The sequence below is a fragment of the Bidens hawaiensis genome, unplaced genomic scaffold, assembly GCF_021521415.1.
Source record: "Bidens hawaiensis isolate Kalapana, Puna unplaced genomic scaffold, B.hawaiensis_p1.1 tig00003988_1, whole genome shotgun sequence".
Taxonomy (NCBI): domain Eukaryota; kingdom Viridiplantae; phylum Streptophyta; class Magnoliopsida; order Asterales; family Asteraceae; genus Bidens; species Bidens hawaiensis.
Window position 1 is genome coordinate 834866 of NW_027491233.1, and position 72089 is coordinate 906954.

At 38.1% G+C, this 72089-nt stretch overlaps 3 protein-coding genes across 4 annotated transcripts in view; 2 read left to right on the forward strand and 1 right to left on the reverse strand.

The window, feature by feature from the left end:
- The first annotated feature begins 4837 nt into the window (after positions 1-4837).
- Positions 4838-52622, forward strand: LOC143624865 (putative 2-carboxy-D-arabinitol-1-phosphatase). Of its 2 annotated transcripts, none has more exons than XM_077095370.1 (8): positions 4838-4889; positions 49877-50025; positions 51165-51316; positions 51446-51565; positions 51632-51731; positions 51819-51958; positions 52045-52124; positions 52224-52622. In XM_077095370.1, the coding sequence occupies exons 2-8, from the start codon at positions 49884-49886 to the stop codon at positions 52348-52350; spliced, it is 861 nt and encodes a 286-aa protein (XP_076951485.1). In that variant the 5' UTR covers positions 4838-4889; positions 49877-49883; the 3' UTR covers positions 52351-52622. The 2 variants fall into 2 exon arrangements, with proteins under 2 accessions (XP_076951485.1, XP_076951486.1); XM_077095371.1 differs by having other exon boundaries at positions 51171-51316.
- On the forward strand, positions 42318-46080 carry LOC143624864 (uncharacterized). Its single transcript, XM_077095369.1, has 8 exons — positions 42318-42705; positions 43438-43527; positions 44652-44711; positions 44787-44826; positions 44924-45017; positions 45150-45209; positions 45283-45374; positions 45606-46080. The coding sequence occupies exons 1-8, from the start codon at positions 42512-42514 to the stop codon at positions 45690-45692; spliced, it is 717 nt and encodes a 238-aa protein (XP_076951484.1). The 5' UTR covers positions 42318-42511; the 3' UTR covers positions 45693-46080.
- Positions 52623-66677: 14055 nt separating the features above from the next.
- LOC143624900 (putative ubiquitin-conjugating enzyme E2 24) overlaps positions 66678-72089 on the reverse strand; it is a 5886-nt gene continuing 474 nt past the window's right edge. The window contains exons 2-9 of the mRNA XM_077095395.1: positions 71615-72034; positions 69673-70952; positions 68790-68915; positions 68365-68697; positions 68211-68274; positions 67988-68127; positions 67368-67679; positions 66678-67270 (exon numbers count right to left, since the gene is read on the reverse strand). Coding sequence (XP_076951510.1) covers positions 67028-67270; positions 67368-67679; positions 67988-68127; positions 68211-68274; positions 68365-68697; positions 68790-68915; positions 69673-70950 — 2496 coding nt within the window. The 5' untranslated portion in view covers positions 70951-70952; positions 71615-72034 and the 3' untranslated portion in view covers positions 66678-67027. The remainder of the gene's footprint in view (positions 67271-67367; positions 67680-67987; positions 68128-68210; positions 68275-68364; positions 68698-68789; positions 68916-69672; positions 70953-71614; positions 72035-72089) is intronic.

Consider the following 72089-nt stretch of genomic DNA (forward strand, 5'->3'; position numbering starts at 1 on the left):
TAAAACAAACTTTAAAACGATTTCTTAACACATTTGTTTCGACAAGAGTAATCAAGAAATAAAAATAAATGAAATGAAATAAAATAAAACCAAAACCAACAAATAAAACAAATTTAATCGCACGGTCTTCTTGCAATTTAGCAAAAATTTGGGATAAAATATCAGTTTTTGATAAAAACTACCGCCTTTATGAAAAGATCCGAACATGGAATCTTATTGAATAAGGTGCTTTCACAAAAATTCATGTTCAGCGTTATTATGACATAAAGAAACAGGTTGATAGCAGGTATAACGAACTTAGCATGATTTTCATTGCATCAGTGATATGAATTAGGTTCAGTTCGACATAAAGCTTAGATGGACATCACTCATGGACCCGTGATGTCTCCTATCTCTTCTCAAAGCGTATTTGGCTTTCTCCAGATCATCCCAATTTGACTCCAACCCCCTAGTGCTTGATCAAAAGATTGTTGTATTTTTGTAGATATTCAAAAAAAAAATTTAAGCTTTAAGGTTAAACATTGGACTTACAAGTCATTCGGACTTACAAGCCTATCTTAGTTATATGATATTTTGTTTAATTATCTTATCTTTTATGATCCGATTTTGACCCAACCCAAATAACCGAGCCAGACAAAAAAAAATTATATATCAATTTAACACGGCTAAACCAAACGTAATTAAACTTAAATACCCATAATCAACCGAGTACCGACCAATACGAGAAATGTTTTTGAATCTACCACTAGTGATGATGGATGCTTAAATGATATATTATCATCATTGGATGCATCAACATCTTTGTTCAAAAAGTCACCACAACTTCTACTAATACTTTCATTTGAGAATGCACAACTTTTATATCTTTAGATTTGTTTTAACAGTTAATATCAGCTAATCCAAATATACAAACCTAAAAAAACATAAACTATTGACTTTGCCATTAGAATATTGATGTTATTATTTGATAAACAAAAACTTGGAAATGATTATATAAACTTACTCATCAAAATCAAATGAGAATGCAAAGCTCTCTCTTATTGATTGATCGGTTATATTAGAATATACTTCTTTTAATCCATCCTTTAATTTTACAGACTACTTTGTAGGTGATGATATATCAAGACCAATCATATCTATCTTGAAAGGTACCGTAAGTTCAAGGACATCAAGATACTAACGGTTCGATGTCTAAGTGTCTTTTACAAGGGAGGGTCAAAGTGAATAACTACCTATCCGATGCAAGATACAACTATCGAGGTTTCATTGGTAAGTTTACGTATTTTAATCGACCTCCATTCATGTGAGGGATTGTTGAAAATTTTAGTGAAAAACATGGTTTTCACTTATTTTGGACATGACTAATTAATTATAATTTGTTACTAAAATGTTTAAAAATATTAGTGGGTTTGTTTTCTACCATGTGAGAGGGTCACATAGAACCAAGCAATGTCCAAAATGAAACAATGATGAATGAGATATCGATGCTCGATGTTAAGATGATGGAATTAAGAAAATGAAGTGGTGCAACTATTGCCACTACGCAGTTGATGAATACACATTGTTACAGGTGCACTGTAACACTTGCGTAGTTTCCTAATATGTCTGTGCAGTTCAGCACCTGCTGAACCATAGCCACGCTGTTGCGGGCTTTACGCAATTGTTGCTTTTAGAACCTGATTGTTCGATTTTCAGCCACTATTTCCATATTAACCTTGTGTTAATGACTTGATTAACTATCCACTAATTCTCCCAATTACTTAAGTGTTAATTGAGAGACTTTTGAGTTGTTGAGGGTGTTACTTTTCACAATATAAATCTAAGGCTTGCGAGCTTTGTTCTTGACCAGAAAATCTTACACTTCACAACTCAAGAATAGAGAGATTAGTTCTCTCTATATTCTTCATCTAGAACCCGCTGATGAAGAATATAGAACCACGCTGATGAAAGTAGGGCTGCCACTTTTACCCGTAACATGAAACCCTATCCAAGAAAACCCGTACCTGAACCCAAACTAACCTGACCCGAGAAACTCTAACCCAAGAAAATACTAACCCGAACCTGAACCGAAGTAATTCGGGTTGGTTCTTGGGTCCGAGTTCTAGGTTTCGGGTCAACCTAAAAACTTTTAGTTTAAAATCATATGTATTTTTAGGTATTAAAGGCTAACCCTTAGCTGCTAATGTTATCAGAATTTAGTCCAATTCGATTGTTCTCATTCCACATATTATGAATCGAATGTTTATTGTTTATTATTTTGAATATAACCCATAATAAACACTTTAATTATCACTTCAAAATTCACTAATCATCTCTTGTCAAATGTCAATCCATATGGAGAATACTTATTATATGTAGTAATGGATTTAGTTGGAATAAACTTATAATTTTAGTGTCATATATTGAAATGATTTAAAAGATAAGGACCATATGTAAAAATTGGTTGAAAAAAAGGTGAAGAGAGTTATGGTATTGGCAAGTGACAAAAATGATAGGCTTTTATTAAAATAGATACTTTTCAATGAAAAAAATATTATATAGCATGTTTGCAAGTTAAAGATAATATATATGAAATTGACTCATTTGGCAATCTATAGGATAATTTTATAGTATAAGAAAATCTGTTTCATTTTTTTCTTTGTAACAAGTCAAATCAATAAAAGAAATTGTGCCATTTTACAAAACCCACCTTAGAGGGGTCCCAATGACCAGGCACGTGACTAAATGTGATGGGTACATTAGGCAAACTGCATATAAAGAAAATGAGGTTAGGATTTGATTCCTCGACCTTTGCTTTATATTGCATGTCGCTAATAATTAAACCATTGTCGTAGAATCTTCTATCTTGTTTACTAATGTATAACACCCAACATAATGATTATACAACCCTAAACTGAATAGTGAAATCATAGCAGAAATTTTTTTCTACAGGTTTGGAAAATTCGAGGACGGATGACCGATTATTAATTACTTAGATTTGGGTTTTTCTATGCGTACGATGTCAAAATACACAACGTGTTTCCTTAAAGCTGCCTACACTCCTGTAGTGAATGCTCCCACCTAGGGTTTCAACTGTCTAGCAACAATCTTAACTACCTAATATTTTCAACATCCATCTAATCACAAGTGAATCAAGTAAAGTGGGTTTCTATGATCCATATTTTTACTTTTTAACCTTCAACTTCATCTGATCATCTAAAACTCTTTAAATTAACTAACGCACTTTTAAAAACAGATTAGTGGTTAAAAATGTGACTTTGTAGTTATCTAGGTTAGAAAAAGATTATTTAAAACCAATTCTTTTTATTCCCACGTATACCTATATTGGTATATTTTTGTTGTTACTTGTTGAGTTAAAAAGAAAAAAAAATCATAGAACTAATTAATGCATGGCCACTTTTAAGTAAAAGAAAACCTATGAAAACTAAAGCTTTTCAAAACTCGTGGCTCGAGCTTCACTTGAAATCAACTTGTTTGTATACAAACTGAGTCGAGTTAGCTTGATTTGTAAACACGCTGAGATTAGACTAAAGTATGTTCGTTTGTTGAAACAGTCCTTTTGCTCGTTTAAGTTAAACCTAAACTTTAACGGTTATAAATTATAGCTCAATATCATTTAAATAAGCCCACTATAAATCTTCATATATTATAAATAATACTAATTGTTACGACCAAACTTGTTATGGTTTCGCCTCCTAGATCGCCTATTAATGTTTATCATTTATGTGGCTAAATTATCTTTTATCCTATTGATCCTCTTTGGTAACATGTTTTATTGGTGCTTAGTCAGAATTGAAGGTATACATAACAATTCTTATTTTAAACTCAAACCGTGAAACCAAATCGTTAGTAATGATTCGGTTTTATTTTTCAACAGTGTGTTTTTAGTTTTCGACGACAAAAATCTTTTATTTAAAAACCGTCAAAACCAGACGATGAACACACCTATGTAACATGGTACTCTTTTTAATTTAAAAACTATAGCAATACGATACTTAAATTAAAGATAATAAAAATGATTATATGTAGGGTGCATAATTTTTGATAAGATATTAATATTAGGCTACAAAATATTATGACCGTTTAACATTCATGAGAAAAATTTGGTTTAAAACTAAAATTAGTAAAGATGATGGGACAGTTTCTTGAATTTTCAAAGTTGTGTAAAATTGATGAAACAAGATTATAAATATATATATTTTTAAATAATATAATTTTTAATGGAAAAGTTAGCACATATCTTAAATGCTTTTTTGGATTTACCATTTACAACCGTCTAAAAAAAGTCTAAATCTGTCTTTCAATATATGGTATGGATTATTCATTTTGTTGTATTTTCTTTTTTCCATTTATTAGTTTGTTTTTATATTGGCAAATAGCCGTCCTAACTTAACACATGGCATAAAAGGTGTATTTGTTTTCAACGGTCTGTGACTAACGGAACCCTAATGCCGATAGTTGCAGGTCGTCGAAAAAACGTTTTTTGCTAGAAAATTCACATTTTTCGTTGGAAATCTCAACCTAAACACCACCACCAACTCACTCACCACCAACCAATTCACTCCGATGATGACTTTAGGGTTCCAAAATTAATAATAAATGAGGCATTTACTAGAAAAATGTTATAAAGGTTCTATGTAAGGTTATGAAGAGGTTTAAATGTGATTTTTCCGACAAAAAACGTGTTTCTGACAATTCACAACTAACGGCGCTAAAGTTCTGTTAGTCACGGATCCATTTTGAGTTGAAAATTGTGGCCCCACAAATGTAGATAATCACCGCCAACTTGCTTCTTCCCCGCCTTACTTTGGTCTTTAAACAAATTGAGAACCAAACCCAAATGAAATGTATCATAACAAATTCTCCTAAAACCAAATTACACTGATAAACATGAAATCTACACTTATTCCTCTCACAACCACTCAAATACCCTTCAAGTCTACTTCTATTTCAAATAAACCTCAGTTTTACACTCCTTGTTCACGTCTAAAATTTCAAATCTAATGCTCGTCATCACGCCAGAGCTAACCTTAACCACTGGTATAATCAATCAACAACACTACTTAATCTCTATTTGATTGTTGAGTTTAATTTCATAACATTGGCATGAACATGATCGAATCGATAATGTCTTTTCAGTGATCCACGATATTCGGAAATCAAGAAGGAAACGATAGAAGAGCACTATTTCAGGCCACGAGTAAGATTCTTTGATCAAGTTGAGTCCGCCTTAGAAAAGATCGATCATGATTGATAGGGAGTTCTATCTGACGGGTTTTGAGAGATTAAGAAACAAGAAGCGGAGACGAAATCAATCTGATTGTGGGTGATTAATCACACCCTTCGATAAACAAAGAAGATCCAGGAAGTGCCGCCAACATCGGAGCTGCAAGGTTGTGTATTGTGTTTTCTCCTTCACCAATTTGAAACAAATTTTATAAAAGAGTTTTATTGTGTTTTGTTGGAATCGGCGCCTGGGGAAATACAAAAGTAAAGGAAGGCATTTGATAACCTTTAATCATCTTCAAGGTTTTGTTGGGGTTTGTGTAAACCGACAAACAAGAAAGAAAGGGAAGGCATCTGACCTCCCCCGACCCCACCTTTCCCATTTGTCTGTAGTTTCTCTCTCTAGCTCCAAGATTAAGATGTTGAAATGAAAGGGTAGAGGCTACCTTTCCTTATTAGGGTAAAATTTAGCGTTTAAGCTAATAACCAAATAGCCCTTCAATTAATGCATAAATACATTTTCCATGCAATAGTTATCATACGTCTATATTAGCATTTTTCTTTAGATTTAGGGATGTTACATCACACATTTCACCTTTTTTCCCTTTTTGCGTCAATTTTGCTCATCCCATATACTTGGGCTCGCTTATTTCAACCAAGCCTTTTGATTTTTCTTCTTAGGACATATAAAAACGTAACTTCGAATATTAATATCTTCAAATTGAACATATAAATTTTTCCTGATCTTCCTGAAATTCCTCAATTTTTTTATAAAAATTTTATATGTATATATTTTTTGAAAAACAAATATGTATACTTAATATTTAGACCTAATTACCCAGTTAGTTTAAGCTCCTTTATATATTAAAAAATTGCATAACCCATATCATAACACAGTAAACTCATTTAAATTTTAATTGCGTAAATCAAATTAAAAAAAACCTTTTTACTTAAGGCCCGTTTTTTTCCGCATTCAGCCCAAAAATTTTAAAGATTCTCATGGACGAATATGTTATCTATTGTGAATTCCATGTTGGCATCCTCAGTTCTAGGACCCACAATGGTGCTTCGGGGTTGTCCGAGCCATATGAAAAAGATATAATTAGAAATCCCGACCGACCCCTTTGAAATTTTAAAACCGACCCCATAGAACTAGTTAGAATGTATGATGAAAAGAAAAGGTTGAACTTGGACTCACCAGAATTTTCTAGTGTCTATGGAAGTTGCCCGAGTGACTTGAGAGTATAGGTTGAAACTTTAAAGAAGAAGAAAATGGAACTATGTAGAAAGTAGGTTCAAATTGTACACTAAATGTCAGAGTGAAAATGAGAGATCATAACTATTAGTTATTTTTTTTTCTTTCTTTAATTAATTTGAGTCTCGTGTATTACATGACGAATTGATGAAAATTGTTAACTTTGTACTGTTGAAAAAGAGAGACTGAATTTGTTTTATTGCTTAGTATTGGTTTCTTGCCTTACAATTGAAACAAAAAACTCTTTTAAATAAGTAAAGAAATAAACCTATACAAGGAAAAAAATATATTAAAAAGAAAAAGGAGATTCCTTTGATTAAGTTTCCAACGGTCCTTAAACTTTATTAATGTCAAATATTATGAGAATTGATACTATAATTTTGTATTTTCTAACATAAACATTAACCAAAATACAATTAACAATAGGATTATTATACATTGTTAATACAATTATAAATTATATTAAAATTAGAACAAAACAAACATTACACAAATATTTTACAAATAAGCAAAAATTTCCTTACACACTACATATATGGTTGTATTCGTCAATATCCGTTCACAACCACCAACATTATACCCCCGGAGAGGAGCCGTGCACATCATCAGTGATATCAGTGTTTATTAAAATATTTGAAAGTGAAATAATTTATCAGGAACGTAGTTAGAAAAAATTAAAATAGTGTAAAAACACCGTGATTTTTATTTCATAAACACGGGTTAAAACCCACATTTCTACACACTACGTGAATATTGGATTTTAGCCACACACATGCTCTGGGCGGTTTGCCACACCTCGGTCTAAATGTGTGGCTAAAGGTCGCTTTCGCCACACATTTGTTATTCGTGTGACTAAAAACACACCTGTTAGAACCTTTAGCCACATAAATTAGATTTTTGTGGCAAAAAATTACACCTGCTGGAACATTTAGCCACACTTTTTCAATTCGTGCGACAAAAAACACAGTTGTTCGAAACCGTTAGCCACACATTCATAAAAAAATGTGACTTTTACTTGCCACACTTAGTAAACTATGGCCAAATATGATCTACGCTCACAGTAGTTTGATAACGATGTTGTTAAAAACTAATACAGATGGCCACACTTACGGGTGTATGTGACCATAGAGTATTGTTTGTTAGCCACTTATAAGTTTTATATGTGACTAAAAGTTAACGGTGACAGCAAACAAAATGTGTGACCGTTAGTAGTTAATGGCCACACTTTAATTGTTTCATATGTGGCTAAAAGCTTATACATGTGGTCACACTTAAGGGGTTTATGTGACCATAAAGCATTATTTTATAGCCACGTATAAATTTTTATGTATGGCTAAAAGCTAACAGTTACATTAAAACAAAAGTGTGACTATTGATAATTAATAGCCACATTCTAATTCTTTTGTGTGACCAACCAGACATCCACCCTTCAGTAACCAATGGGAACCCTAATCCATCACCTGCTGCTAATACTTTCATCACTCATTAACATCGATTGAAGCTCATCTTGGTTAGGTAGGTGAGTTATACTTTAATTTTGAGAAATTTGGGTGTTCGAGGGTTTGAATGTAAGCAATTAGGTCTTGGATTCAATTGATTAGTATTCGTTCTAATTTAAACAATCTTGATACAAGTTGCAAGTGACATTTCTGAATCTTTACTTTTTATCATTGTTGGATTTATATTTTCTAACAGGGGTTTTTAACATGATTAATTAGAACCCTAGTGATGTCATAAACATGTTAGGGTTTGAGTTTTGTTGAGAACAGTTGGCTGACAGATTCGTTCTCATTTATTGATTGGTCTGTAACTCGCAGTTAAATGATGATTATTGATCGATTTTTGATTTTAGGATATATTATTCTGAGTATAGTTTCCAGAAAGGTAAATTTTGTAATTTTTGGATGAGTATTGAATACCTTTTATGATTTTACAAAAACATATGTCAAAGCTGATTCGGGGAGTTATATTCTGGTCCTTTTTTCGGACACCATAACTCCCTAATGCCAAACCCAAACGGGTTGGTTCCACTTCTGGAACTTAGTATTATGATTTTAAAAGATAACCCAATTGGTCTTACACAATTTGGTTTAATGAGTTGATAGAACCATTAAACTAGTTTTTGTTGCGCAATCTGCTGAACTCTTAGTACCTATCTGTAATGGTTGAATTATTGTGAGTTTTCTATGCTTGAGAAAAAATATAATAAAAATTGTTTGAGAAACCTGATTCATATATCATACTGTGGTAAATTTTGTAGAATTTATGCTTAATCTTTTCTTTGTGAATAAAATCAGTTTGTACATGCCAGAATCTGTCTCGTGAACTGAATGATCATAAGTTAAGTTGTATGATGAATATTTGGTTGCTTTGCCATGATATGATGTGTGGATACATGTTAGGACTTTCGGTACTGTTGACATTACTTATTATCACCAACGATTCGTCGGGTCAAGTTTGTGTTTGTGTGTGAGTTCATACGTGGCTCTTAGAGTCATGTGTTGTTGAACATACTTTCATAACTTAAAACACTTGTACTAGGTAAAAGTTAACGAGTCAAATGCATTCATTTGGTTTTGAGATAACTCTGTTACACGTGACACCAGGTTTTGGATTGAAAACACGGACATACTTGCATACTAGTTTTGAAAGCACTAAACGTTTGCCTATACTTGTTTTCTGGATTAAAAACACAAAACGTTTTGAAGTATTGGTTATGTAACCTGCTGAAACGGGCAAAAACGAGCTGAACTGCTGATTTTTTATTGCTGAATTGCTGCAAAATTGGTCAAAACGACCTGTTAAGTGCTGAAACGGAATGAAAAATCGATGAAATGAGCTGTTTAACATGATGTTTGCTGTAAAAATGAGTTGTTACGTGCTTAAACGAACTGAAAACTTGCTGAAACGAGCTGTTTAGCATGTTGTTTGCTGTTAAAACGAGCTGTTAAGTGTTGAGACGGAATGAAAAGCCGCTGAAAGGAGCCGTTTAGCATGTTGTTTGCTGTAAAAATGAGCTGTTAAGTGCTGAAATGAGCTGTTAAGTGCTGAAACGGACTGAAAAATCGCTGAAACGAGCTGTTTAACATGATGTTTGCTGTAAAAACAAGCTGTTACGTGCTGAAACGAACTGAAAACTTGCTGAAACGAGCTATTTAACATGTTGTTTGCTGTTAAAACGAGCTGTTAAGTACTGAAACGGAATGAAAAATCGCTGAAACGAGTTGTTTAGCATGTTGTTTGCTGTAAAATGAGTTGTTAAGTGCTGAAACGAACTGGACTGGAACAAGAATTTTAATGATAAAACTAAAACATTTCCTCTGTTGTCCTCGTTCAAAAAAAAAAGACTCGAGACCCGTTTTGACCCGTTCCGACCTTGACCCATTTTGACCTGGACCAGTTATGACCCGAACCTTTTGACCCTGACCCGTTCCGACCCGAACCATAACAACCTTTTTTTTAGTTGACCCGTTCCAACCTTGACACGTTTCGACCCTAACCCGTTCCGACCCATGACCCTTTTCGACCTAACCCAACCTATTTGCCACCCCTATGTTTAATGTATATCGACGGGTTAGGCGAGTTGTACTTCTTAAGACACAATTTAAAATTATATGCATAATGGGCCATTAGAGATTTCAAGGCCCAATATGGCCCATTAGGACATGCATGACTCGTATTTGTCTATTATGGTCTGGTATGACTCCCTATAACACGATATAACCCTTAAATATCTAATGTTACATATCACATGCCATAATAGGCCACTAGGAGATTACAAGCACTAATATGGCCCATTAGAGCGACTATGACATGAAAAAGGCTATAATGGGCCACTAACACCAACAAGGCCCAATAAGACCAATTGATGAAAGTATCACATGTTATCGGCCATTAACATCTAACTATGACTAATGACATTCCTATACAACCTTCTTAGAGAAACTATGATGTGATAAAGGCTATAATGGGCCACAAACACCAGTTAAGGTCCAATAAGGCCCATTGATGAAAGTATGACATATTATTGGGCTTTAACTAAACTATGACTCACTAAACTCATATTCAACCCTTTTAGAGAAACTATGATATGATAAAGACTACAATGGGTCACTAACAACAATCAAGGCCCAAGACGGCCCATTAATGCAAAGTATGACATGCTACTGGGCGTTAACACCAACTATGAGTCACTACACTCCTATTCAACCTGTTAAATTAACTATGACATGATATAGATATATTGGGCCATTAACAACAATCAAGGCCCAATATGTTCCATTAATAAAAGTATAACATGTTATTGGGCGTTGACACATGACTATGGCTCACTACACTTATATACAACCTCCTTGTAGCGACTATGACATGATAGGTGATATAATGGGCCACTAATACCAATCAACGCCATTTAATGAGACCAACTATGACTCACTACACTCCTATACAACCTGTTAACGTAACTATGAAATGATAGACCCATACTGGCCATTAACAACAATCAAGGTCCAATAAGGCCCGCTGATGAAAGTATGACATATTATTGGGCGTAACCAAACCATGACTCACTAAACTCACATTCAACCCTTTTAAAGAAACTATGATATGATAGAGACTACAATGGGTCACTAACTACAATCAAGGCCCAAACGGCCCATTAATGCAAAGTATGACGACCAACTATGACTCACTACACTCCTATACAACCTGTTAACGTAACTATGACATGATAGAGACGATATCGGTCATTAACAACAATCAAGGCCCAATATGGCCCATTAATAAAAGTATGACATGTTATCGGGCGTTGACACATGCCTATGGCTCACTACACTTATACAACCCTCTTGTAGCAACGGGGACATGATAGATGCTATAATGACCATTAATACCAATCAAGGCCCATTGATGAATGTATAACATGTTGGGCCATTGACACAAATCAAGGCCAAATAAGGTCTATTGACGAAAGTATGGTGTGTTTCAGACGTTAACACCTAACCATGACTAATGACAGTCCTCTACAACTCTTTTAGAGCAATTGTGACAATGATAGATGTTATAATGGGACACTAACACCGATCAAGAACTAGTATGACCCACTAATGAAAGTATGGTTTATTGGGGGTTAACATTGATTACTACACTCTTATACAACTCTTTTAGAGCAACTATAAATATCACTTGTATTTATTTTATATGTTTTTATATTTAAAATACAATTTTTTTTATATTATATAAGTTTTAATTAGTTGTTATATATATATATATATACACTAACAACTCTTTATTTTAATTATTAAAAATAAATTAAGTTCATATTTAGTTCATATTAATTTCACTTCTCTCAAAATTTCAAATTAAAGTTAACCCCCTTTTTTCTTCAAAAAATTTTGAATTACCCTCCTATTCTTAAATATAATTTGACCACATATTTAACCTACCTTTTTTTTGTTTCTCTTCATTCCTTCTAATTATTCTTCTTCTTCATCTCTTTACACCCACCATAATCCTCAATCATTAATTCTCTAACTCACTCAATTTTTAACCAAATCCATTGATTCCAGGCTCTAATCTAATTATTTTTGCGAGAGGAATTCACGTGTGGTGTCGGTTTTCATCAATTCTATTTCGTTTTTTGCCGGATTCGTGTTGAGTGTGAAGAACCCTAAGAACCAAGTTTGGGATTTTCAATTTTAAGTGTTATTTCTTGTAATTGAAGCTTAGTACATCTTCTTTCATCGCTAAAAAGGTATGTATTTCACTTGTTTGATGACAACAGTTTGCTGACAGATTCGTTTTCGTTTATTTATTGGTATGTAACTTGATGTTAAACGATGATTACTGAACGATTTTTTGATTCTAGGATATAGCACTATGAGTCTAGTTTCCAGAAAGGTAAAGTTTGTAATTTTTGGACAAAAACACAGGTCAAAGCTGATTCGGGGAGTTATATTTTGGCCTGTCTTTCCGACACCATAACTCCCTAATGACAAAACCAAACGGGTTGTTTCCAGTTCTGAAAGTTAGTATTATGATTTTTGAAGACAACTCAATTGGTCTTGCACAATTTAGATTAATGAGTCGATAGAACCATTAAACAAGTGTTTGTTGTGCAATCTGTTGAACTGTTGGTACATATCTTTAATGGTTGAATTATTGTGAGCTTTGTATGTATGAGAAAAATATTATAAATTTTCTTGAGAAACCTAATTCATATATTCTACTGTGGTAAATTTTGTAGAATTTATACTTAATCTTTTCTTAGTGAATAAAATCAGTTTGTACATGTTATAATCTGTCTCGTGAACTAAGTGATCATAAGTTAAGTTGTATGATGAATGTTTGGTTGATTTGCCATGATACGATGTGTGAATACATGTTAGGACTTTTTAGTACAGTTGACATTGATTATTATGACCAACAAGTCGTCGATTCAAGTTTTTGTTTGTGTATACATTATGTCTAATGTGATTGTGCGTGATAGTCGTCGTGCTTTGAGGTTTCGCCTCACATTAACCCTTTACTAGTTATGATGCTAATATTTTAACAATTTTAGGTTCAAAAAGTTAGAGCCGAAATGGAAAAATATGAAAAGAAGTCAAGAAACGAGTTGGAAGAACGAGCGCAACGAATGGAATAAATGGAAAAAGAACTTAAGGAAAACGAAGAAATGAGGCAAAAACAATTTGATTAGTTTATGTGAAAGTTTGAGGTCGGTAGTAATTAGTAGTAGTTTCAAATATTTTGAATTCATAACTTATTAGTGAAGGTTTGTTAATGTAAACTTGTTTTGAATTTATGTTATTGTGGTTGTTAAACTTATGAAATAGCCACATTTATCTATGTGTGATCAAAAGTATGATAATAGCCACACTTTATATTACAAAAGCATTATGTGTGACAAACGGTAAGACAATGGCCACACCACAAACTACAAAAGAGTGTTTGAATAGCAAGTTCACATTTTTGGCCACATTGACAATAACCTCCAGTGTCTATATGATATGATTAGCCACACAATACCTCACTATGTGTGACGAAAAGTTTGACAATAGTCACACTTTTAATTAAAAAAAGCATTATGTGTGACAAACGGTAAGACAATAGTCACACTATAATCTACAAATGAGTGTTTGGGTGGCAAGCAAACATTTTTAGCCACTTTTAATGTAATTTCTAGTGTCTGTATGATATAATTAGCCATTCTATTTTTAGTTTAAGTGGTCATTTCTTTGCTATATCCACACGGTATAGGTCATAATGCAAGCTTAACACAACCCTATTGGCCACATTATTATAAAATTCATGTGGCTGAAACATGAATTCATGTGGCTGTATACGTGCAATGGTCACTCATAGTAAATAGTCATGTGGCCATTTTCTATCGTTTAGCCACACTTATTGGAGAGGATTCTTGATGACCAGCAACTAATGCCTGTACCCTTTAGCCACACTTATTACCACATAAGGCCACTAAAAACTGTGTGTGGCCATATCATACCCACGGTGTCGCGACCTTTGGCCACATATGACTTGAACCAAATGTGTGTGGCTAAAGGCCTACGGCCACACTTTTTTCGTGTGGCCGAATGTCAATTTTCACGTAGTTACAAACATAAGTTTTATAGGGAAAAACCCCAATTTACAAAACATATTTTCTTTATTCAGATGATAAGCCACTTATTTAAGATGAAACGCCTGCATGCATCATTCACGTGTCTTTAACAAGTCACTTAAAACATGTTTAAAACTATTTGGTCAGCTAGAATTACTCATGAGTACATTCGTTTGTAACTTATACATTTTTACAATTACATCATTAAGATGTCTTTAGACCTGTCTTCTGACCGTATATGTGACTGTGATCAGATAACGTATTAGCTAGCACTTGCCCAATTAGTAACATGTAATAACCAAATAAGGTAAGCCTTGTACACAAAACCTCACAATATCAGTAGTAATCATCCCGTCAATCTACATAGACTTAAACACTGTAATGTAACAAAAAAACCTTTTATAAATATTTTAAAAACGTTTAAACTATTTGTCATGAGTTTAATAAGTTTAAAAATCCCAAATGACGGTGTCTGGAAAACTCACACAAATGTGAGTTATCTGAAGGGCTGGTAATTTATATTGTTACGGTCCTGAAATAAAACAAATATATTTTTTTGGTTATATGAAACTAACCAGCATCCGTTATCTTTATTGGTTAAAAAGTTCAATCAATGTCATGTGAAAAAAAATTGGAGACTGTGTATTAGTCTATATAGTTGATTATTTTTTTATATAAAACATTTAAAAAGTTAAATAAAATACAATTTTGGTGAATGAAATAAAGGTAAAAGAATATATCTTTGTTAGCAAAAAAATTGAATGTGTTTATTTTGTGAAAGAATGAGAAATGTGAGTTTTGTCTTTAAAGTTGACCCAATTTGAAACTAGTTTTATTAAGACTAAAAATGTAAAAATGGTTTGATGTATTAGGTATATGATTTGGCACATGTTTGATGCAAGGCACAGAACTACACAATTTTTTAACTTTTAAGCTTGATTATACATAAAATTATAGGTTTTTATATCTTCAATTATGCAATGAATATTTTAGGTTCTACTAAACGTACCATCTCCCATTAATTTTTACTAAACATAGCATCTCCCTCAAGTTTTATATTAATACGATTAAAACTTTTTTGTTGTTTCTTTTGTCATTTTGTTATCTTTTATTATCATTATAATTTTTATAAAAACATTTTTTTCTATTTTTAGTTAACAATTTCTTTCTATTTATCTTTTTATGTATATTGAATAGCATTTAAAAAAACATTTTTCTTCTTATTTAGAAAAAGTTTTACTTTTCTTATTTAAAAACATCTTTTCTTGTTAATTTTTTTCTATACTTGTTTTAATCTATTTGGAGAGCTTTTTATAAAAAAATAACTAAGAGATTGTTTACATTCTTTTATAAATATCATATTATTTTTTTAAAATAAAAGGGTGAAATAATATACAACTTGATAAACAAATTTGGCTATTTCCTCACATAATATTAATCTCATGAATTCGAACCAAACAAAAAAAAATTCAAGTTGTTTTGATTACATTTTATAAAAATTAAAAATAAAAAAACTATCTAGAGAAAGTATACAAAACTTTTAATACATGTAAAAAAATAAACAAACTTTTAATAAGATCTTAAAGAAATAAAATAATAAATCAATAATAAAAATATATAAAAAACTGTAAAAGAAAAAAAAACTTAATGGTTTTGTATTTGATATTTTGAATTAAGTATAAAATTAAATAAGAGAGAATAAAATGTCAATTACAAATGTTAAGGGGAAATAAAATTTCGGGGCGGGGGATGGGGTACGGTTAGTAAATGAGTGGGGGACGTTTAGCCTGACCCATACTTTAAACAACTAAAAACCATAAATATAGGTTTTCAAATATTCTATTAATTTTAGAAATCAAAATTTAATACTTGTTTGATGGTTTAAAACTAATAATCATAGGTTTCTAGATTTTTAGCAAAAACTTATATGGTTCCCAATTTTGATGTTTACAAAACCGGAATCGTAGGTTTTCAAAGTTTTACATAAAATTATTAATGGTTTTAATGTTTACAATATTAAAATTTCTGCTATATTTATAAATGATAGAAACATTATAGAGATCATACACATTATAAATAAGGTATCAATCTTGATAAATGTTATAACTGCTTTTTAATAATTTTTTGTGTTTTGTGGAAGAAATCAAAATAGAGGTTTTGTCTTTATAGTTGACCCATAAATAAATATGTCTTTTATGATTTGAAACAATTTGAAATTAATTTTAGTGAGGCTAAAAAGGTTAAAAAAAATCTATGCATTATGTATAGGATTTGATGCATGTTTGGTGTAAACTATTGAAATACACAAATTTTAACTTTAAATCTTGGTTGCACATAAAATTTATACATAAAGTAATAGGTTATTCATATATTTAATTACGTGATAAATATTTTAAACAGCTGAAAATCGGAATTATAGGTTTTCATATTTGCAATTAGTTATAGAAATCAAAATTTAATACATTAAAACTAATAATGTTAGGTTTTCAAATTTCAAAGAAGAAGAAGATAAATATTGTATTTTAAGAGTGAAACTATGTATAAAGTATGTTTAAATTGTAGACCAAATGTCAGAGTGAAAATGATAGATCATAACTATTATTAGTTATTTTTTTCTATCTTAAATAATTTAGATAATAACTTTTCCATTTTTCATTTGTTGTATTTTATTCTTTTTCTTTACTACTATTTTGTTCTTTTATATATTTAGTTGATAATATATTAACTTTTAACAATTTCTTTTGGTGTTTATTGTGTGTGTATATGACAAAGAATAATATTTAATTGCAAAATGTTACATTTTACATACTCTATCTTAGTTATATGATATTTTGTTTAAGTATCTTATCTTTTATGATCCGATTTGACCCAACCCGAATAACCGAGCCAGACCAAAAAAATTATATATCGATTTAACTCGGCCAAACCAAACGTAATTAAACTTAAATACCCATAATCAACTGAGTACCGACCAATGTGAGAATTTTTTTTGAATCTACCACTAGTGATGATGGATGCTTAAATGATATATTATCATCATTGGATGCATCAACATCTTTGTTCAAAAAGTCACCACAACTTCTACTAATACTTTCATTTGAAAATGTACAACTTTTATATCTTTAGATTTGTTTTAACAGTTAATATCAGCTAATCCAAATTTACAAACCTAAAAAATAAAAACCATTGACTTTGCCATTAGAATATTGATGTTATTATTTGATAAACAAAAACATGGAAATGACTATATTAACTTGCTCATCACAATCAAATGAGAATGCAAATCTCTCTCTTATTGATTGATTGGTTACATTAGAAGATACTTCTTTTAATCCATTCTTTAATTTTACAGACTTCTTTGTAGATGATGATATATCAAAACCAATCATAACTATCGTGAAAGGTACCGTCAGTTCAAGAACAAGTCTACTAATGGTTCGGAGTCTAAGTGTCTTTTACAAGGGAGGGTCAAAGTGAATAACTACCTATCTGATGCAAGATAAAACTATCGAGGTTTCATTGATAATTTTGCGTATTTTGATCGATCTCCATTCATGTGGGGGATTGTTGAAATTTTAGTGAAAAACATGATTTTCACTTATTTTGGACATGAATAATCTCTACAATATATAAAGAGTGAGTGAAGGTCCAACAAATATTGCTAAGTTTACAAGTCTTAATGCATGTCTTAACTTCTTTTTAAGGGTAAAGATGTCTTTCTATCAATACTTACATATTGGCCCCTCAATTTTTATCAACTTTTACTATATAAAAAATAATTATATTATTGGCCCCTCAAGTAAAACCAACTACCCCTCACGATTTTTAAAATATCATAACTATTTTATACGTTAATATTTTAAAAAAGAAACTACACCATAAAAACGAGAATTTTGTTCTCTTTAATTTGAGTATAGTAATGCTATACTTTGTAATTTTAAAAAATTCGCATGTTACACAAATGTGATTTATGATTGACAACCAGGTTCTGGCAAGGCGTTTAACATCGTCGGGTTACACCGACACTGGTTAAGCGTTTGATGTCGGGTTACATGCGTACCGACATCGGTTACGAGTCAGATGCCGCGTTACACACGTGGCGACGTTAGATTTCATGCGTTCAAGCGCGGGTTACCCATGTACCGAATCTGGTTACGCATCCAATGATGCATTATGCGTTTATGGTCGTCAAGTTACGCTCGTACCGGTAACAACTATGTGGTCGATGTGCCTTCGTTACATGTGTATCGACATTGATTACAAGTTTGATATTTCTTTATGCGACAGATTTGGGTTTGTGTTCGTTCCAATGTTGGTTGATGCGCATAGCAAGCCTGACGCGCCTACTAACGTCGGGTTGTGCGTGCCATATCAACCTATTCTGATCAGTTGAAAAATAACGCCACCTAATTCTAACCTGTTTGAAAATAACACCAACCCATTTTGACACGTACATAATCACGCAATATATGTTGCAATTTTGCATGCACATAATTACGCATACAGAAAGATAATTACACACCTTCTATGATAATTACACAACATATTTTCATAATTACGCATGACTATAATCACACTTATTATACGCACAACACACCTAGGTATAAAGAAAATCATTTTTTTTCTTTAAAAAAGTAGTATAGCAAAAAAAAGTAGTTTGTTTTTTTAGAAAAGAAAATACTTATGTAATTTTTTTAAATGCTTGTTTTTATGGTGTTGTTTTTTATATAATAATGTCGTGGAGAAAAGTTATCAATGTTTTAAAAGTTGAAGAGTTATGCTTAATTTAGATTCTCGTATAAGGAGGAGAAAAATATAAATGCATATAAAGTTCAATAGTTAAGTAAATACAAGTGTTAAAACACATTAGAAATCTTATAAATAATTTATCTTTTTGTTTAACGTTAAACATTTATTATTGTTTCTCTGTCCATATGAATGGAGAAACAATATGGGAGAGACTATATATTCTATAAACACAAGTTCAGTCCTTATAAGTTATAACAAGCAACTGACTTACTCAACTTTTTGGTTAACTAAAGTCTTAGAATTAATCCATCGACATGATTAAGTTATATGTGTGATATTTATGATAATAAATTGTAAAGTTAAGCCAAATTGAGTCAATGAGAAAACGTATGGTCCTCTTGCAAGATCTAATCGCATAACATGATACGTACACGAGACGATTACGTTAACAATACTTTATTGATATACATTGTTGTTCATACATTACATAAGTTAAGCCTATAGAGAATTCGGCATGGTAACATTACACGGAGAATAAATATGCCTAGATATCTACGTATATTCATTAGGAATGCCTATTTATAAGCTACCCTCATTCGTTAATCATCACTAATGAATGAGGTCTCTCATTCGTTAGACACACCTAATGAATAAGGTTTCCCATAGAGAATGACCTCTCATTCGTTAAACATCCTCAACGAATGGACATTACATTAACGAATGAGCCTTCATTTGCTAAATCCCTTAGCGAATGAGCTTAATCTATAATGAATGGACCTCAATCGCTAAACATGCCTAGCGAATGAGCCATATTACATTAAACATAAAGACTAAACTACCCTTAACTTATTCGATCAGCTGTGGACAACAAATCATACACTGACAGTCAAGCATACCATCTCAAGTTTAATTTGAAGCCTAGCCAATTCAGCTCGGAATGAAGTTCGAGTCCAGTTCGAGCTAGCCCTGGTTTGGATTATATTAGCTCTTTAACAACCTTTAACTATTGTTCGCCGTCGCATCGTGCGGGCACTCTACTAGTTAATTATAATTTGTTACTAAAATGTTTATAAATATTAGTGGGTTTGTTTTCTACCATGTGAGTCAAGTCCCGGATCGATAATCAAACACGAATAAACGACTAACTCTCGTTTATATTAATCAGAAAATATGACTCAAAAAACTGATTACAATATCTATCAAACCCTAGCTCGGTTTGACTCTTGATGAACCCTAACTCGGTTACATCTAGATGAACCCTAACTCGGTTACATCTCGTGTGTGCCTCTTGGATGAACCCTAACTTGGTTACACCTCACATCACCACTATAATGTCTAACCATAACTTGGTTTATATAGACTAACCCTAACTTGTTAGCAAAGACATTACCAAATATAATTAACCCTAATTGTAACCCCATAAACCCATTACATAATAATGAATCTCACGAGCCCAATAGGTCCAACCCGGTCACCTACACATGACGGGCCTACTAAGTTGGAAATTACTTCCAACAATCACCCCCCTAATTTCCCACTCAAAATAGGTGAATCTTCAACTTCGAGTATGTCTCTTTTGCCCTGTCTGAGTTGACCCACAATCTTGACCTTCTCGGTTTTCACAACCATCTTGGCCTTGATTTCCCCGGAACTTTTCTTTGATCCATAGATGTGTTCTTCGGCTCCCCCGAACTCGACTACCTCTGTGACCCTGTCCCCGACCATTCCCTCGGTCGTATGAACACGCATTACCACTCCTTTGGTTGCGATCCCGGTCATCTAATCGAGCGAACATTAATTTTTTTGATCATCTTTTGTTCCCGAATCAAAACATGTACACATCTTTTAAATCCTTGGTCAAAACATAACTCGTTCAACCCGTATATAAACACACTCCGATTGAACCGACTAGTCCAATCCAAATAAAAACCCAGCAATAATTGTTAAACCAACTTGTTTACCCAAAATAACTCTAACTAAGTAAGAAAAATAAACCCACTGGTGACTTTCTTCTTTTCTTCGGATTCCTCCTGCCAACGAAACAATAAATATATTTAGAACCTTCTTTGATTTGAGCTAGCCACGTAAATCACCAAAATTAAGACTTAAGAGTTCTCCAAATCACTTTCCTAGAATAACTCAATTCCACTTTTTCTTTGACTAACCACCAATAAACAACCTAAAAAGACACTCCTTTTCTTTGATTGATTAAATTCTGGTTTCCTTCTGGATCGTGACTTTGATCATGACTTTTCCAAAAATTGATCCTCCTCCTTATCGATCACGTCTTTGATCGATAAACACCAAGAGTGTAACCGCTCTGATACCAATTCAAGTCCCGGATCGATAATCAAACACGAATAAACGACTAACTCTCGTTTATATTAATCAGAAAATATGACTCAAAAAACTTATTACAATATCTATCAAACCCTAGCTCGGTTTGACTCTTGATGAACCCTAACTCGGTTACATCTAGATGAACCCTAACTCGGTTACATCTCGTGTGTGCCTCTTGGATAAACCCTAACTTGGTTACACCTCACATCACCACTATAATGTCTAACCATAACTTGGTATATAGACTAACCCTAACTTGTTAGCAAAGACATTACCAAATATAATAAACCCTAATTGTAACCCCATAAACCCATTACATGTTGGTGCATAAATGTCAGTAGTTCATAGTCTAGTGTCTGTAATCGAGTCTGTAATATTATTTATGTTATTTATGTTTAAGCGAAGTTGTTGACAAGTTCGCCTAGGCGAACTTGTTGAACAAGCGAAGTTATGGACAACTTCGCCTGAACATGCCAGGCGAAGTTGTCGTGTATTTAAAGTCCTAGGTTACGGCTTAGTTTGAGGTTGATCGAGTTAGCAATTGAGTGAGCTGTTTAGTTACTCGTGTTGGTCAGGTCTGTAACAGTGATATTTATATCACGTGAGTTCGGTTATTAATATATAACGTGTTTCGGTTATTCGTGTGTTTGTGTTCTATACTCGTAACGATCTACGCAGGGATTCCGCACCTGAGTAGACCGCGATATCTCGTGCGATCCGTCAAGGGAACCTACAATTGGTATCAGAGCGTTTGCTCGATTATGAGGTTCGGGATATTCACGCGGGTATAGAAATCGTCCCGTTTCGACTATTCGCGGGACGTGTTTTTGGTGTTTTTGAGTCAACCTTACCTACTACCACAGTATTCAAGCCTTTGCACCGTCAAAAACCTTTGTTAAATCCAGATTCCAGATCTTCAAAAACGTCCGTGTTCATCAGGCGAAGTTGCCGTCAGGATTCGTAGGGTTTCGGCGAAGATATAAGGTTAAGCGAAGTTATCCACAACTTCGCCTACCTTCTCAAGTTCGCCTGTATCAGCGAAGTTATCTACAACTTCGCCTTCTTCCTAAGTTCGCTTACCTTAAGCGAAGTTAATCATCAGGGAAGTTAATATTCAGCGAAGTTAATCTTCTGCGAAGTTAATCAGCGGCGAAGTTAAGACTTAAGCGAAGTTATCTGTAACTTCGCCTACTGTACTTTTCAGAAAATTTTTGATCTTTTTCGGCTCAATCACTTTTCGGGAAAGATGACGTCGATTAACATCTCTGAGTTAGTAAAGATGGAAGTTGAAGCAGGGTCAGCTACTAAGGCCCCAAGGTTGCTGAAGGGAACCGATTTCGTTGCGTGGAAGGATCGGTTCATACAATACATCAAATACCAGGATGCGAAAATGTGGGTATGCATCCAGGATGGTTATATTCCACCAATTATGGAGTATGAAGGTCGTGACCAAATCAAGAAGTATAGTAAGATGGAAGAAGAAGAGAAAAAGATGTATGAGGCCGAGAGCAAGGCTCATGCTGCTATTACTATGGCTCTTCCACAAGAGATCCTTCATACCTTTAGAAAGTACACGTCAGCAAGAGAGCTTTGGGAAGCTCTTGAGAGCAGATTTGAAGGAAATGTAGGAATCCGTGCTTCAAAAATAAAATTGCTCAAAACCTAGTTCTCAGTCTTCAAGTATTTGAAGAATGAATCATTAGATGATATCATCACTCGATATTATCATCTGATGACTGAACTGAGCAACTATTCCATTTCCTACAGAGAAGAAGAAATAGTTGAGAAGCTTCTAGATGCTCTCCCACCAAAATGGGAGATGTACACTGTGCTGATGAGGGAAGACAAGGACTTTCCCACTTATGATCTAGAAACGATGGTCAACAAGCTCAGAACCTTTGAGCTTAACATGGTGAGAAAGGAGACACCTATGGATCAGGTTCAAGATCCAAGTATGTATGGAGCTAAAGTCAACACTAGCTCAGGATCGAAGACTGAATCGGCTGCCTACTACTCGAAGGGAGAGTCGGGCGCAAACTCATCACATGAGGGTCATGTGTCAGTCAACACAAATGGTGATGTTTGCTATGTAGCAGGTGGATCGAGTGGTTCTCAACCACAGGTAAGCAAGAGTAGTTGCTCTTCAAGTGTTCCCAGCAACAACTACTCTAAGATGCCTATGAGTGTCAAGTCTGCTGAAGAGCAGTTTGGTCTCTATGCTTCTTTTATTGCTTCCTATGAGAACTATATTCAAGGGAAGATTGTTGATCCAGCTATGTTGGATGAAGATTACGATCAGATTGATGCTGACGATATGGAAGAAATGGATCTACAATGGCAGATGGCCATGATTGTGAGGAGGGTGAAGAGGTTTATGAATAAGACCGGTAGAAAGTTTGTCGGAGGAAGACCAGGGTTCGACAAGTCAAAGGTAAGGTGCTACAATTGTCAGCAAAACGGCCACTTTGCTAAGGAGTGCAGGAATGAGCGTGTAGAACGTGGTCAAGGAAAGTCTACACAGCATAGTGAGGGAAGAAAAGATTATAGTGCCATGATTTCCAGAGGAGATGGTGAATACAACTGGAACCTGCTTTCTAAAGAAACTTTTGAGCAGGCAAATTTAGCAAAGGTTGAAACATAAGAAAATGAGAAGGCTACCGGAGAAGAAAAAGCTCTTATGGCAGATGTTAATGACAAGCTCTCCGAGGTATGCTCTAAACCTAAATGTTCAATATGTGAAAACTTGTCTGAGCAATTAGCAACTATTACCGATCAGTATGTTAGGTTGGATGCTGAATTTAAAACCTTAAAAGAAGATCATCACTTTACTAAATCAAGAGAAAATAATTATAAAATTAAAAGAAAAGCTTGTGAAAAAGATGTTAAAAGTTTAAAAACTAAACTTGCTGAAAAAATTGAAGTGATTGATTTAAGTCATGAGGTTTTGGAAGAAAAGACCAAACTAATTGCTGAGAGAGAAAAACAGATTGCTGACCACCAGGTGAAAGTGGTGGAACTGAATTGAAAACTGGAGCAGTTCAGAAATTCCTCTGCTATTCTTGATCACCTTGTTAGTGATCAAGGTTCCTCTACCAAGAGAGGAGGAATCGGTTATCATGAGGTTCCACCACCGTACAATCACAATTACACTTTTAACCCTAGTGTTCAGAAATCTATTGACTTTGAGGTTGCTCAGACAGTGCCAATTAAAGTAACTGTTAAAAAACCAAATGTTAGTGAAGGCGAAACAAGTTCGTCTGTTCCAAGTGTTGAAATTTCTGATCAAAGTCCAGTCTCATCAGATTCGGATAAGTCATCCGAGTCTGGTAAGGCAAAAGAGGAGGTTGTGTTACCCAAGAGAGGAGAAAAAGATAAAACAAATAAAAGGAGTACTCCACTAAACCCGTACGTCCCACCATATGTGAGACGAACGGGCGGTAATATAGCCTCGACATCTAAAACACCTGTTGATAAAAAGGTTAAGCATAGGTGTTGTTTTAGGTGTAATCAAATGGGGCACCTAGTTGCAGTTTGCCCTCTGAAGCAGCGATTCAGAGGTGTGAGACCTACTAAAACTGAGAATAACCCTAAAAGTAATTATCATACTGCTAAAAATGAAAACCATTCAAAATTCAAAAACGTGACTAATTCAGGTTTTCATAGAAACAGATCTCAGTTTTACTCTTCTAATAACCAAACCACAAGTTATAATTCTTTCAATTCACTAAGGTTTGGAAGGCCTCACTATCAATCTTCAAGGAGGTATCCTAGTAGGACTGACAGGATTTATCAAAGAGCTAACTTTGGAAAGCCAAAGTTTGGGATGTTTAGATCCAAGACCAATTGGTCTTGGGTCCCTAAATTCTAATCTTTTGCTTTATTGTGCAGGAACAGTTGAACAGGGCTGCCAATAATCTTTGGGTTGTGGATAGCGGCTGTTCCCGGCACATGACGGGTAACAAATACTTGTTACACGATTTGAAACCTGTTCAAGGAGGGAGAGTAAGTTTTGCCGGAGAAAGTGGAGGCAATATTACTGGAAGGGGAACGGTGTCGAACGGAAAGATGACATTGGAGAATGTCAACTTTGTAGAAGAATTGAAACACAATCTGCTGAGTGTGTCGCAGATTTGTGATAAGGAGTACACCGTTCATTTTACAAAGAACGAGGCGATCGTGCTGAAACCGGGTTTTCAGATACCAGAGGAGTGGATTTTGATGAAGGCTCCACGTGATAGGAATGCGTACATTATGGATATGAGATCAACTGAAATGGCCACGGCAGAATCATGCCTTTTGACAAAAGCGAGTGAAACAGAGTCCGAATTGTGGCATAGGAGAATGGGACACATTCATCTTCGGAAGATGAACCACATTGTCAAGAATGGGCTTGTGCTGGGCGTTCCCTTGAAGAATTTCAATTTTGAAGATAAATGTATTGCGTGCAAGAAGGGAAAGCAGCACAAGAAATCCCATCTCACCAAGAAAGTAAATTCAATTGCCAGTACTCTAAAATTGCTTCACATGGAACTCTTCGGTCCCGTGTATGCAAAAAGTCTAGGAGGTACTTCATACTGCTTGGTGATCACTGATGACTACTCACGATACTCGTGGGTATATTTCCTGAAATCAAAAGATGAAACGGCTCAGATGGTGAAGAATTTGATTACCAAAGTTGAGAACGTTATGGATAAAAGGGTTAAGTTCATCAGAAGTGACAATGGAACGGAGTTCAAGAATTTTGAGATGGAGATCTTCTGTCTTCAGAGAGGGATTGAACACCAATACAGCGCTCCGTATACACCGTAACAGAATGGAGTGGCTGAAAGGAAGAACCGAACGTTAATTGAAGGAGCCAGAACAATGCTGGCTGATTCGAAACTTCCTGTGGTGTTTTGGGCTGAAGCTGTTGCTACAGCCTGTTATGTTCTGAATAGAGTCTTAACTGTTAAAAGACTGGGTAAGACGTGTTATGAGCTTATGCATGGGAGAAAACCCAACTAGAGTGGTCTAGAACCATTCGGGTCCCCTTGTTCGATTTTGAAGACAAATTCTAAATTTGGTGAAGTAGCCGATGAAGGAATCTTAGTCGGTTATGTTGTTGGGACTCCCAACAGACGTGTCTTCAATACATCGACGAGCAAGATTGAGGTGGTGTGTAACACAGATATCACAAGTTACCAACCGCCAAAACCAAGCAACGGACCTGCGGAGTTTTTCGACTATGTTAAATTTTTTAAGTCTTTTAACATACCGGATTTAGATATTTCTGAAGAAGAAGAAAGTGTTGCTACGAAGATGATCCTTGATGAGGAAGAAAATCTATTGCATAGACAGTTGATTGATAAATGTTAACCTTCCTCATCAAATACTATCGATACCCCTGCTGCCTCAACTGAAGAAGAATTTTTCAATCCTTTTCACTCTCAGCATGAAACAACCATTGACGAGCTATCTTCTAACCTGGAAGACAATTTGCATGTCGGTTCTGTTCCGACCACGAGAATTCATAAAGATCACCCTTTGGAGAATGTGATTGGTGATGTGTCCTCCGGTGTACAAACAAGACGTAGCTTGAATGAACACACCTGTGTTTACACAAGCATCAAGGAAACAGGCATAATCAACGAATGCTTGTACACCTGCTTTATCAGCCAGATTGAACCGAAAAATTATCAAATGGCTTTAAAGGACAGCTCGTGGGTCGAAGCCATGCAAGAAGAGTTGGCTCAGTTCAGGAAAATGGAAGTTTGGGATTTGGTTGAAAAACCAAAGCATGTGCATGCGATAGGCACAAAATGGGTGTTTAAGTGCAAGAGAGATGAGAAAGGGATAATCATAAGAAACAAGGCGAGGCTAGTTGTGAAAGGATTTAATCAACAAGAGGGGATTGATTATAATGAAGTGTTCGCCCCTGTCGCAAGGTTGGAAGCCATAAGATTGTTTTTGGCATTCGCTGCTTATAAGAAGATGAAGGTATTTCAGTTGGATGTAAATAGTGCGTTTCTGAATGGGAAAGTTGATGAGGTTGTGTATGTTGAGCAACCTCCGGGTTTTCCTGACCCAGACTTTCCTGATCACGTGTACAAGTTAAGCAAGGCATTGTATGGACTACATCAGGCACCTCGTGCCTGGTACTCAACTCTATCAGACTACTTGCTTGAAAATGGGTTTGAAAGAGGTCAAATTGATAGCACACTGTTTGTGAAGAGACAAGGAAGCGACTTCCTGCTAGTGCAAGTCTACGTGGATGACATTATTTTTGCTGCATCAAAAGTCTCCATGTGTCAAGATTTTGAGGCCGTCATGAAGAAAAGGTTTGAAATGAGTGCTATGGGTGAACTAACTTTCTTTTTAGGATTGCAGGTTGATCAAAAGAAGGATGGGATGTTCATTCACCAGACCAAGTATGTCCATGATGTGCTCAAACGATTCAAGATGGAGGACAGCACTCCATTTGACACTCCAATCTGCGTCAATCACAAATTGGGTGCTGAGTCAGACGGTGATGCAGATGTGGACCCAACTCAGTATCGGGCTATTATAGGTTCTTTAATGTACTTAACTGCTTCTAGGCCTGATATAATGTTTGCTGTTTGTCTTTGTGCTCGTTTTCAGGCAAACCCAAAGGAATCTCACATGAAAGGTGTGAAGAGGATCTTGCGGTATCTCAAGGGCAAACCGAAGCTGGGGTTGTGGTACCCGAGAGGAGGAGACTTGGAGCTAGTCGCCTACAAAGATTCTGATTATGGTGGGTGCAATCAGAGTCGGAAGTCAACTACTGGAGGATGTCAGTTTCTTGGTGGCAGATTGGTGTCATGGCAATGCAAGAAACAGACTTCAGTCGCAATTTCAACATGTGAAGCAGAATACATGGCAGCATCCAACTGCTGCTCCCAGGTTCTTTGGATTCAACAACAGTTGCGCGACTATGGTCTAAATTTCTTACTTACTCCTATTTGCATTGATAACACAGCTGCTATCTCAGTAACTAACAATCCCGTGAAACATAGTAAAACTAAACATATTGACATACGTCGTCATTTTATACGGGATTGTGCTGAGAAGAAACTGATAGTGCTTGAAAAGGTGGATACGCTTGATAATTTCGCTGACCTTTATACTAAAGCGTTTGATAAAACAAGATTTCAAAACCTTATCGAGCTTAATGGGATGATCAATCCCGAGTAACCATGCTTTTCTTGTAATATTTAAATAAAAAAAAAGTCACTATCGCTTAAAAATATGTCGGTTACATCAGTTTGAAGGACTTGTCTTCGGATATGTTTTGGTCCTCATTTTCTACTTGTAGATTTTGAGGATAGCCATTAACCAGATTACTGATTGTGACCGGGGCGGTTTATGATGAGTTTTCATTCTTTCGCTTAAAATTAGTCAATCATACTTAGTTAAAAGGACACATACTAGTATGTGGTCGGTCCAGCTGATCCATTGGATCTTCGGGATAGCCGTTTACCTGAAGACTTTGTTTTGGTCGGGGCGATTAATGTTAAAATTTTAAAAAAAAATGGGAAATGAAATTATTTTTCAAGTCTGCTACTTCGTAAGAAGTACGTTAGCTATGTTTAACAGAAAATTGATCAAACCTTGGAAAATGATAGATATACTAATTCTGTGTGCTTAACTAGTGAAGTTATTAGGCTTAAAAGGCTTTAGGACAGTCATTGTATGTCATGGTAACTTTTTATGGTGCGTAAAAGTAGACGTGATACAAACTAAATCTACTTGATTTTACGTGGAAACTCCTTAAGAGTTTTGCTTGTCTTCATTTATATCTTTCCGAGTGATAGGCAGAAAAGCGATTACCCAGTCATACACGAGCCCATGTGTGGTCTGATTCCCGTGAAGATAGCGTTTCAAGAAACTGCAGTGATCCAGATTCGGGACTTGCAGTTATTTACTACTCTGAAGTCTATGTAAATTTGTGAGTTAAAATATATATATATATATATATTTCTTTGTGAGTTATAGAAACTTTCTATAGCTGAAAATGTCAAGACTTCTCAATCTTAGAGTAAGGAGGAGAACGAGAACCAGATGAAGAGTGCTTACAACATTAATCAGACACTATGGGTCGAGGTCAATTCGGGGTGACTTGGGGAAAGCCAAATACGCTTTGAGGATAGATAGGAGGCATCAATATTTCTGAGTTGTTGCCCACTTAAATTTTGAGGCATAATTGAACCTAACTCGTATCACAGAAACGATGAAAACCATCTTAAGTTATTTACATGCTTAAAACCTGTCTCTTTATGTCATAATACAGCTAAACACGGATCTATGTGACAGTCACATACTTAGTATGATTCCTGTTCGGATCTTTTCTAAAACGTAGCAGTCCCTATCGAGTCTGAAATTTGATCCCTTAATACTTTAATTGTTTAAAGTTTTCTTTTTATGTAGTTGTATTTTTTTTATAACAGGTTACTTGGACTTGATCGTGTTATTTAGTTCTTAAAGGGAAGTTTTATAACTTAATTGAAAAAATGTTAAAATTATAAGGTTAAATTTAGTAAATATATGCGATGTTGTTGAACAGGCGAAGTTGTGGATAACTTCGCCTAGGCGAAGTTATCCGTAACTTCGCCTGTATAACTGCGCCCCTATATAAAGAATACTTAAGGTCAAATTGTTCATTATTCTCAACTCAGCGAACTTATATCCTTCGTATTTCACAGCGAACTTATAACCAGATCCATCCTTGTTTTCTTTCTTCGATTTCAAACCGATTTAAAGGTTGGTTGGGTTATTACACAATATTATCCGTTCATTAATGTTAATCTAAGGTTGTTTCGACAACCGGTTAATAACCTCGGACGACCGATCCTTAAACCCGATTTCGAAACTTGTTTTCACGTGGTCATGTACAAACTGATCGTCAACCTATCCTTAAAAGCTTGAGTTTAAAAGTCCTAAATTGTCAAAATACCCAGAAAACCTCAGATCTTCAAGTTTGAATCAACCTTACTGTCGCCGTTTCAGATTCAGGCGAAGTTAAGGTTTAGGCGAAGTTATCCGTAACTTCGCCTGAAGCTTAAATTCGCCTGAGGCGAAGTTATCCGTAACTTCGCTTGTTGCTTAAATTCGCCTAAGGCGATGTTGTGGTGAGGCGAAGTTATCATTAACTTCGCCTGGACCTTTTTAACTTAATAATTATTAGACGAACTTAAAGCTGAAGCGAAGTTGTTCCCAACTTCGCCCAAACTTTAACTTCGCCTATACAGTCTTTATCACAACTTCGCTCATGGTAATAAGCGAACTTGTGTTATACCTTAACATTTATCTTACTTGGTTCGTTTGTTGCAGATATGGCTGCAGTAGCAGGTGCTGGAGGTGCTGGAGGCGATGACGGAGATAACCAGAGGCAATTCTTCCCGGGTTACAATATGTACATTACCTTAGACCCGGAAGCGAGCGGAGTTGAAGACTACCGTGAGATCATTTCTTTCCTCATTCGCTCGAGGATATTTCACGCAATCACGACGACTCTGCCGATATCCTTACCCAATATCGAGGATTTCTGGCAGACGGTGGAGTATGATTGTCGTGTTGAGCCCCCGGTTATGCGAGCAACCGTCAACAACCAAGAAGTTCAGTTCTCGTCTGAACAAATACGGCTGGCGTTACGGTTTGGAGAGGAGACTCGGGACGACCCGACTGACTTTGTGGCTCCATTTCGTGATGGAGCATTCCTACGAATGGGATATTCTGGTCCCTTGGGCGATACCCAGAGACGGAAGGGGTTCCTACTCGATCAGTGGCGCTTCCTCATGCACGTCATGATTGTGTGTATGTCTGGGAGGAAGGCGGGTACTGACGGAATGGGTGCGACCATGCAGTCAGCAATGACTGCTCTGACTTATAACAAACGTTATAGTTTTAGTCAGATGGTCTTTTATGAGATCGACAGGCAGAGGAGGGCCATAGCTCGTGAGCGGTTCATAATGTATCCAAGATTCATCCAGATGATCTTGAACCATGTGGCTCCAAATTTGCCTCAACGACGCCCGATAAGATACGTGGAGAGTGTGAGCAAACGTATCTTTGCTCAATGTCGCACATCCAGTGCGAGGAGCAAGCCTGAATTGCGTCCAAGGCATACTCCACTTTTTGGGTTCTTAATAAACCCGGGGTATGTTCCTGCTGCTGGGGACGAGTTCAGAGATCCTCAACCACGACAGGCGGGAGACCTCAGGCTGTACCTGCTGCGCCTGTTGTGTCGGCTGAAGAGGATGTTGACCTTGATGCTGCATTTGGCGGCCAAGGATTCTTCGACATGGATCGTTTTGATCCACAAGAAGAAGTGCAGGTCTCTGCTGCACAGGGTCCGGAAGTGAGTGTAACTAGAGCAGCTACGACATTGGCTGACTCAGATCTTGATAATTTGATGGATGAAGCAAGGAGGATGTTGGTGACTCGTGAGAGGACGTTGGGGAAGAGGAAGAGGACAGTCGATGATACTGAGTCTGAAGAAGAAGAAGAGGATATACACAAATTGATCAGACGTTCACGACGGGAAAGGACAGGTGCTGGTATGGGAGCTGGAGAGACTTCACGAGTCATACGTTTTGCTCCATCCGCACTGTCAGGTATGTCAATTGTTCCTACTTCTGTACAGGTTACAAGCGCCGCAGATGTTCCTGTGGTGGCTACATCAGCTGTCGGTATCCCATCCACTACACTACAGATGACGACTCCGGAGATTGTGTCGTTACCACCTCCAACGCTTACTCCTTCAGAGGTGGTGACACAATTTGTAGAGTCAACGGTCGTCGCAACTGCAGGGTTGTCGGTCACGATACCACCTGCGGTTACGTCCACAACTGCTTCTGAAGTCCCGGTTACATTCGAAATCCCTGCTGAGTATACTCAAGATACATCTAACATGAGGTTTGATTTCGATGCAACCCTCTCAGACTCGGAGAGAATAGCTGCACTTGAGCGGGTTGTGGCAGAGCAATCAAGGATAAACTTTATCCAGACCCAGGCTATTCAACGCCTTGTAGCAGAAAATCAACTACAGTCGTCCCTCCTGGTTGAGCATGGGAGATTTATAGATGCTATGAAGGAGTTCTTGGCATCTCAGGGGGAGACAGGCTGTAGAGGCGACGAGTTAAGGACGAAGAAGAGAAACGACAGAGACGATGATCCGAATGCACCGAAAAGTGCAGGTGGTGAGTTGCCAAGAACTACTCAAGCTCTTGGGACTTCCACAACTCAGGGGGAGTCTGCAGGTGCAGTTGGTGGTGATGAGGTGGTGATGGTTGATGATGAAGATGATGTGATTGATGCGTTGAGAGAATTAGATGATGATATGCTAGAGGATGATGATGTGTTTGATGATGATGTGCTGCCGTGTGAGGAGATTGAGAAAATTGGCGCACAGATTGTGATTGAAGATGAGATTGAAGAGGGTGAGATAGTAGAAGAAAATGTTGAACACGAGATCCCAGATGTTGAGAAAGCCGACATGGGTATTGAGATGGAAAATGATGAGACTGAGTGGGAGGAGCAGCCTAGGTGGAAGGAAGGTTGTGCTCATTGGTTTATTAAGACCAAGAAGCCTGCTGTTCCAACCATGTTTAAGAAGAGTTATAATATCAAAGGCTATGCTGAGTCGAAGAAGGGAATTATCTGTTGGATATAAGATGAACAGATAAAGTTGTTTGTGGTGAAGCGTTTTGATGGTATTCAGTACTTCAAGAGAACCTTGAGATCTCTCAATACATTGCCGGAATGTGAGGTGAAGGATTTGGCTAGGTTGGGCCTGATTAATAGAAGTGACGACAACATGGCAAGAGTTATTGGGAAGATCGTGTGGAAAGAAAGCATAAAAGAGAAGAAGTTTGATTTATTAAAGCCACAGAAGGGAAAGCTCGTGGAAGATACAGAAAGGGGAATGAGAGAAGATGGCAAGCCATGGATGGTGATGAAGTACAAACCGATCCGATGCATTAAAGAGGTTCCAATGAAGACTATGCCTCAAGATGTATTGAAGAATCTTAAATGGTGGTATGTTGATTGCCAGACTGCTGAAGCCGTGATGGAAGACGAAGACGAACAAGAAGTGCTGAGGGTGTATGATCCGATGCATCTTGTTAACTTATCGAAAGCTGATCTGCAAGTGTTGAATGAAAAGAAGATATTCTATATTCCTGCTTGGAAGGACGAAGCAAGGAAATATCAGCGAATAGTCACGGTATGTGTTAGAGAAGGAGTGCATGCGTGAAGATACAGGATTACAAGACAAGAGCTTAAAGATCAAGATATGAAGCTACTGCCAAGGGGGAGTCTGTTGGTGCATAAATGTCAGTAGTTCATAGTCTAGTGTCTGTAATCGAGTCTGTAATATTATTTATGTTATTTATGTTTAAGCGAAGTTGTTGACAAGTTCGCCTAGGCGAACTTGTTGAACAAGCGAAGTTATGGACAACTTCGCCTGAACATGCCAGGCGAAGTTGTCGTGTATTTAAAGTCCTAGGTTACGGCTTAGTTTGAGGTTGATCGAGTTAGCAATTGAGTGAGCTGTTTAGTTACTCGTGTTGGTCAGGTCTGTAACAATGATATTTATATCACGTGAGTTCGGTTATTAATATATAACGTGTTTCGGTTATTCGTGTGTTTGTGTTCTATACTCGTAACGATCTACGCAGGGATTCCGCACCTGAGTAGACCGCGATATCTCGTGCGATCCGTCTAGGGAACCTACATTACATAATAATGAATCTCACAAGCCCAATAGGTCCAACCCGGTCACCTACACATGACGGGCCTACTAAGTTGGAAATTACTTCCAACAGTGAGAGGGTCACACCGAACCAAACAATGTCCAAAATGAAATAACGATGAATGAGATATCGATGCTCGATGTTAAGATGATGGAATTAAGGAAATGAAGTGGTGCAACTATTGCCTCTACGCAGTTGATGAATACACATTGTTGCAGGTGCACTGTAACACTTGCATAGTTTCCTAATGTGTCTGTGCAGTTCAGCACCTGCTGAACCATAGCCACGTTGATGCGTGCTTTACGCAATTGTTGCTTCTAGAACCTGATTGTTCGGTTTTTAGCCACTATTTCCATATTAACCTTGTGTTAATGACTTGATTAACTATCCCCTAATTCTCCCATTTACTTGGTGTTAATTGGGAGACTTTTGAGTTGTTGAGGGTGTTACTTTCACAATATAAATATAATGCTTGCGAGCTTTGTTCTTGGCAAGAAAATCTCACACTTCATAACTCAAGAATAGAGATATTAGTTCTCTCTATATTCTTCATCTAGAATCCCGCTGATGAAGAATATAGAGAGAACTAATCTCTCTATTCATGAGTTGTGAAGTGTAAGATTTTCTGATCAAGAACAAAACTTGTAAGCCTTAGATTTATATTGTGAAAAGTAACACCCTCAACAACTCAAAAGTCTCCCAATGAATACTAAGTTAATGGGAGAATTAGTGGAGAGTTAATCATCAAGCTACTAACACAAAGTTAATGTGGAAATAGTGGCCGGAAACCGAACAGTCAAAGTCTAGAAGCAATAGTTGCGTAAAGCAGGCAACAACGTGGCTATGTGCTGAACTTTGCAGACACATCAGGAAACTACACGGGTGTTACAGCCCACCAGTAACAACGCTTATTCATCAATTGAGTAGAGGGAATAGTTGCACTACTTCATTTCCTTAATTCCATAATCTTAGCTTCGAGCATCGATATCTCATTCATCTTTGCTTTATTTTGAACATTGTTTGGTTCGTTCTGACCCTATCACATGGTAGAACACAAACCCACTAATATTTCAATATTTTAGAAACAAATAATAATTAATTATTCATGTCCTAAATAAGTGAAAACTATGTTTTCACTAACATTTCCAACAATAACTTATCCATGTCAGCATCGAGAGAGAAATCTATACCCTTGGATGGAAAGCTATGTAATGAATGCTTAGAAACAATTATATGGAATTATGGATCGACTCAACTATATAATGATATTAAGGGGATAGGGGCGCTTCACTAAGGTATCCTAATACCCACGAGTCATTTAAACATATGGGGCACTTCACTAATCAAGTACCCCAATATAGTTTTTTTTCCTTTTTTTAATAAAATAAAAATAATAAATAAAAGCATATTAAAAAATTTAAAGAAAAACTTTCAATTAATACTTAAAAATAAATATTACAAACCACAAACGATGAGTTTAAAAATTACATATCCAACCATATTTTTCTAGAGTCGCTTCCAACATTTCTCCGGTCTAGTATTTGTGGGGGCAAGTAAAAAGCATTATCTCCTTGTTACATAACGGTGTTCATCATCTCTATTTGTTTCGCTAAGAACTCGATGACCGCATTGCTTGCCTTCTCTGTCACTTTGTGTAAGGCCCCGTTACCGGTAGCCCTACTTTCGTGTTGGATTTACTCATAAACGCAGTTCTAAATATCAGAGTTAATTAAAACATTCGCGGAATATAAAAGCTTTCATAAAACATTTCATAACAGAACACATCTTATCTTAAAAAAACATCTTGTCTTTCAAAATAAACAAAACATTAAACTTAAACGTCTTGAGTCTTTCGATGTCAGCCTCTTATTCAGTGCCACGTGTCTCCTCAAGCGAGCTGCCTCATCCTACTCACCTGCGTGCATACTATAAGTCAGCTACGCTGAGTGAGTTCTAGTTAATCATACATTATACATTATACACAAACTTATATTCTTTCATTCATACTTTCATACTTTCATACTTTCATACTTTCTTTTATACTAACTTGCTTTCATATCTTACGTTATAAAGAGCATTACGCCCTACATTCCTCGAGTATTATTAGGGCTCGGTACCCTCCTTCCTCGAGTATTATTAGGGCTTGGTACCCTCCTTCCTCGAGTATTATTAGGGCTCGGTACCCTCTTTCCTCGAGTATTATTAGGGCTCAGTACCCTCCTTCCTCGAATATTAGTAGGGTTCGGTTCCCTAGTTCTCGACTATTAGTAGGGTTCGATTCCCTCTTCGTTACCATACAACCATACATCATACCTCGAGTATTATTAGGGCTCGGTACCCTTTTCGTAACCATACAACCATCATTTCCTTCTTTTATTAACTTTATCACGTTCATACACATAAGCATACGTATCATACTTACCTTATACATAGCGTTACAACCTGACAGTACGTGCAATATCCGAAGATCGTTCACGTACCATCAAGCAATCATTCATACATCTCACATTATTCACATAAGGCATACACTTATCTCTTAGGATAAGCGTATTAACAAACATATTGAGTATGCACACAGCCCCGAAAACATAACACATAAATGGGGCTAGAAACTCACCTGAATCCTGTTACGCTCTCCGTTAATCGTTATTCCCTTCTTGAGCTGTGCACGGCTAACTGTATAATATTTACATGTATCAATTAACTACTACTACTACTACTCATGTTGTATTTCTATCTTTATATAACCCACAACGAACGGGGGTCCGGGGGCAGCGCCCCTGGCAGCGGGGGTCTAGGGGCGGCAGCCCCTAGCAGGGTCCAAGGGGCAGAGCCCCTGGCTGGGGTCGAGCTGTCTTAACACATTTTTCATTAGGTTTTTAATTTATTTTCTAATTTACTAACTCCATCGAACTTATCATTAAGCGAACTTAACAATAAGCGAACTTAACATTAAGCGAACTTAACATTAGGCGAAGTTAAGCATTCAGCGAACTTAACTCAGGCGAAGTTAGCATTCAGCGAACTTAACTCAGGCGAAGTTAGCATTGAGCGAACTTAACTCAGGCGAAGTTAGCATTGCGCGAACTTAACTCAGGCGAAGTTAATTAGTTAGGCGAACTTGCCTGCAAGCGAACTTGCTTGCAGGCGAAGTTCGCTTGCAGGCGAAGTTGTGCAGCAGCCGCCACTGTTCATCCTAAATCCCCAAAATCATCATCGTTTTACCGAGAAATCCATGGGTATGGTATTTGACTAACCCGCGATCATTCCTATGGTCGTTTTTGGATAAGGTTTGACCCGAAAACACGTAAAGTTTAGACCTTTAAGTTCAAAAATGCTTAATACAAGATTTACGGTTTATCCTATACGAACCGTATATGTTTATGGGTTCATTGGATTCGTCCTAGCATCAAGTTCGTTACTTTACGTTTCGTTTAGACCCGATCTATTATAGTTTCAAGTTTCATGGCTAACCGTCTACTAAAACATGAACTTTAAGATCGAAATCATACCTTTATGTTTTCGTTTTGGTCTCGGTTAGCTAGCTTATGAACTTTGGATCTTGTATGAATCTTGAACCACGTTTTCTTGCTCGGATTTCACCTCTCTCTCGCTCGGCCGCGTATGGTGTGTGTTTGGAGTGTGTAGAGATTAAGATGGAATGAAATGAGGTTTAGGGTTTTATGGTGGTTTAGGAGGATATTTATATTCCCCAAGGCCCATGGACCTAAGGCCCATTACCCTTAACCCATCTTAATTAAATCCAAGTCCATGATCTTTTCCATATTAGACGTTAGTTAATATTATTAAACGCACGACAATTTAACGCAACTTTCTTTATTTATTATTAGAATATTTAGGATGTTACATGTCGGGATCGGATGCCACTTTGGTGAGCTCGTGCATTTCTTCCAAATTTCAAACATCCCCATGCCGAATTCGTTACCATGAAGGCGATTGTATTGTTTCAACATATCCTTAAGAAGGTCGGCGTCGTTCGTGCCGCTTCCTCTGTTGGTCTTAAGGTGAGTGTGAATTGTGGAGAAGTGGTTCATTTTTAAAACCATTGCCTTCCATTTGTTTGAGACGGAATCATCCCCGCGGTAGCGACCTCGACCCATTATCTCAAAAAACTTACCACGTATTTCTCTCTAAAATATCGCGGTGCGTTTACCGTCACCTAACACCGAGTCTTCGGATGAGTCGATCCACGCTTGCGCCAACGCCGCTTTCTCATCGTCTTCCCACTTCTTCATGTCGTACAATTCGGTTGGTGTTTGATCGGCAACGACCTTCTTTTTATGGCTTCGCTTGCGACGAACTTGGGTTCGTCGACTTGGGTTTCGGAATTTGGGTTTCCACAACTTGGGTTTCGGGTGTTTGGGTTTTGGGTGTTCGGGTTTGGGGTGGCGGAGGCATAAACGGCATTGGCATTCGATAAAACATATCGTTTGGAGGCATTGCTGGTACATGCTGGTTGGCAAAGTAAGGGTTGGTAGGGTCATTGTTTGCGAGTAAACTAGCCCACCACATTTGAGACGGATCCCACGGGTTTGGGTTGGTGTTCGGGTTTTGGTTAGGGTTTGAGCTCGAGCTCGTGTTCTGGTTTGGGTTTGGGTTTGAGCTCTAGACGGTGAAATTTGAGAAAGGATTCATGGTAGAGAGTTGAGAGTTTTTTGTTTTGAAATTTGATAGTATTTGGTATTTGTTTGAGTATAGAATGATAAAATGAGTTAGTATTTATAAATAAAATAATTAGTTTTTATTTTTTTTTAAAAACAATAGCCGTTCAAAATGAACGTTGGGGGGGACCCACCAAAACACTCCAAGCGCGCCGGCCGTTTGAACGATGGAATTAACGGCGCCCAAGGAACCACCGTGCCCCACTGCGGTGTTCCGCGCCCGTCGCCCCACGCCACCTCAGCCAACCCCGCCCCATAGCGTATAGTCTTAATATATTCAATAATAGGAAGGATGGATAATAACGACTTTGGAGGTGTGACTCGGCCACCAAATGATAGGGTACCTTAGCCTTTTTAATTGATAACTTATTAATTAAATCTATCGACAACCATTTTCTAACATTTGACTATTTTCATATTCGCACTTATTGGTAGTCCCAAAAATGTAATAGGGGAAGTCACCTACACCACAATTAACAATGTCTGCCATATTTTGAAGTTCTTCCAGGGCAGAGCCCCTGGCTCGGGTCGAGCTGCCAGGTCAGCTTGGAAAAATTTTATTTCCATTAACTGTCTTAACACATTTTTTATTAGGTTTTTAATTTACTTTCTAATTTGCTAAATCCAGCGAGCTTATCATTGAGCAAACTTAACAATAAGCGAACTTAACATTAAGCGAACTTAACATTAGGCGAACTTAACATTAAGCGAAGTTAAGCATTCAGCGAACTTAACATCAGGCGAAGTTATCATGGGCGAACTTATCACCAGGCGAAGTTACAGTTAGGCGAACTTGCTTGGCGAAGTTAGTTGCAGGCGAAGTTAAGCTTTGCAGGCGAAGTTAAGCTTTGCAGACGAAGTTATGCTTTGCAGGCGAAGTTATTCAGCCTTCGCCTCTGTTCAACCTTAATCACCAAAATCACCCTTATTTCATCGAGAATTTCTTGAATATTATGTTAACTAACTCCGCGATCATTCCCATGGCCTAGTTCGGGTAAAACCTAGCCCGGAAAGACATAAAGTTTGGACCTTTCGGCTTAAAACGTTTAATAACAAGTCGCCGTACGTAGCCATAGGTTTGTCAAGTTCATTTCCAACATCAAGTTTGTTACTTTACGTTTCGTTTAGACCCGATTTACTTCATGTTTAAGTTTCAAAGCTAACCGATCCTAAAAACGTAAACTTTAAGGTAAAAGGCATACCTTTATGCGTTCGGTGAGGTCGCGGTTTGCTTGGTTATCACGTATCTAGCTCGTATATCGAAGGTCTAATAATGGTTGGCTTGATTTTGGACTCGAATCCCGCTCTCTCTCTCTCTCGCGGCCGTGTGAGGTGAAGGATATGTGTGTTTTTGAGTGTGTAGAGATTAAGATGGAATGAAATGAGGTTTAGGGTTTTATGGTGGCTTAGGAGGATATTTATATTCCCCAAGGCCCATGGACCTAAGGCCCATTACCATTAACCCATCTTAATTAAATCCAAGTCCATGATCTTTTCCATATTAGACGTTCGTTAATATTATTAAACGCACGACAATTTAACGCAACTTTCTTTATTTATTATTAGAATATTTAGGATGTTACACTTTGATATACTTTTTGTACTCTACTTGTTTCTTTTTGGTGTATTCACAAAGTGTATCGTCCATTTTATTTTTGTTTTCCACAAAGCTTTATGAAGCGGCCATCTTGCCTTATCAAGGTAGCCTTGTTGGTGACAGGTTTTCGTTTAGGTTTGGCATACCCGGATTCAAGAAGTTCCCAGATTCAGACGACCTTATTCTTTTTTCGAAATTACTGCCTGATTCTTCACCCATCAATGGTACCAAGGCCCATTTAGCATGTGTTCTTACAATATCCTTTTCTTCATCACATCAAGATCGGCACACCCGTTTTCTTGTAAATGTTCATACACTATAAAATATATATTAATACCACTATAATTTATATCAACGCTACAAAAATATATTAAATTATAAAATAATTTTATCGCATGTACCAAAAATCCATTGAACTTAAGTGTCTCCCATTTTGAACGAATTTAATGAACATTTCGATCGCCGCCAATAAGTGAAATGTAATGTGCAACGACCTATTTCCAAAAACTATCTCTCTTTTGTTGATTTTTGACTCGTTTGACTTCGGAGCAATGGCACCAAGATTTGCATATAGCTACTTCTTGGTTGTTTATCCATTTGTTTAACTATAATAGTCCATCATTCGAACCGTGCTCTATTCGCTTCTTCAACATCATTTTGGTCTTCTTTTTTAATTTGTATCCATTCTTCTTCTTCTTCTTCTTCTTCTTCATCATCATCATCATCATCATCATTAACTTGATGTTATGTTTCCAGCACAAAGTCTAAATCGTCGTGATCTTCATAAATAGGGAGTTGGCGTTCCGGAATGTCACGCGATACATAAACGGTTCAGACATATCTTGATCGTCCATAGAGCATTCATACCGACCGGGCACAACAAGAGTAGGCCCAAGTGGGTATGAAAATAATGGGGCAGTTGAACATGAGAACTAGGTTGTGGTTGTGTATAAAATGGTTGCGGTGTATACCTTTGAAAGCGCGTGCTCGAACCGGCTCGCCACGTCATCTATCGGCTCCTCTAGTGTGCGGACCAACTCACATATTGGAATCGCATCCTCTACCGGCTCTTCTCGTTTTCGAAACCCCTCGGGATGTGGAAGATTTTTTGGTTGGTGGATTCTTATAACTCTCCATGATTTTTGGTTGTGCATTTTAAGTTGTATGTAAAAAGGGTAAATAGTGGAAGGTTAAATAGGAAAATGGTTTTTTTTTTCAATCTCCCAACATCCCTCCCCCCCCTAACCCCCACCAAACAAACTATCTCGATCCCCTAAACGGACACATGTCAACGAACAAATTTCATAGGATTATTTTACACAATTTAGGGTACCCCAAATGGTGAATAGGTTGAGGGCGGCGATATTCACTAGCGGGTATGGGTAACCCTTTCGAGCGTTCCAAAGACGCCCCTCTCCCCCGTAAGAATATGATCTTTTCTTTCTTTAAAAAGTAATAGTGTAATGATACATAGAAGATTAACATGACTCATTGTATCACCCTAGGCATATCTCACATCGGTCGTGGATAGGTAATATTCTTGGTTTATAAGGAATGCAATGACTTTTAAATCATCAACATGTTTTTGGCTTAGATGGTTGTGAAGCAGATGTAAACTACATAGTTAATCGTGCTCATGCGGGCCTCCGTGAGAGTTATTATCAGGACGGGTACCCTCGGTGGAAGTTTCCACCATGGTAAGTGGACAATACTCGTGGCACAAGGTTGGGGTGTGTAAAACCACCAAATTAACCAATGATACCGAACCATACCAAAAACTTGTGGGTTCGTTTAATGATTTTTCTGAAAACCGACAGTAATGGGTCAGTTATGGTTAAGAAGATTTCTATAGCCACTAAAATCAAACAAAACCTATTATATGCATTTGTTTAATAATATAGATTAGATGTATTTTTCAATTGCTACGTAATACACCAGTACATACAAATGCCTATAAGAATTTATTGCATAGTCAAAAAAATTTAATCCCAAATTTACATACGCCCAAAAACACCTAATTATACCGGTTTAAGCTATCTTAGCTGTCTAAATTTATGGTTAATTTACCCGCTATAACCTTCAACCCAATCAACTAAAACCACCATAACCGATCGGTTTTTATTATTATAATTCATTAACCGATATCTCAGTTATAATGATATGAGCCAAAAACCGACCCGGTATACACCCATAGAGTTAACTTAGAAATTATTAAAATAATCATTTCAATTGTTCTAACACGATAAATCCGTGACTGAGAATACGCGCCAAAAACACACACACTATTCACACACAATGTCAGCATCAGCAGCGAAATCGAGTTCTCGGAAGAAGAAGATCGTGGAATCGGCTACTCCGGAAACGGAACTGAAACGAGTGATGACAGAAGAAGAAGACGAGTTCCACTTCGGTGCTGGTAAATCGAAGCAGCGAGGTGGGAAGAAGCAGCGATCAACATTCGAAGACGATCTCGATGCCGATCTGTCTAGGTTAACTTAAACTCTCGGTTTCGTACTTTTGATTGCGAAAATAGTTAGGTTACGTTGATTCCGCGTTGTTATTACAATATAGATATTAAATCGCGTGTTATTTTTTACGTTTTTGACTGATTTAGTGTTGATTGATATCAGATTGAAGTAGAGTTTGAATTAGGATATCTGTTTTTGAAATTTGAGTTCGATTATTTTGCGTAACTTAGTAGTTAATATCAGATTGCTGTGGATTTTGATTTAGGACATCTGTTTTTGAAATTTGAGTTGATTATTTTGTGTGAATATTAAATTATTGTCAGATTGCTGTAGATTTTGAATTCGAACATCTATTTTTGAATTTTGATTTGATTAAATAAGGAATAACATAAAATTGCTGCAGATATTGAATCCGGACAGCTATTTTTGAAATTTGAGTTTATTATTTTGTATAAATTAGAAATTAACATCAGATTATTGCTGTAGATTTTGAATTTGGATAGCTATGTTTGAAATTTGAGTTGATTATTTTCGGCAAATTAGATATTAACATTAGATTTCTGTAGATTTTGAATTCGGACAGCTGCTTTTGAAATTTGAGTTCTGTAAATAAGAAAATAACATTAGATTGCTGTAGATTTTGATTTCGAACAGCTATTTTTGAAATTTGAGTTGATTATTATATGAAATTAGGAAATTAACATCTGATTGGTGTAGATTTTGAACTCGAACAGTTGCTTTTGAAATTTGCAGTGATATAAAAGGTTTAATGAACGCGTTACATCAGATCAAAGAGAAAGCACAGAAGGACGGACAGAAGAAAAAGGAGGAGACTATTTCGAGGTGAGTTCCGTCATTTACTTAGTTTTGTGAAGTTTATGTTATGGAGAAGTCTGTTGAATCCTCATCAAATTCAAATGTATTTATCATGTTAAGGATAAATTATAAGTATATGGAATTTTATTCAAATTTAAATACATATCATATATTTTCTCACATCTCTTGCATCTTTGTGGCTATATATATCTAAGTCAATATGTGAGTATAAGATTGATTCAAATCCTCCAGGATTTGTTACTTTCATAGTTTGTAGTTTTTATGCATGTTCTTGATATCTGGTTCTACATAATAGTATATCTATTTGTTGCATTGTATGTATGTTTTGATTGTGTATTATGTTACTGGTTATATTTGTTCATCTTGATCTCCCGCAACTATGATGATTGATTGTCTGGCTTATTTGGATTCAAAATGTTTGAATTCTTTGAATTATGCATTGTATTATGATGATGATGATGTGTATTACCTGGATACAATCTGGATCTAAGCACAAATAGAACATTTGATTTTTCTCTTATATCTTGGCCAAATTAATATTGTTGAACAATTTAATTTGATTTTTATATTAATGTTTTTTGCTTTCATTGCAGTGAAAAAGCACTGATACCACCAAGTAATGTCCAATTAGCAGTCACATGACTTTTTTGTATAATGATTCACATTATACAAACCATCATACACAAACACCTAGTTGTTTTTCCCAGAATCAACTTTTTTATCACTTGAACCTGAGTTTTTTCATTGAGTATGTTCTTCAAATCCAGATTACCTCATACTTCAGCTTACACTCCAAGAATTAAACCAAATTAAATGAAGTAGTCTGTGTTTGAAGAACATCGTCAATGAGAAAACCTAGTTCGAGTGAATAGGAAAGCTGATGTGGCGTTTGTGTATGATGACTTGTATACCGTGAATCCATTATACACCTTGTGAGCATATCATATGCAAACCCTGTCGAGTCTAGAAATAATTGATTCAAAAACTTATTACTATTAAGGTTTTTGTTGTTGGCAAAGATATTTTGAATGATGGTTGTTGCAACAGAACTTATAATAAATATTGGTAATAATATGGTTTTCTACCACTAAAATTTACTGAGACTGATTGGTTTTCGGTTTTTCAATCAGTGTTGCTACAGAAATCAGGTCTAAGTTCGATGAGTTGAAGTCCAAAGTAGAGAAAGAAAGGTATCTGCATGTCTATATTATGGTCTTGATTTACTAATTCCATATTATTAAACACATTTATTATGTAAATTTCAGGCAAAACTTTGCAAGGGCGCTATCAAAGAGTTCAAAAGAGGTTTGCAAAGAGAATCATAACCTTCTTAAACAGATTACTTATAAGAATTTTGCATTTTCAGTAGAATGGTTAACATACTTATAAATTTTGTATACAGTGTGAGAACTTGCTGAAGAATGAGACTGCCAAGTTTCAAGCAGTTTATGAAAATTTCTGCAAAGACAAGAACTCATATCTTCAGGCTCTTAATGGTAGGGAACAGTCACTAACTTTCAAATCTTCCATAAAAGTAACGATATTATGCAATATTGTAATTATTTGCGTTTAGTGGTTTAAATGTTAATTTCTATTCCTGAGCTTTAATTGTGCTGTTAAAATAACAGATACCGTTTCAAAATATGAAGGCGAGAAAGAGAAACTGTTCTTGAAATATGAACAACACAGTAAGATATTTACTTCACTTTTCTAATAATCTATTCAAAACTATATTTAAAATTTCGATCATGTTTCACACAGGAAAGAAAGAAAAGAACATGATAATGGAGCATGAAAAGGCATGTGCAACCAAGATTGCTGAACTTGAAGAGTCTCTGAAGAAAAAGAAGCAGGTAGCATATCTCCTTAATTTCAACCCTTGACAAGAATTGGCCAATTCGGGTTATGTTAAATCTCTAACGGGTCAAATGGGTGGGTAAGAATATAGCGGCTATAACCGAGCACGAAACGGGTCACAATTCATCTTAAACTGTATTTTCATGCATAAGAACTAGAATAAACTAATCAGTACAAAATATATTAAACTGGCCCGTTGACTTATGAATGACCGTGTTGTGTCATAGGATGACAAGACATTCAGCTTTTTAAGGAAGACTTTAGGCTCGTTTCTTGACAATGCGTCTGACGAGGACTTCCCGGCTGATGATTGAAGTGGAATCTGCAAACTTATTATCTGCAAATGTTATCGGTATTTGTTTTATAGTGTCATAAAGGTGTCTTGCTTCCACTTGATGACTTTAGTGAAGTTTAGGCAAAAAGAGATGCATATCTAGTTATATAGTTATCTACCACTTTGGATACTAATATCAACTGCTCTCTCACTGCGTTAGAGATGTAAATCAGATCATATTGGTGTTAAAGTAGCAAATGGTTACTATTAATCTTGTTTACATTGTTTATTCATCTATCATTTTTGAAATTCTTGCAATTTAAAAAGGGGGAGAGGTTTATGAATAAGACTCACAATGGCCTATTTTATATATAATACATAAGTTTTTTCAATTCAAAATTCATAATATAGCATGTTTGCAAGTTAAAGATGATATATATATGAAATTGACTCATTTGGCAATGTATAGGATAATTTTATAGTATAAGAAAATATGTTTTATTTATTTCTTTGTAAGAAGTCAAATCAATAAAAGAAATTGTGCCATTTTAGGGAACCCACCTTAGAGGGGGTCCCCAATGACTGGACACACGACTAAATGCGATGGGTATATTACGCAAACTGCAGATAAAAAAATGGGGTTAGGATTTGATTCCTCGACCTCTGCTTTATATTGCATGTCGTTAACAATTAAGCCATTGTCGTAGAATCTTCTATCTTGTTTACTAATGTATAACACCCAGCATACCCTAAACTGAATAGTGAAATCGTAGCCATAATTTTTTTCCTACGAGTTCGGAAAATTTTGAGGGACAAATGACCGATTGTTAATTACTTAGATTTGGGGTTTCTACGGGTTCGATATCAAAATACACTAATATATAACACTAAAACAAAAATTTTTACGGGTTCGGCTGAACCCGTTCTTATAAATTTGCCTACGCCCCTGTAGTGAATGCTCCCACCTAGGGTTTCAACTGCCTAGCAACAATCTTAACTACCTAATATTGTCAACATCCATCTAATCACAAGTGAATCAAGTAAAGTGGGTTTCTATGATCCATATTTGTACTTTTTAACCTTCAACTTTATCTGATTATCTAAAACTCTTTAACTAACTGACTTTTAAAAGCAGATTAATGGTTAAAAATATGACTTTTCAGTTATCTAGATTAGAAAAAAATCATTTAAAACCAATTCTTCTTATTCCCACATATACCCATATTGGTATATTTTTGTTGTTACTTGTTAAGTTAAAAAAAAATCTTAGAACTAATTAATGCATAACCACTTTTAAATAAAAGAAAACCTATGGAAACTAAAGCTTTTCAAAACTCGTGGATCGAGCTTCACTTTAAATCAACTTGTTTGTATACGAACTGAGTGGAGTTGGCTTGGTTTGTAAACACACTGAGATTAGACTAAAGTATGCTCACTTGTTGGAACAGTCCTTTTGCTCGTTAAGTTAAGCCTAAACTTTAATGGTTATAAATTATAGCTTAATATCATTTATAAATAAGTCCATTATAAACCTTCATATATTATCAATAATATCATTCATGTGACCAAAATTATCGTTGTTCCTGTTAATCCTTTTTAGTAACATGTTTTATCGGTGCTTAGTCACAATTGAAGGTATACATAACAATTCTTATTTTAAACTTAAACCGTAAAATCAAATCGTTAGTAATGATTCAGTTTTAATTTTCAACAGTCTGTTTTTGGTTTTAGACGGCAAAAAATCTTTTCCTTAAAACCAGACCGTGAACACACCTACGTCACATGGTACTCTTTTTAATTGAAAAAATATAGCAATACCATACTTAAATTATTACTATATAATAATTTAAAAGTTTGGTGCCACTAGACCTTTTATTGGTTCAAGTGGCATCACACCGTTGGCTGCATCTATTTTTATGTTTTTTATTATTATTTTAGTTCTTATATCGTAATGAACGTTACTGAAATCGACCGAATATAATTATTTGAAAGTTTGGTGTCGCTAGACCTTTTATTGGTCCAAGTGGCACCACACCGTTGGCTGCATCTATTTTTATGTTTTTTTTTATTATTTTAGTTCCGATATCGTAACGAACGTTACCGAAATCGACCAAATTCGCGACGACTTGCTGATATAACATTCAGATGCGACAACGCTCAGGTTTTATTGACTTTTTTTATGTAACGAACGTAATCGATACCAACTGAAATTACATCGACTTACCGCTGCAACGTCTAGGACTAACGTTTGTGTTTACAATGCCCCACTTTTACCAACTCATTGTCGCAACACCGAGGCCGCAACACGCTCTGGTTTTACCAACCGAATAAAGTCTTTTTAATTTTTTTTTATATGTTAATTTGACGAATTTATTATTTTTAGGTTTTAACGAGTGGGTTTTACCAAAGTTGTTTATACTGTAATTAACAAACGCAACCGATACTAACCGAATTCACGTAGACTCACCATCATGACGCTTGGGTTTTACCAACGTTCGGGTTTTATTGACCGAACAAACATTATAAATATTTTTATATTTTATATGTTAATTTAACAAGTTTATTTTTTTAGTTCTGATATCGTTAAGAACGTAATCGATACCGAACGAACTTTTTAACATGTTAATTGTTAGCTATACGAGTGTCGCTACTATTTCTATGTTAACGTACACATACTTTTAATTTAGTGTCGGTATCTTAACGAACCTAACCCATACTAACCAAATCCGTATTTCAAAACACGACAGGACGAAACAGGTATATAAACTGTAAACATATCCCAAATTCCCAGTTGCCCTAGCGCTACGCGCCGGTAAAAACTAGTTAAAGATAATAAAAATGATTATATGTAGTGTACATATTTTTAATAAAATATTAATATTAGCCTATAAAAAAGTATGACTGTTTAAAATACATGAGAAAAGTTTGGTTTAAAGCTAAAATTAGTAAAGATGATGGGACCATTTCTTGAATTTTCAAAAGTTGTGTAAAATTGATGAAACAAGATCGTAAATATATATTCGTTTAGGGCTAGACTAAACGTACATTTCTTGTGTATTTGTCATACCACCTCCCTTAAACTCTCAGTTCTTTCAAAAATTTTGTTTGACATATTACTACCCTCTAATATTTTTAATCTTTTCAAAGTATTATGTTGTTTAATCTATTTTATTGATGAAAAAAAATGTGTCTCTTTTCTAAAGTAAGTTATCTCTAAAAATTATTTTAAAAAAATAACACACCCTAAATGTATTAAAACACTTATAAAAATAAACAATATTTTCTATTTTTAACTTAGAAAACGTTTTTTGCATAACAAATTTTGTTATTTAAAAAAATCAAAAAAATATTATAATTTTGTAAAAAGAAAGAAAAAGAAAATCTATTTAAATAATAATAAAAAACTTTCTTTTAGTTAATAATGATAATAGAAGATGACAAATGATGAACATAAATGTCTAAATCGTATAAATGTAAAACTTGAGGGAGGAGGTATATTTAATAAAAATGAAGGAAATTTAATTTTTAGTGGAAAAGTTTGTTAACACATATCTTACATGCTTTTTTGGATTTACTGTTTACAGCTGTCTAAAAAAGTCTAAATCAGTCTTTCAACATATGGTATGGATTATTCATTTTGTCGTATTTTCTTTTTTTCATTTATTAGCTGGTTTTAAATAATCTAAATTATATCATATTGATAAATAGCAGTACTAACTTAACACTCGACTAATGGTGGTACCAATTAAAGGTGTATTTCTTTCCAATGGTCTGTGACTAACAGAACCCTAACGTCATTAGTTGCAGGTTTTATCGCCGATAAAACATTTTTGACTAGAACACTCACATTTTCGTTGGAAATCTCAACCTAAACACCACCAACAACTGACTCACCACCAACCAATTCACTCCGACGATGGCTTTAAGGTTCCGAAAATCTCAATAAATGTGACATTTACTAGAAAAGTGTTTATAAATGTTCGATCCAAGGTTACAAAGAGGTTTAAATGTGCTTTTTCTGAACAAAAACGTGTTTTCGACAATTCATAATTAACGACGCTAAGATTTTGTCAGTCGCGGATCCATTTTGAGTTGAAAACTGTGGCCCCACAGTTGTAGATAAGCACCGCCAAGTGGCTTCTTCCCGGCCTTACTTTGGTCTTTGAACAAATTGAGCAGCAGCAAACCCACCCAATGAATCATAACAAACCAAATTACAGTGATAATAAACATGAACTCTACACTTATTACTCTCATAACCACTCATTTCACTACTTCTATTGCTCATAAACCACAATTTTACACTCCTTGTTCAAGTCCAAAATTTCAAATCCATTGTTCGTCATCAGGCTCGGAGCTAACCTTAACCACTGGTATAATCAACACTTAATCTCTATTGTCGAGTTGAATTGCTTAATTGTCATGTACATGATCAGATCGATAATGTGTTTTCAATGATCCAGTAGGTTAGGTTAGAATACCGTGCATCACACGCGTTTAGTCACTGGTCATGCTTTCTCAATTTTCTGAAACAACATGCCAATTTAACTCTTGCCACAATATTATATGTTAAATAATAAAGATAACTCATTAATAAAAATATCATAATGATTATGATTTAGTTTATTTTTCAAAGTAAATTTAATTATTTATAAATTGAAGCTTATTAAGTAAACATGTATTAGTGTTTTATTAATATGTTTATAAAATATACACATTGATTCATATACAAATCATCATCATCATTGTACTCAGTATATCCCGCCAATAGCAAAGCTATGGATAAATTGATTCATATACAAATAATAATTTAAATTTTTGGATGTTGATTTTGCAATGAAGAATGCGTATATATAAATAAATTTTAGTAATACAGAAATGGAAGCCGGTTAGCCTTCAATGTTTGATTGAAGAGATTAAAGTTCTTGGTTATCTTTGGATCAAGCATAGGTCTACAAGGAAAGGTTGAACGTGGGAGGACTGGACCAGGTTTCCGTTGTAAGAAGTCTTGGTGATGTCAAGCCCGGGTTATTCTTGTAATAGTAATTGGCGGTGCTAGCTTCTAGCTAGTATATTAATAAAAGATTTGTTTGCCTTTCAAAAAAAAAAATTAATAAATACAGAAATGGAAATATTTAAATTAAAATTGGAAAATAAATAGCAAGTAATAATGTAATTTTAAGTCATTCAACGAAACAAAATCCGAAAAAACAATAAAACTAGCAAAGGAAAGTGCGAGATTGATGAATACGGAAGAAGGAAAATGATAAGTGTAAAGTTGAAAAGCCGATCGGATAACGTGTATGAAAATGAGATTGTGGAGGGCTAGAATTGTGTCAAGTAACCCTGTAGTTACTGTTTTATTAGATAGTGTAGATATAGATCTTTGTTGTAACTTTGCAGTATATGATTGTTTTAATCAAGCTTCTTTAACAGTGGCACCATTACCCTTCATTTGAGTTTTTAATAAATCTCATCACATTTTTAATAAAGCCATATGCAATCATTTTAGGGACAGTTGGAAATAATGATTCGGTTACGGGTGGTGCATATGATTTTAGTAAAGCAACAACTTCACTTACACAAAAGCTATTATCATCCCCGAAGAAAGTGACGCTCGTTAGGCACGGGTTAAGCACATGGAATGATGAAAAACGATGTCAGGTAAACTTACATATTTGGTTCGTTATCAATAAAATGCAGCCCAATTTAACCAAATTTATTTGTTCATTGTTATATTTTTTTATATAAAATGACAATTCCTTTGCTTTCATTGTTATTATTTTTATTCAGGGAAGCTCAAACTTGTCGGTCTTGACCGAAATGGGAATTATGCAAGCAGAAAAATGCAAGAAAGCTTTGGTGGATATACACTTTGATCAATGTTTTTCGAGTCCAATTTCGCGTGCCAAGGTTTATATTAAACTATTATATTTAATAATGTCTGTTAAGATTTATATTAATACGATCCGGATGCAGTCGACTGCTGAAATCTTGTGGTCCCAGAGGGAAGAGCCGGTGATATATCTTGATACGCTAAAAGAGGCACATCTATTCCACCTTGAAGGGATGAAAAATGGTAAATTTTTTACTAATTCATAGATAAGGGTAGATTGGTAATTTTGTATGTGTGCTCGTGCTAAACGAGTCTGAGTGTCGGAGGCAGTGGAGGCTAGGAAAATATATCCAAACGATTTCATAACGTGGAGAGAAGATCCGTCTAATTTTAATGTGAATGGTGTTTATCCTCTCCGGGAAGTATGGAAAGCTGCAAGTGTAGCATGGAAGGAGATCTTGTTTACACCCGTAAGAAAACCTATATTGTTTTTAAATTTTTTGTGAAATTAACAAGCATCAAGATTTATAGGTTAACTGGATTTATATTTTTATAGGGGGAGAATTTTCTTGTGGTGACTCACAAATCAATCTTGCGGGCGCTAATTTGCATGGCTCTTGGACTAGGCCCGGAGAGGTATGTATTCAACTTGTGGAACAGTTAAAACAATGTGATTATACGGTTCGTTCATATCTCTACTTAGATTTGGTTACTTATTTAACATATTGTTTGCAGGTTTAGAGCATTTGAGGTGAATAATGGTGGAATAAGTGTGTTTAAGTTCAATGTGGAAGGTGAAGCCATGCTTCAATCTTTAAACATGACAGCTCATATGTACACTGATCACACTTATATCTATTGAACATCAACATCAGTAAACAGCCGTTTAGACGAGCTAGTATTGAAAGTGAATTTAGAGTTGTATAAATGGACCCGACACCTAGGCTTATAAGCAAGGTTTAAAGCGTACCGCGTTTTTAAGCCTGGTTGGGCGTAGTCGAAGCCTATTGGGGGTAGTTACGAGCTCAACTATATTTTAGAATTTAGTTTATTATAAATTGTGATCCAGTTTGGCACAAAATAAATCCGGTTTGTACACCTTTCAACTTAAAAACTTCTTAAATTTTGTTAATATTGTTTCAATAAGATTTATGGAGGTATTGCCAAAAATGTGTTGCAGCTAACCATTAAAATGAATGAAAATAAAAGTTGGGAAATGAAGAGGTATGTACCCGCCTCAACACCGAGCAAGGCGGGTCAACCCACAAGATAAAGACATTATGAAGGCACAAAGCCAAAACCTATGCGCATGGCGCATACAAAACATGCTCAGGCACACATATGCTCGCGCATCACATATGCGCGCGGCGCATCAGCGCGCGGCGCATATCACATGCTCGTGCATATCACATCTGCCCAGGCACACATATGCTCGCGCATCACATATGCGCGCGGCGCATCAGCGCGCGGCGCATATCACATCTGCGCATGAAATATCTGCGCGTGAGAATAAAGAGAAAACCTCGCGCATCCTCAGGATTGGCGCATATCACACATGCACATAATCGACCTCGTCCTTATCCAAATCAGGATTAGGGCAACCTTGATTGTGCACGTCAGACAACCTTCCAGAAGGCATCTTTTTAAGGAGTAAGAATATGCTGATGATTGACAGCTGCCAAATGAAAGGTCGACAACTCAGCATGACACATGTGCTACCACGTGATTACAACCAACGAGAAAGCGCCAGGTGTCCCAGAGGACACGTGGCGCAGTGCGATTGGAGGAGGCCAACGAGGTTGAGCCTAATCAGTGGAAACCCTAGCACTGTAAATACAGCATCAACTCCACTTTGATGGACACATTCATACTCAATCATTGACAGTTACAGGCAGTGATATCACATTCAATCATATTGAATTACATTCACTCACAGTCAGTTACATACAAAAACACAATCACATAATCATACAGAGTAACATACAGTATTCAGCTATTAAGCAATACTCTCCAAATTCCCTTACTCACACATTATTGTCTTCTCCTACACATACTTATTCTCACGCCGGAGGGTTACCCCAAAGAGGACCCCTCTGTCCCTTTCTGAGGGGTAAGTTAACGGCGTTGTTCATTTTGTAGGTGGAAGAACACAGATCCAGAAGAACCATCGGTGAAATAGTACAATCAAAACCCGAGGAAAGTAGATCTGCTACCAGCGAGTAGATCCACGTTTCTTCATTGGCGCCATCCACTGTTACAAACGGCAATCAGATCTCATCAGATCTACATAAAAAAAAATCAATCACCATGGTTTCTGGCATTCGTAACGCTGATCAAGCTCTGGAGGATATTGAACGTGAGGGTGTCAATGAGGGACAACAGTTTCTGAGGGTGCCGCGTGATTCTACGCGCACCACCAGTAACCGTCCCTTCATCACAACCCCTCACGGCCAGACTGAAACTCCCCCAGACGATCTCACGTTACAAAATATTGCCGGCGCGAAACTGAAAGGAACAATGGGTCCAGAAGAAGAAACAAATGATCCGAATGAATGGCTCATAAACGAGCAGCGGCGTTTAATGGAAAAGTACAATGAAATGGTCAAACAGAAAAAGCTAGCCGACCAAACACAAAGGCAAGCGTTTGATAAGCAGACTACAAAAAGGCCGCGCGCGCTGGAAGAAGGACATTCTGTTCACACTGCACACACTGAGTTCAGTGATGAAGAAGTGCATAGCATGAGTAAGACGCGAGATACTCATGCAGGAGGCTCACAACTCCGCGCGCCTGTGAACATGGCGCCTGGAGCCAGAGCAGATCTGGATCTGCACATGCCGTACAGCCCGCCAGTGAGGGGGCAAGTGGACGTAACCACGCCGTACAGGCCGGCCATCTTAGTGAAGCACTCAAAATTTACTGAGCGCATCGCTAAGGCCCCAATCCAGCACAAGACCAAGATGCCAAGTGGTCTGGGCAAATATGATGGTACAACAGATCCAGATGACTTTTTGCAAGGTTTCTATAACACGGGAAACCTAGAGAGCTGGACGATGCCAACATGGTGTCACATGTTTGCCCGCTGCCTTACGGGCGCGGCGCGGGTCTGGTTCGAGAGCTTGCCGACTGGGCAAATTGATGGGTTCGAGGAACTATTGGAAAAGTTCCAAGCCCACTTCGTACAGCAGCGCAGACACACGCGCGATCCTGATGACATCATGCACTGCGTGCGCAGGAATGATGAAACGATTGAGGACTACATCACTCGTTTCAATCAGGAGTCTCTGGCAATCGGGGGTATAACTGAGCAACTCCTGCGCGTGGCTTTTATACAAGCTGCGCGCAGTGATCAACTCCGCCGAGCTCTCGTAAGCAGAGATGGTATGCCCACCACTTGGGCAAAACTAATGGAAGCATCGCGAGTCTTCGCGAGAAATGAAAAGCAGATTGCCCAAGATAGGGCAAGAGAAAGAGCGCATCAGGCAGAATCACCGCGCAGCAAAGAGAAGAAGGCCAAACAGAACTCTGTATGGTCCAGGTTGCAACCAACAAGTTTTTCTTCCGCAGAAAAGCAAACGCAACCAAGCTCACCCCAGCCCCAAAAAGATGTTCGTAATCGCGGGGAGGGTGACAAGAGGGAGGGCGGCAGAGATCCTAGCAGACCTCTGCCAAGAATATGGACTCCCATCACTAAAACACCTTCACAGGTGTTAAGTACTGAGAATGTCCAATTCAAGCCCCCCAAGCAACTACACTACAAGGGACCGCAAAACAGTGGCAAATATTGTGAATTTCACAGGTCCCCGGGCCACAACACCGACGCATGCCATCATTTAAAGGATGCGATCGAGAAGGATGTAAAATCAGGCAGGCTGGCTCACTTGGTGAAAAACCCAAGAATAGAGGATGAGCAACCGGAAGGAGCCTCTTCCAGCAAGAAATACAAAAGAATCTGTGTGGCTGAGGGGGGACGACAAGGGCAGACGTCAAAAAAGAGAAGCGCGCAAATCCACGGAGATTGGCGCGAGCAGCAAGTTATCTTCCCAAGAATCAGGGGAGGCCCTTCAATCAGCAGCCCTCTCGTCATCACCACACACATTGCTCATTACGAAGTGTCAAAGGTCCTGGTGGACACTGGAAGCGAATCTGACATTATGTATGAGCAATGTTTCAGAAAGTTAGACCCGGCAGACCAAGCGCGGCTCGAGATGGTGAACGCACCAATTTGTGGTGTTTCAAATGAAATCATCCATCCCTAGGTCAAATTCAGTTTGAACTAACTATGGGGGATGATGAGCACAAGCGAGCCGAAGTTGTCAACTTCTTGGTCTTGCCCACCACGTCATGCCACAATATGATCCTGGGTAGGGGAACGATTGCCCAATTTAATGCTGTACCGTCGCCAGCGCACGGTGCATTGGGGTTCCCTACACCAACAGGTGTAACATTTGTTTATCGCGATCATTTGTGCGCAGTGACAAGTACGCCGCGGGAAGGGAGAATGAAACTTCCAAGGGCGGATAATGCGCCAGAGAAGTGGATTTTAAACCCAAAATTCCCAGAGCAAACGGTCACAATTGGCGCTACCATTTCAGACGAAACGAGATTGAGAATGAAAAGGTTGCTCGCAAAATACACGTCGGTCTTCGCGTGGCAACACTCCGATATGACTGGAGTCCCGCGAGACTTGGCGCAACATTCTCTTAACACGTTCAAGTCGGTGGAGCCAATTGCTCAGAAAAAGAGAATCATGGGGGATGAAAAGGCGAAGGCCATGAATGAGCAAGTTGAGGACCTGTTGCGCGCAAACATCATCCACCCGATTCGATACCAGACGTGGGTAGCCAATCCTGTAATGGTAAAGAAAAGCAACGGGTCATGGAGGATGTGTATTGACTTCAAGGACCTCAACAAAGCATGTCCGAAAGACTGTTACCCCCTCCCAAACATCGACGCAAAGGTGGACTCCGTGGCGCCATTCAAGCTCAAATGTTTCCTGGATGCCTACAAAGGCTATCACCAGATTCAAATGGCACCACAAGACGAAGACAAGACGGCCTTCAGAACCGACAAGGGTGTTTTTTGTTACACAAAAATGCCCTTTGGTTTAAAGAATGCGGGCGCCACTTATCAGAGACTTATGGATTCGGTTTTCAGTGAACAAATCGGAAGAAATCTAGAAGTCTACGTTGATGATTTGGTTATCAAGAGCAGGGAGGAGAGACAAATGCTCAAAGACATCGAGGAAACTCTTCAGCGCTTAACGGAAGTTAACATGAAGCTCAACCCGAGCAAATGTACTTTCGGCGCGGAAGAGGGGAAATTTCTTGGTGTAATGGTCACTAAGGATGGTTTCAAGGTGAACCCTGAAAAGGTGGAAGCCATCCTTGACATGCCTTCACCATCCACCATGAAAGAGGTTCAGAAGCTGAATGGTAGGTTGGTGTCAATCAACAGGTTCCTAGCGAACCACGCCACCAAATCTACACCATTCGTTAACACTTTGAGGAACTGCTTGAAGAAGAGCCAATTCAAGTGGACGCCTGAGGCTGAGCAAGCTTTCAGTGAGATAAAAGAATGTCTCATAAAGCTGCCCGCGCTCACAGCTCCACTTCCTGGCGAAACCCTTACATTGTACTTGTCAGCTGGAGACCGCGCCATCAGCGCAGTATTATTGGTGGATCGCAAGGGGATCCAAACGCCAATATACTATGTGAGTCGGGTGCTGACAGACCCTGAGACGCGCTATTCCATCATGGAAAAGTTAGTTTTGTCACTAACACACGCGTCGCGCAAGCTTCATAGATACTTCAATGGTCATCCTATTGAAGTTCTGACAGGTTACAACATCCAGCAAGTCTTGCGACGCCCCGCGCTCTCCGGAAGGCTGACAAAGTGGGCGCTGGAATTAGGTGAACACACGATCACCTATAAGCCCCGTCCAGCAATAAAGGGTCAAGTTTTAGCGGATTTCATCACGGAAATCCCAGAGGGAAAGATTGAAGAAGCTCAGCGCGAGGTAGACCCTCCGCGAGCAAATGATGAAGAAGATATTTGGAGGCTATTCACTGATGGAGCCTCCAACAGCGAAGGGTCAGGCGCAGGCCTCAAACTGGTGGACCCTGATAATCATGAATATACTTATGCTATTAGGTTGGACTTCAAGAGTACCAACAATGAGGCTGAGTATGAAGCCCTGCTGGCTGGTCTGCGCATTGCGCGCAAGTTTGGAGTTAAAAGGCTAGAGGCCCATGTTGATTCTTACTTGGTAGCTGCACAGGTCAATGGCCTTTATGATGCCAAGGAGAACACCATGCCTCTATATCTAGAGCAGGCAAAAAAGCTCGTTGAGCAGTTTGACTTCTTCAAAATCATACACATCTCGCGCAGCGAAAACAAGTCCGCTGACGCGTTGAGTAAGATGGCATCAACTAATTTTGATCACTTTGGCAAAGATGTCAGGGTGGAAGTGATGAGCAACCCGTCAGTGCAAACGCAATCTGTCCTTGTAATTCATACAACCCCTTCATCCTGGATAACTCCAATAATGGAATTCCTGAAGGAGGGGAAGTTACCGGACGATCGAGCACAGGCGAGAAAGATAAGACACAAGGCGCAGAACTATGAACTACTTGATGGTACATTATATCGACGCTCTTATCTTGGACCGCTCATGAAATGCCTGGATGCTGAAGAAGCAAGCTACGTGATTAGGGAGATTCACGAAGGAATCTGCGGAATACACGCTGGCCCGCGCATGATGGTTGCCAAGGCAATGAGCTCAGGCTACTATTGGCCAGGCATGTACTTGGATGCGCTAAAAGAAATACAAAAATGCAAGGCATGTCAGAGCTACGCGCCAAACACCATGCGGCCAAAGAACAACTTGATTCCAGTAACCTCCGCATGGCCTTTCCACAAATGGGCCATTGATATTGTGGGGCCCCTGCCGCAAGCGCAAGGGCGAGTGAAATTTTTAGTAGTGGCAATAGACTATTTCACAAAATGGGATGAGGCCAAGCCACTAGCAAAAATCACAGCAGAGGCGATGAAGCAATTTATCTGGAGCCACATCATTTGCCGTTTTGGCCTTCCTATGGAAATTGTGAGCGACAATGGCAAACAATTCACTGACAGGAAGATATCCAGCTGGCTCAAAGAATTGCACATCAACCAAATCTTCACTTCGGTCTACCACCCTCAGGGGAATGGCCAAGTGGAGCGCGCGAATCAAAGTTTGTTAAATGGGCTGAAGAAAAGGTTGGAGGGGGAATCCCATTCTTGGGTCGAAGAGTTACCTAATGTCCTGTGGGCGCACAGGACATTAAGCAAAACTAGCAATGGCGAATCCCCGTTCAGCCTAACCTATGGGACAGAGGCTATGATCCCAGCAGAAATTGGATGCCCATCCCATAGGGTACTCATGATGAGCAAGACTGATAACGAGCGCGAAAGAAGATTGGACCTTAACTTGCTTGAAGGGCGCAGAGAAGCGGCTATCATCAATGAAGCCAAATACAAGAAAAAGCTGGAAAAATATTATAATCAGCGCGTTAAAGAGTGCCACTTCAAGAAAAATGATTTTGTCCTTCGAAATAATGAAGCTAGCCGCGCAATACCCCCAGGAAAAATGTCCCCCAATTGGGAAGGACCTTATCAAATCTCAGAAGAATTGGGGAAAGGCGCGTACACTTTAAAAGATTTGAATGGAAAAAAGATACCGCGCGCGTGGAACGCAGCACAGCTTAGAAAATGCTTCATGTAAAAATTCAAATATGTAATCAAGGCTTTTAAGCCATCATGAATGATGATTCGCGATATCTTTCAATATTTGTTCTATTACCTTTGCATACATGTTTCACACTTCCTTTATTAATTTGGAGCAATATGACAACACTATATTGACTCAAAAACAAAATAAAACGAAGTAAAACATACATGCGCGAGCCTTAGCTCAAACGCGTTAACGAGTCTTAACTCTAAAACGTCAGGGCCTTAGCCCAAACCTACGAGCCTTAGCTCAAACACGTTAACGAGTCTTAACTCTAAAAACGTCAGGGCCTTAGCCCAAAACAAAGAGCCTTAGCTCAAAACACTCACAAACATCCATCTTACATCCCGCGCAGCCTGATCATAAAAATCCCTAAACACAACTAAGGCAAAGTACATGCCAAATCATAGTTGTTAAGGTCTCAGGTCGAGGTCGCGCGCGGTATAAAAGTGGATATCTGAGTATCACATGCTGACATGTAATGGCTAAAACTCATATAAAAAACGCGCGACAACGACGCGCAAAAAAGGAGTAGTGAAAAGTCATCGCGCATGTCAGCATAAACAAGATACTGCGAAACCACTTACAAAATAGGACTATGGTTAAGTAAATAATTTCCTTACAACCTTGTTCTTATTTTAACGTGCAAGCATATCTTATATCTATACAAGCAAACATGAAGAGATGAATGGAAATGCGCAAGATGTGAAAAAGGGAAAACAAATTTCATTCCATAGCATTGAAATTTACAAGTGTGATGAGTTACAAATTACAAGTATAACAAAAAACAAAAAAAAAATTAGAAAGATGAAGGGCTTCTCAAGTCTCCACGTCGACGTCAGCCACTTCATCACCCTCATCATCTCCCGCAGCATCTGGCGCGGCCCGCTCCTCATCTCCGAACTGACCATAGTCAAGTTCTTCCTCCTCAATGGAGTCTTCTATCACGACGGTGTCAAGAGCAGATTCTTTCGCCGCGCCAGAGCCGCTGGCAGGGGCAACATCCCCCGCGCCACCATCATCGCCACCAGCCCCCTCGCATTCATCGAGCAACTTCTTTAGCGCGCCGAGGTCGGGCTGGTCAGCAAGCGCAGCTATCTGCAAATCATTAGAAAAGGATTGAGTACAAAAAACTTGGAAAATTAATCAAGAAAAATTCATTAAGGTCAAGGTACCTGCACAAGGATGGGGATGGGAGTATTCATATACTTCTCCCCCACCGCGGCCATGTCCGCGCAGGCCGCGTCGCTCTTGTAAGGGTACTCGGATGGGTTCTTCTTCAACATCCCATATTCATACCCATCCGTAAACCCTTCAGCTCGACCCACAAGGCGCGCGGCAGCATTGCAGTCCATCACAAGGGCCTGAAACTCGGCAGAATATTTCATCGCCAAAGCGCAACGAGTCATGCCCTGTGACACCAGCCATTGGCGATCCTGCGCGAGGCCAGCAACAGACGTCTCGAGGGCAGGAACCTGGGAGTTTAATAACTCAACAGTTTCCTTGGTCTTTTTTAGCTCCTCTTTATCAGACGCTGCTGCCGCCAAAATTTTTTCTTTCTCCGCCTGCGCAGCATCAAGTGCTTCCTGGCTAGACGCTGCCGTCGCCAAGGCCTCATCCCTATCGGCCTGCGCGGCCGCCAACTCCTTCTTCAGGCGCGCAACCTCGCTCTCCAGTGATGATTTCTCAGTGATACTCTGGACGATAGCTTGGTCACGCGCCTCCGCCTGCTGTTCCAAGACACGCACTCTCCGCGCGTACTTGGCAACTTCGGCCTCCGCCACCTGCTGCTTCTCCCGCGCAGCTTGGAGCTCATGCCCGCGCTTAATAAAGGCGGTGTTGGCACTTGCTCGGTTTTCGCTGAGCTCCGCCTGGAGTTTCTCAGCTCGTGCGCGAGCATCAGAAAGGTTCCAGGCAGCCACCTTAGCCTCTTGCTGGGCTGCCACAAGAGCATCGCGTACTTTAATATAATCACGATGAAGCTCTTGGGAGGCAGCAAAGAAAGCTGACCCAGCGAAAATGTGATCGTTGAGCAAGTCAGCGCGGGTGCGCTCCTCCTGATACCTCCTTTCAGTAGGAGGCACGGCATGAGCCCAGAAGTCCTCGCATACGCCCATGGATTGGAAGGAACTGTCTTCATTAATATTCCATCTCGGGCGGTAAACGTGGTCACCTTCCTGCAAAACACAAGAAATGTTCTAAGTCATAAAACATACTTATATGGAGGTACGCGCAGCGGAGCAACAAATTAAAACATACCTGCGGGGATGAAGCAGAAAAGTCAGCGCCAGCCCCACCAGAAGTCTGCGCTGCGAAGTCTTGTGGCATCGCAGGGCTGGCGCGATCTCCCAAGGAGTCTTCAGCTTGAGCCCCCTCATCCTCCTCATCTTCTTCAATAGGCCTCTTCTCCTGCGACCTGGAGGGCTCCAAACCAGCCTCGCGGAGAGGGCTGCGCGTAGGAGGAGGCGAGGGAGGTCTCGACGCCGCCAGTTCGGCGCGCAATACGGCTTCCTGCTCCTTTGTAATCCCAATAAGGGGAGACTCAGCACTAGCAGGAGCAGGACCAGAACCAGCGGCGCCGGCAACGGCGCCAGGAGTGTCACCAGCAGCTTGTACGCCAGCTACAACTCCTATGAACAAATCAACAACAAAAAAGGGTTTATGATTTGATCAAAACAAAAAATTCAGAAGACAATGGCGCAAAACATACCTTCGCGCAATTCTGTTCGCGCGTTGAACATCGCCATAAAGTTCATTCTACCCTTTTCTGAGGGTAGAACAGGGGATTTCGAAGCAGCCCCCGGCGCAGCCTCAGCACCTTGTTGCGCCTGAGGCTGATCTGCTACCGTCGCCGGTCCTGCAAACATTCAAATGCGAAAAGATGTAATAAAAGTTCAATCAGAATTATGGGTAAGCAAAGTATACCTTTCGCAGGCGCGGCACTGCTTCTCTCTTCAGCCGCGCGAAGGGAGGAGGTCACGCCACCATACCTCAAGTGGACAGGAGGTCTGCCCACTTTCACAGGCAGGGAAGCTAAAGAAACCTTGGTGGTAAACACCTGGGTTTCCTCAGGTCCCTTCGTTTGAGCATGGGGATGAGCGACAGGGGTGTCGTCTTTCTTCTGTCTCTTACTGCCCCCTGCGCCGGATTTCCCCTTAGCTTTGCGCTTTAGTAGGGGCGCCTCCTCTTCCTCCTCCTCCTCCTCTTCCGCGAGCTCCAGCTCGTAGTTCTCCAGCGCATCTACAATACATGCAACACAAGTGTTAGCAAAATTTGGTATTCTAAAGGAATAAGCATAAGTGCGAAGGCTTACCAGGCGCGTCGCTATCAAAGTCAAATGCCAGATCGACAGGGATGAACATGTCATCGAAGCGATCTGGGAAGCCCACCTCCCCAGCGCCAAGCGCGACGGAGCCACCCTCCACTTGATCATCATAAGCGGCGTGGATATAATCCTTGGTGACTGCGCAAAAACAAGTCAAGTGATATCAGCAAAAAGAATTATGTTCGCGCAGAAAAAGAAATAAAGCAATAAAATAAACTTACACAACCCGTCGACTTGAATAACGGGCTCAAGCGCGCTGTCGGTCCACAGCTTACTCATGCCGACCCCCACCAGCGCCTCCTCGCGAATTTTCTTGGCGGGGGATGGTTCGGCGGTCAGTTTCTTAACCCAGGCGCCGGTTGGGTTCTTAATAACATCCGCATCCGCGGGCGCAGAATCGATCGCGCGCATCGTCATGCGGATAGGGATTACACCAGCCCTGATGTAGAAGAACCTCTCAGACCAGTCATGAAGGCTCTTGAATGACACGGTGCTGCACTTAACCTTCTGACTGCGAGGAATAAAGGAGATCCAAGAATCTTGGATCTTGGGCTTATAAAAAAATTGAAAGCGCCGAGGGGTGGGCTCCTCGCGCTGTGATTTGCACATGAACTCGAAATGAGTCATGCGCACAAGTCCAAACGGATGGACTTGGGATATATGAATCCCGAAAAAACGTAACACAGCGCCTACAAACCTTGTCATCGGAAGACGAAGGTTGCAGTGGGTGAAAAAATGGGTGTACAGTGAAATATAGCCGGGAGGCGGGTCCGCCGCCGTCTGCCCGGCCACAGGCAACATGCAGCCAAACACAGGGGGGAAACCCTGTGACGAGATGAGGCTGTCGAGATCGGCCTGCCTCAACTTGCAGGGGATTTCATTCCACCTTTTCGTGGCCTTGGTCCTCCCTACTTCCTCCGATGTGGTCTCAACAACCCTCTTCCCCTTGCCCTTTTGCTTTAATGTCGACATCACCACAGATTTCACACGGCGTCTTCGAGAGGCAATAGAGGTGATTGAGGGGTTAGAGGAGTCTGAACTATCAGACATACAACTGCAGCAGCAGATAATCGAAGATTCGAAACGATGAATACACTCAACTCAGAATATGAAAGGCAGAAATTCGAAAATTAGCAACAATGAAGATGAAGATAAAAAATTTTTCCTAAGGGCCTGCTTTTATAGGCCCAGGAGAGAGAAAAGTGGTAACTGATCGGATTTCACGCGCCCCCACTCGCAGGTGTAAGCCAACGAGGGCGCGGCACGTGTCCATAACACTGTTGAGGGGACATAAAAACGTAACGGACCTGCCACGGAGCAGAGACGCGCCCCCACTCGCAGGTGCAAACCAATGCGAGCGCGACACGTGTTCCAGACAGCTGTGCGAGGGGACATGAAAGGCAACTGTAGCACCTCGAGCACACGAAACGTCTGACACGTTTACGGCGCACGTCACCACCAACCAACCACGTGTTTGGACCCTTCGTTTCAACCAAATGGATAGAACGTCGCGCAACGATGGAAACAACCAAGAAAACGACAACACCCCATTAAAAAGACAAATTCAGTAAGTCTAATATCTATCTTACCGCGCTAGCGCGAGATAAGACACACATTAGACTGGGGGGGCTTGAAGAGGTATGTACCCGCCTCAACACCGAGCAAGGCGGGTCAACCCACAAGATAAAGACATTATGAAGGCACAAAGCCAAAACCTATGCGCATGGCGCATACAAAACATGCTCAGGCACACATATGCTCGCGCATCACATATGCGCGCGGCGCATCAGCGCGCGGCGCATATCACATGCTCGTGCATATCACATCTGCCCAGGCACACATATGCTCGCGCATCACATATGCGCGCGGCGCATCAGCGCGCGGCGCATATCACATCTGCGCATGAAATATCTGCGCGTGAGAATAAAGAGAAAACCTCGCGCATCCTCAGGATTGGCGCATATCACACATGCACATAATCGACCTCGTCCTTATCCAAATCAGGATTAGGGCAACCTTGATTGTGCACGTCAGACAACCTTCCAGAAGGCATCTTTTTAAGGAGTAAGAATATGCTGATGATTGACAGCTGCCAAATGAAAGGTCGACAACTCAGCATGACACATGTGCTACCACGTGATTACAACCAACGAGAAAGCGCCAGGTGTCCCAGAGGACACGTGGCGCAGTGCGATTGGAGGAGGCCAACGAGGTTGAGCCTAATCAGTGGAAACCCTAGCACTGTAAATACAGCATCAACTCCACTTTGATGGACACATTCATACTCAATCATTGACAGTTACAGGCAGTGATATCACATTCAATCATATTGAATTACATTCACTCACAGTCAGTTACATACAAAAACACAATCACATAATCATACAGAGTAACATACAGTATTCAGCTATTAAGCAATACTCTCCAAATTCCCTTACTCACACATTATTGTCTTCTCCTACACATACTTATTCTCACGCCGGAGGGTTACCCCAAAGAGGACCCCTCTGTCCCTTTCTGAGGGGCAAGTTAACGGCGTTGTTCATTTTGTAGGTGAAAGAACACAGATCCAGAAGAACCATCGGTGAAATAGTACAATCAAAACCCGAGGAAAGTAGATCTGCTACCAGCGAGTAGATCCACGTTTCTTCAGGAAACATTAACCCAAAAATCTTGACATTAGACAGGAAATATTACACGATGGATGTACTTTTATTTTTATTTATTTTGTAAGATTGGACTTTAAAACTGACTTTTTTTTATGATTTTTTATTAACATTTAACACAAACCAAACTGACTGGTTTAAATTATTATAACAGTGATTATTTATTGAAAATGAGAGTTTTAGAATTTTTGTCACTTGTATTGTAAAAGGTAGCATTGTACAACATAATACTACATACTATGTTGCATATAACTTTTATAGTAATAACACAAGATGAAACAAGATATTCAAACTCCTACTCCCAAGATTTAAAACAGCACTCTATAGAGACACTATTTATAACTTATTTTCTTGTTCGTATTTGTTTGTTAATAAAATAAACTTGTTTGTGTTTGTTTATGTTTATTTACTAAACGAATATTAACAAACATGATTTATTTTATAATAAAAGAATCATCACTTTTAATCCTAGATACCGATATCCAAAATTAAAGTCATGAGAAGACATTCTCATGATTACCAAGTTAAGTTATATTGTCATCATTACAAAAAAAGTGGATCAACAGAAACTAACACATAAACATAAACAAATAAAAGTATGAAACATATATTTGTATTTGTTTACTTAGTAAAAGCAATAATAAAATGCTTGTTGATTTAAAACGGGCTGAAAACTTGTGCTCAAACTCGGCCTGACTTAGAGTATTCACATCACATTCTCTATCTCTATCTCTATCTCTATCTCTATCTCTATAATTACACTAAAAACACTACATTTTCTCTTTCATATACAATTAAAATAATACTTTTTTACATCTTTATCATTATCATTTCTCTCTCCTTTACTCACAACCACTTTCAAATATATTAAAAAAATAAGTAGAGGATGAACAGTGATTCTCCAAATTTATTCAAAATTTACCCATCTCTTTAAATTTTCTCTCTCCTCTACTCACAACCACTCACCATTCTCTAAAAATTTTTAGAGATTCCTCTCACAAAATTGTTGAAGGACCTGATGTGAATGCTCTTAGTTCAAAAAAGATTGGTTCAACTTAGTTTGACTCGGATTATTAGACAAATACAAACATATGTTTCGTACTTTTATTTGTTTTTGTGTTAGTTCAAAAAAAGTATTTATGTGAATTGAACCATATAACGATGGAGAGTTGGGCATAAAAGATTGAATGTCTTTGGATTATAAACTTTTAAAAGTTGTTGCTAAATTAGATGAGCCAAACGAGTGAGACAAACAAGCGGGCCAACAAGTGAGCTAAGGAATGGGCCAACGAGCAAGCCAACCTTGTTTCAAGCTCGGTACATTTACAAACCGAGCCAAATTAAATTGAGTTTTTCTTAGTCTTTCCTAAGCGAGTTTCAAACCACAAGCTATTTTGATACTAATAGTTAAACTGTTTGTAGAACTATATAAAGAAAACCACACTTTTATTGACATTATTATTTATGAAATATATTACATAATCCAAATAAAATACACCAGCAACCCAATATTTTACATACCACACCTTGGTAATATTCCATCTCACAAAGAACCATCAAATCCAGATAAACAATGCTTCATTATACATTTATGATTTATCTGAATTTGACATTTAACTTTCAAGAAAGGACTACCTTTTATTCACAACCTTTACACAATGTAACAATTTATAAAACCCAACACTTTACACACTATACCTTTATTAAAGACAAGAAGCATCATATGCATCCACACTTGAATCTTCTTCGGTTCCGAAAACAGGCCACATCGTTTGACGACTAGTCCGTTTGACCAAACTCGCCACAATCGAAACCCTTAGCTTTAAATGCTTCCACGAGCTTAGGAACGAGCTTCGAGAGCATAATCTTGAACCCCGTAGAATTCCCAACTCGTCCTTCGAGCTCAAAACATGCCCCCCCGAGAGCACAACCTACCGAGACCCCTTCCAAATAAGCCTTACACGCCCTCAAAATATGCACGCAACGTTTGCTAAAGTGTTCCTCGACGAGTGCCTCAAAATGCTACATTATTCACCAAAACCGAACCACTTTCGATTAAAAACAAATGAATTTAACAAGAAAAACCGAACCAAAATGAGACGTGAAAGATTATTTGTACCTTTGGTGGCTTGTGGAGTATGTAAAGCATGGATTTGCAGCTCATTAAAAAAGCATTCTCATTATAACTACCCGAGTTCTTTTCGCCTTCCGGGCTTCCAATTTGCTGATCATACCCGGCTTCATTGAAATACGGGTTTTTGTTGAGCACTAAAGCCTGAAGAGATAGTAAAACTTGAAGAATGGTAGACCCGTTTGGGTTCCACGTCTCGGTCCCGGTTCCGGTCCATGTGTTCAGAAGGCTAAGGCATACTCTTCCCGACTCGTATAGATTCGGGTTGACCCGAAGCCCACCAGAGTCGTAATGGACCATCTGTAAGAAATACGTGTGACCCGCGTTAGACAATCAAGTTTGGGCCTAAAATAATGAATTTCGGCCATAAATCGAATAACAAACATATTAAACAAGTTCAGTTTAAAATCAATCAATCAAGCCCTGTATATCCCACCGCATAGCACGCTATCGGTAGGGTCAGGGGAGGGTGGGATGTAGGCAAGTCTTTCCTCTATCCGTGAGAATAGAGAGGCTGCTTCCAGAGAGACCCCCGGCTTATAAAGCTACATACAGGTAAATAGAGTAAACATACATCAAGTTCAGTTTAAAATAATAATAATAATTACCGGGGGCTCATAAGGATATTCCGGGGGTAGAAAAATGTCAAAGAAAAAGAGGCAGTCATGATAAGGAGTTTCGGGTGCCCCGACAATCGCAGCTCGTATTAGATCCATCCTTTCTTCGAAAACCCGAACATATATTGTTTCTGTCAAAACACGTGTAAAGATTCAAAACACGTATAAATATTCGAAAGCATTAATGTATATAAAAAAATCGACTGCGTCTCACCTGGAAGATCATTAGCCAAAATGTTCCATTCTTGCTGAACTTTCTTTAACCAACTTTTTCTCACCTACAACAAACCGAAACATTATTAAACGGGGTTGAATATGTAACGGGACGGGAAACCCGTAAGTTATATTTAAAACAACCGAAATCTAACCTGACTTGATAATGAGCTCTTTTCTGGGCTATCAACAAAGTGATGGTTTAAGCAGTCGTTAACCATGTCAAACTGCCTAATTTCATCCATTGACTCTTTGACTTCCTTGAATTTTGGCTCCAAATTTGTCTCTACGAGCACCCGATCATCTTCCTCATTCAAACCCGACAGTGACCCGTTTTCTGGACCCAACAATGATGCGTAAAATGGGAACCCGAACAGGCTCTTGGCTACATTGGATAAAAGCCCGATAGCAGCCCGTGGGACGTTAAAAGTAGTCGAGTCGTATAACGTCTTTAAGCAATCGTCCTCATCATCTAAACCCGAAAAACTCTGATCCGAATAGAAAATGTTTATGTTCAGTCTCTGTTATAGGTGCATTAATGTTAACAACGCGTTATAATATTGATTAGGTTCGGGTTTACCTTATCTATCGGGCCCGGTGAAAGCCCGGACTTCTCTTGATCTTGTTGGATGTTGCCATTGTTAAGCAATGGTGCTGCTGATGAACCTTCTGACTTTTCGACACGTAAAACTTCGTGAGGCGCCACCTGTACGAGATCGAATCAACCAATTACAAACACGAAAATCCATCGGGAGGAATAGGGCAGTTCAAAAAGCTCGTGGCGCACTCGAAATCGGGTCGGTCTATAAACAAGCCGAGCCCCCAGGCAAGGTCAGCTCAGCTTGTGGCTTGCTCATTAGCTGGGCCGTTAGCTCGTTTAAATTACAGCCCAAATTTATATACACTGTTAATGACATGATGCTTCTAATAGTAGGGCTTTCTTTTAAACGATCCAGCTAACGAGTGAGCCATGAGCTGAGCCGAGCCGCCTTTTTAATAAAAAAAAAGCCGCATATATGTTTATTTTTAAACACACAGCGACATCTGTAATAAAAAATTTTTTTGAAAATTCCTTTAAAATTGAAACATTTGGCTTGTTTAAAAGTAAAGCCCAAAGTTTAGTATATGTAAATTATAAACCCAAGTTTTAATATAAAAATTACGAATTTTGTAGTTTATAAAATCTGCATTATGTGTATGTTATTTATCTTTAGTTTTTATATCAATATGTGTTAATTATGAAGAACTTAAAAAAATTAAAACAAAACAAGCCTAGACGAGCCACAAGTTGGCTTGAGATTTTTGACGAGCCGAGCTCGAGCACAACATTTCAGCTCGACAAGATAGAGAAACCAAACCCGAGCTCATTCAGCTTGTTAAGATAAACGAGCAGAGCCCAAGCCCACCTTGGCTCAGCTCGGCTCGTTTACAGCCCTAGGAGAGAATAAAAAGAACAACCATACCTTAGACGTATTACCAGCAGCCCATTTAACTTCAACTGAGCCATTTTTCAACCCAACCACGTTCCCGATATGGGCCAAGTAAATATCACCACCACATTTCTCACCATCTTCAACAATTTGGTCGTTATTTAACCTCATCACGAGATCAGCCGGGCTATATGAATAATCCGGGTGCTCGATTAACTCATACACACTCACAGTCTCCTCAAATCCTGATTCCCACTTAACATTCACGGTCTTTTCGGTTGCATCAACCGCCTTCACAACGCCCCACTTTCTACATTGTTGATCATCAGATGTCCCTTTCTCAATAACAAACTGATGAGGCCAAAAGTCATGAGCATCGAGCGTGTTAACCGGGCCAAGTGAACTCGCACACAACCCGGTTGACTCACTCCCGTCTTGCCACAGCAGATCAACTTTACATTTCATCTTTGCAATCACAAACATTTCTTGAAAACCCGAACACGTGTTTGACTGTTTATGAACTGAATAACCCGTAAAACCTTTGTGCTCGGGTTTTGGCAGCGTACACCAATCGCCAACCTGCCAGTTCGAATGCGAGAAACACGAAACGCATGTCAAATCTTTTGCGTTTTGTAAACATGGTGGGACCGGGATGCTTTCTGGCCCGAGTAACACGCACCCGAGCCACGTCACGTGGACCAGCCCGGAATCAACCGAGCATACGGTCCCTTCATCTGGGTTTTTGCTCTTTGACCCGCAGAACCACCGGGTTGACATTGACCGAGTCAAGTTCACAGCTTTGACCCGTTGACCAGGATAATACGGGTACTGCGAATCATCAATTAAATCCGGTGATAGTGGTACGAGCTTCTCTGTATCCAACCCCATTACCATAAACTCACTTTTAGTACCATCATCAAACAAGACAGTAACAGAATCTGTTACATGTTCGGCTTTACCAACCCACGGGCCCGATACTACAAACTCGCCCGCTGAAATCGAGCGGATTCTTCCAAGTTTCTTGGAACTGATGTCTTTCAGTTTCTTCTCATTGATGTTTTCTAAATCCACAACAATTTCAACATTTGTTACTTTTCCCATTTGAGAGTTGCGGTTTTTGAGCGAGTAAACGATGTCACCATGCACGTATCGTCTCTCGAACAACAAGAAATCATCGATTTTCCCGATTGTTTCTTGAAGGTTTGAGAGGATTGAGGTTGCTTGTCCAGTATACATGAACTCATCATCTTCATGATCAGATGAGCTACTGCTTTCGCTGTAGCTATCGAAATCACTCAAAAACACATCCATTTCTACAAACAATGACAAGTTTCATGATTATTTTATTCAACAGAAATCAAAGAAACAATGTAAAACTTAGGGGTGTGGAATTGTGCATGGGTCGGTTTTGGGCTCAAACTGAGCCAAAAACCGAAAATTCGTTCAGTTTCGGTTTTTTGGTTTTCACAATGGGTTCAGTTTTGAATTTTTTTCAGTTTTACCATTTGGGTTTAAATGGGCCACAAAAACTTAGCCCAAAATAAGGAAATTGGGCATAAAATTTTTATTAATTAATGACTAATTGACTATTACACGTTTAGAAAAGCTTTTAAGCTACGCAATTTATTGCTTTCCTATATATAGCAAACGAGTGTTTGGTTCACTTCCGTTTAATTCGGTTTTTGGATTATAGCAAAACCGAAAGCGAACCGAAAATTAGGTTTTTTAACAATTTATTAACAAAAATTTTAGGCAACACCATTTTTTATATAATAAATTAAAGTTAAAACAGTTTTTGGTTAATAGCAAAACAAAACCATAACCGAACCAAAAAATCGGCTTTTAAAGAACATAGGTTTCTATTATCGGTTTTGATGATTTTAGCTCGGTTAAGTCATTTATTCCGCTTATGATTTGGTTATTTTGGTTTCGTGCACACCCTAAAAATGAAAATTATAATGAACAAGAAAGGTACCTTGTGATATGGAAGTACTACTGATATCACTGTCACGAATTGATAGTTTAGGGTCTGCAAGAGACACCCGATTTGCCAAAGAAGATTTGCCCCGAAAACGGTTCAAAACGGATAGATATTCACCAGAAATTCTGGTATGCCAAAGGAGATTTGCCCCAAAATGATATATGATTATCTAAGCTTATATAAATATATATAAATGACAGCAGAAGGAACTAAAAGAGTTCTTTCTGAAGCCAAATATATTTTGCCAAAGGAGATTTGCCCTTATCAGGTTTTATCACACACACAACACTAAAAAAATAAGCAAATGAAAACAGGATAAATAAAACTAAGGAAATTGGGATTTTTATTTTTTTTTAATAATATGATGATCTCTAATCTGTATCTAAAGTGGCCATGATCAATTTGCTTCTACACCTGTTGAAACAAAAAAAAAATTATAAACTCTAAATTTTACAAATATGGTATGATT

Bases quoted from the DNA above. Each gene is read 5' to 3' on its own strand.
- LOC143624864 (XM_077095369.1), top strand. From the start codon at position 42,512: ATGTCAGCATCAGCAGCGAAATCGAGTTCTCGGAAGAAGAAGATCGTG. The intron at 42,706-43,437 runs GTTAACTTAAAC...TGAAATTTGCAG, and splicing joins CTCGATGCCGATCTGTCTAG to TGATATAAAAGGTTTAATGA. The intron at 43,528-44,651 runs GTGAGTTCCGTC...TTTTTCAATCAG, and splicing joins AAGGAGGAGACTATTTCGAG to TGTTGCTACAGAAATCAGGT.
- LOC143624865 (XM_077095370.1), top strand. From the start codon at position 49,884: ATGAACTCTACACTTATTACTCTCATAACCACTCATTTCACTACTTCT. The intron at 51,317-51,445 runs GTAAACTTACAT...ATTTTTATTCAG, and splicing joins ATGATGAAAAACGATGTCAG to GGAAGCTCAAACTTGTCGGT. The intron at 52,125-52,223 runs GTATGTATTCAA...TATTGTTTGCAG, and splicing joins CTTGGACTAGGCCCGGAGAG to GTTTAGAGCATTTGAGGTGA.